At 49.5% G+C, this 69,778-nt stretch overlaps 2 protein-coding genes across 2 annotated transcripts; both read right to left on the bottom strand.

Annotated features, from left to right (window-relative positions):
• Positions 1–13,759: 13,759 nt before the first annotated feature.
• On the bottom strand, positions 13,760–18,655 carry LOC148217429 (serine/threonine-protein kinase pim-1-like). The gene is given in 9 exon segments (XM_088158600.1): positions 13,760–13,863; positions 13,987–14,163; positions 14,556–14,662; positions 14,664–14,917; positions 15,257–15,307; positions 15,400–15,825; positions 16,224–16,352; positions 18,489–18,506; positions 18,611–18,655. Coding segments are annotated over 9 exon segments (1,311 nt in total).
• A 25,976-nt stretch (positions 18,656–44,631) lies between these two features.
• LOC148217428 (endogenous retrovirus group 3 member 1 Env polyprotein-like) lies at positions 44,632–45,570 on the bottom strand. The gene is given in 1 exon segment (XM_088158599.1): positions 44,632–45,570. A coding segment is annotated over 1 exon segment (939 nt).
• Positions 45,571–69,778: the final 24,208 nt, after the last annotated feature.

Below are 69,778 nucleotides of genomic sequence, written 5' to 3'. Positions count from 1 at the left end.
ACGAAAATACTGGCCTCTGTCAACTGATGCACACTATTCCAGTATTACATATTTCTTGTCTTGTCCACAACAGAGAATATTCATCCTAAACCTCAACCCTTTCCTAGCAGCCAGTTTCCCTGGTAACAAAGCCAATGATTCACTGAATTAGACCAGGGTAACTATGGAGCCATACTACTGACTTCATTTGAGGCAAAATTCTGATGTACCTGGAAATAGAACTGGTGTTGGTAGCATTACATAAGCTCTTATTGGAATCTTTTTTCACCTCAGTTAACTAATCCATGACCAGTGAGCCAAATAAAGTCCCACCCCACACTTTGCTTCATCCTGGGTTCAGATTCCTGACTGTCTTCTCTATCAAGTGATTAAAATGCAAGGAATATCCAATGATCTGAAAAGATTTGTCTGTGTTCCTGAGTCATTGCCATGTTGCCCCAGGATAAGGCTTTTCAGCATACCTGAAAGAGGGTGTGTGTCTCTTCTGCTAACTAGGACATGTTAGATGAAGATTTCTCTCAGAAGTATCTTAATTCCCCTCCATGTTTTTTCTAGAGAGCCAATCCCCTTAGAATCCCATTGAAATTAGAGTTATATTAAACTCAAGTGAAATTAAGGCATAGCTACCAGTGAACTTAACAAAGTTTCAGTGAGTATTGCAGCATCAAAATTTGAGAGACCAACAAATCACGACCTCCTGCCATGTTAGCACCTGAATGCTTACCCAGGCTTCAGGCATGCCTTGTAACTGCCCTTGCCATATGTCCATATAATGCCTTTAGTTAATTCCCTACCCCTTACATGTGCAGCAGGTAGTCTTTCATTTCTTCCCTCCATTCTCTCAGCTCTGAATTAGAGAAATATTGTTCAGCTCTTCATTTTATGATGCTTTGCTTGCTTTTTCCCCTGATTTTTGTAGCACTGCAATACTATTTAGCTTCATGTCAGCCACAGCTGAATTGAAGTTGCTCTATTCAATCCAGGATACTCAAGAGGGAAGAGCCAAATAATAAAGCAGCACATGATCTGTGTTTAGCAATTGAGTTTGCTCGCTTCAGTTTGTAATCTGTAGCTGCTTTTTCATGATGCTGTTAATTCAAACATCAGCACTACTTGAGCATCATTTCATGTGGGTTTTTGATAGGCTAACAATTTGGAGTTTGTAGTATTGTTGAAGTCAATTTTGTTGTAAAAATGTTCAAGTTCTATCTTGACTCAACACTGCACTCAATAAAATCCAAAATTAGAAATACTTGTCATTAAAACGTCATCATTGTCATCTAAATTGCTGCCCATCTGAATCAGGCTGAAGTGCACAATGTATTGATATGCAGAGATAGTTTCAGACTCTGCAAGTTCAAATATTTCTACATATTTCTCTATCAGATACACTCATTTTGTTGCTGAAAGTTTGCTTCTCACACTATAACAGCTGTAGACTTGTTTTGCTTTAAAGAACATAAAATAACTGGGAGAGGTATCTGGAGCTGACACACACACACAGATGAAATTGTGCCATGCTCTCAAGGCAACAAGCCAACACCAGATTGACTGCCACAGCATCTCAATGCCCTGACTCTTCCCCTGCTTGCCAAAATTAGGCTTGCATGAGTGCCAACATCTGGTGCAAGCTGTACTGTATTTTGGATCTGTGCCTTGCCACCAGCTGGAAGAAAGACTATGAATGAAAGCCTGGAACTGAAAGGCATTTGATTTTGTGAGCTGTAGGGAACATAACATTTCTGTTTGTGTCTACTCATCTGAGTATTTCACATTAGATAATAAACTGAGAGGACTGCATGTATCGAAATCTAAACTAGCTACTTAATGATGGAACTTTTTATCAATTAGTCCACAGCTAGCAGTCAAACCTAATGGCAGCAGATGGACTTCATGGTGTCTATTCCAAACCCTTTGTTCCTCTGCTAGTCCCTCCAAATTACACTCTTGTTGCAACCTCTTTATTTTAAACAAGCACAGTTACCTTCTTTTTCCTAGAATTTGCTCAGCTGCTTTACCCAGAGGGTTCTATGGCAAGGGATGACAAAGGCTTAGTCTGTTGTTGGACCACTGAGTCCTCGCTGCCTCCGTTGTCCTTCCAGCACCCTGGCTTTTGAAGCAAACATCCAGATTCTCATCTGTATTTTCAAAGCTGATGAAGGATTTTCTCAGCACTGCATTCTTCTTTGGGAGGTTTTTCATTTGTCCTCTCTAGTTACATCTACATTGCCATCTGCCCACGAATGCCAAGTGCCCTCATCCTGGCCTGGGATCTTCCCTTTCTCTGAGATGTGTCCTTTACAACAGAGTGGATAATAACAGAAAATAGGACCAGACATGCAATCATTATTTAGCCCGCCTGCAAGTATGAAACACAGACTCCACAGCTTCTCTTACTTCAGTGTTTATTTTTGGGCTTGGTTTGGGGATTTTTGGTCAGTGGGGTTTCTCTGTTTAGTTTTGATCACTTGATGGCTAGGAGTTTTGCACGCTAGCCTGCTGTGTCTCTGTCCATGTGTTAGTTGTCTGTCCCTTGGCAGCAGCATTCAGGTATGGTTGGCACTTGCAGCTCCCTGACTATGACAGTCACTCAGCTGCAGTCTCTGAGCTGCTGTTCTACACCTGCCTCTGGCCACAATGGCCGCTGTGCTTGGGCCTCTTTTTCAGCTACTCATTTGTGTGTCTGTTTCATGGGCTGGGCTCCTTGCTCACCTATGGTTTGGGTTTTTACTAGCAGTGACTTCTGTAATGGGCTGTGTCATGCTACCGTCATCTTCCTGTCATCTTGCAATGTGCCTTTGTAGTTCCACTCGTGCAGCAGTTTACTCCTGCTCCCGAGGAGGAAGGTTCACACATCATGAAGATTGGTTGCTTATGTTTTTGGAATAGTGTACTGAAGTCCCTCCAGGACACTGGGCAGGAGGTTGTCCTTAGTACCAACCCCGAGTTGGGAGCACCCCCTGGTACTTTGTGGGTGAATAAGGGAAGATATCAGTGAGAGCCTTTCACACTTGTTCTCACCATTTGAATTCTGCTGCTGAGACATTGACTTACTGCCTGAACTCGGTCTGGTGGTTCTTCTGTATCTTAAAAATGGGATTTAGGTTTTTTCTATTACATTTGTTGTCTAATTCTAATTCAGGTGGTCTGCATGGCTCCTTATCTCTGTGCCTTATGACATTTGTTGACAAGATAGTATTAGTAAAAACCACAAATCACATGACATCAGACAGCCGTATATGAACTTGAGTGCTAATTTCCCATGTTAAAAAATAGACTAGTTGCATGTAGTTTTTGTCAAACTATCCTCTGAGCTTTTTGGGAGCATTCTGGGCATGAAGAAGCTGTCCATAATGTGCTGTTCCTTCCATGTACCAGCAGAAATCAGACATTATTCCAGAATATCCAGAGGAAAGTATTGAGGTCCAATATTAGACTGCAGCTGTGAACCTTTTCCTGTGGCACTCTGAAAAACAGGGTGTGCCCCTTACAATCTTGGTGTGCCTCAGGGATAAGAGCAGTGCAAGTGGAGTCATCAAACCAAGAGACAGACCCTCCCCAGACTGTTCATACTCCCGGGAGGCTCCTTTCCTTCGTAACCAGCTAATGAGAAGCCTTCTCTCAAGCAGTCACCTCAATTACTCCCATGCCATGGACAGCTCCAAACTAGATCAGATACCCTGTGAGAGCTAGAATTTGTTTAGTAATTCATTCGATGGGGCTCTGAAGAAAATGAGTACCTTAGAATTGCTTTTACAAAACAAAACAAAACAAAAATACTCAGTATTATTACTGTGTTGGTTTGAAAGTAAAACCAGTGCGAGATTCCAAGTTAGTAATACAATTTAATAGGAGAAAAGAGAAAAAAAAATAAAATAAAATACATGCAATAATATAAAAGAAACAACCACCAACACAGTCAGAAATACAACCTGACACCCTGTCAGTCAGGGTGTTGGTAGCAGTCCGTATAAATGGTGGCTGCAGTCCTCCTGGATGACAGATGTGGTTCTGTTGAAGCAGTGCTCCTGTAGAAGGTGCAGTTTTCCTCCAAAGATCCAGCAATGATGTGGAAAAAGGTCCGACTTTCCTCTGGGATCCAGTAGAAAGGTCTGCCCTCGGGTCCCAAACCCCAGTTTTTTATCTAGGTAGGAAAGGCTTGGCTCCTGCCCCTGGCTGGAGCATCTCCCAATGGGATGATGTAATCTTATCAGTCACACAATAGGACTTAATGGCCCATTAACGGAATATATTTTCTGGAGGAAGGATGGGTTGTGAATAGACAACGATGATCATCCCCCCATCTTATCAGATGGCACATCAGCAGAGGATATCTCCCACAGAGATAAGGATCACCACCCCTCCCACATTTTAACAGATGGTGATAGAATACACATTTTTGCATTGTACCCCAGGACATAATCCACCCCTTATTCTATTACCATCTACATCACACCCAAACCAATACCCTCTTACAGATATATAATATAATATAATACAAAATGAAACCTTACATACAGTTCTCACTAAAAATTAGGTCTCTTTGCGGTACACAACGGGTTTCCCCATCTTTCTGCATTACCCACCAGGTGCAACCAGGTCCTTGAGCAAAAACAATCCCACGGATTGGTTTGCCTTTGCCTGTGGTGGGATTAATCCAAACAGTCTTTCCTAAAATACCTTTCATGTGTACCACTGGGACCTTGTCCCCATCCACTGTGTGCAGGGGTTCAGAGTGGGCAGGACCGGCTCGATTGATGGACCCTCGGGTGTTAACCATCCAGGTGGCTTTGGCCAAGTTCATTTCCCAATTTCTGAAGGTTCCACCACCAAGTGCTTTCAAAGTAGTCTTAAGGAGTCCATTACACCGTTCAACTTTCCCGGCAGCTGGCGCATGGTAAGGAATATGATATATCCATTCAATGCCATGTTCTTTGGCCCACGTGTTGATAAGGCCGTTCTTGAAATGGGTTCCGTTGTCTGATTCAATTCTCTCAGGGGTACCATGCCTCCAAAGGACTTGTTTTTCTAGGCCCAAGATGGTGTTCCGGGCAGTGGCATGAGGCACAGGGTAGGTCTCTAACCATCCTGTGGTTGCTTCCACCATGGTCAGTATGTAGCGTTTGCCCTGGTGGGTTTGGGGAAGGGTGATGTAGTCAATTTGCCAGGCTTCCCCATACCTGTACTTTGACCATCGTCCACCGTACCACAGAGGCTTCACCCGCTTGGCCTGTTTGATTGCGGCACAGGTCTCGCAGTCGTGGATGACCTGTGAGATACTGTCCATGGTAAGGTTCACCCCTCGGTCACGGGCCCATCGGTACGTCGCATCTCTCCCCTGATGACCAGAGGCATCATGGGCCCAACGAGCTAGGAATGATTCTCCCTTGTGCTGCCAGTCTAGATCCACCTGTGATACTTTCACTTTGGCAGCTCGGTCCACCTGCTCGTTGTTGTGATGTTCTTCATTAGCCCAGCTTTTGGGTACATGTGCATCCACGTGTCGAACCTTTATGGTCAGTTTCTCTATTCGGGCAGCAATGTCCTGCCAAATCTCAGCTGCCCATATGGGTTTCCCTCTGCGTTGCCAGTTGGCCTTTTTCCAGCGATCCAGCCAACCCCACAGAGCATTAGCTACCATCCATGAGTCAGTGTAGAGATAGAGCCTTGGCCACTTCTCTCGTTCAGCAATATCCAAAGCCAACTGGATGGCTTTTAGCTCTGCGACCTGACTCGATCCACCTTGTCCCTCGGTAATTTGTGCAACTTGTCGTGTGGGGCTCCATACTGCAGCTTTCCATTTCCGGTTAGTGCCTACAATTCGGCAGGAGCCATCAGTGAAGAGGGCATATCGTCTTTCAGTCTCTGGTAGCTCATTATATGGTGGGGCTTCCTCAGCACGTGCCACTTGCTCCTCTTCTTCTTCAGAAGACAATCCAAAAGTCTCACCTTCAGGCCAGTTTGTAATTATTTCCAGAATCCCAGGGCGATTTGGATTCCCAATACGGGCCCGCTGAGTGATGAGGGCAATCCACTTGCTCCATGTGGTGTCAGTGGCGTGATGTGTGGAAGGCACCTTTCCCTTGAACATCCAGCCCAGCACTGGTAGTCGGGGTGCCAGGAGGAGTTGTGTTTCTGTGCCAATCACCTCTGAGGCAGCTTGAACTCCTTCATAGGCGGCCAAGATCTCCTTCTCTGTGGGAGTGTAGTTGGCTTCAGATCCTTTGTAGCTTCTGCTCCAGAATCCCAGTGGTCGACCCCGAGTCTCACCCGGCACCTTCTGCCACAGGCCACAGGCTCCAGGACAGACCATGGTTCCCAGCTGCAGAGTAGAGCACGTTCTTCACATCTGGTCCCGTCCTGACTGGGCCAAGGGCTACTGCATGAGCAATCTCTTGCTTGATCTGGGCGAAGGCTTGCTGCTGCTCAGGGCCCCAGTGGAAATCGTTCTTCTTGCGGGTAACCAGGTAGAGAGGGCTCACAATCTGACTGTACTCAGGAATGTGCATTCTCCAAAAGCCTATGGCACCTAGGAAGGCTTGTGTTTCCTTCTTGTTGGTAGGTGGAGACATAGCAGTGATCTTATTAATTACCTCTGTTGGGATCTGACGACGTCCATCTTGCCACTTGACTCCTAGAAACTGAATTTCCTGAGCTGGTCCCTTAACTTTACTTCGCTTAATGGCAAAACCAGCTTTCAGCAGAATCTGGATAATCTTCTCTCCTTTCTCGAAGACTTCCCCTGCTGTGCTGCCCCATACAATGATGTCATCGATATACTGTAGATGTTCGGGGGCCTCACCCTTCTCCAGTGCAGCCTGGATCAGCCCATGACAGATGGTGGGACTGTGCTTCCACCCCTGGGGCAGACGATTCCAGGTGTACTGCACGCCCCTCCAGGTGAAAGCAAACTGAGGCCTGCATTCTGCTGCCAGAGGAATGGAGAAAAATGCATTGGCGATATCGATAGTGGCGTACCACTTTGCTGCCTTGGACTCCAGCTCGTACTGGAGTTCCAGCATGTCTGGCACAGCAGCGCTCAGCGGTGGAGTCACCTCATTCAATGCACGATAGTCTACGGTCAATCTCCATTCTCCTTCAGATTTACGCACAGGCCAGATGGGGCTGTTGAAGGGTGAGTGGGTTTTGCTGACCACCCCTTGGCTCTCCAGTTTACGGATCATTTCATGGATGGGAATCACTGAGTCTCTGTCAGTACGGTATTGCCGGCGGTGTACTGTTGTTCTGGCGATTGGTACCCGTTGCCCTTCAACTCTCAGTAGTCCCACAGCAGAGGGGTCATCTGCAAGACCAGGCAAGGTGCTCAGTTTTCTAATGCCGTCTGTCTCTACAGCAGCTATCCCGAAAGCCCAGCGATATCCTTTTGGGTCTTTGAAGTATCCATTTCTAAGACAGTCTATGCCAAGGATGCATGGGGCCTCTGGGCCAGTCACGATGGGGTGTTTCTGCCACCTGTTCCCAGTTAAACTCACTTCGGCCTCCACTACAGTCAGCTGCTGGGATCCTCCTGTTACCCCAGAAATAGAGATGGATTCTTCTCCTACATACTTTGATGGCATCAGAGTACACTGGGCGCCGGTGTCAACCAAAGCCTTATGTTTTTGTGGGTCGGATGTGCCAGGCCATCGGATCCACACAGTCCAATAGATCCGATTATCCCTCTCCTCTACCTGGCTAGAGGCAGGGCTCCTCTATTCCTGATCCTGGTACACGTTGCTCTCTCCCTGTAAATAGGTTCTTGAGGTTCCTTCAAGAGGATCAGTCATATCATCATTCTGATACTGTCTGGAGTTCTGTACACGAGAGACTGGAGCAGCATTGACTCTAGATGAACTTCTTGGGGTAGGTGTCCCTCTTTTCAGCTCACGTACCCGGGCTGCTAAGGAGGAGGTGGGTTTTCCATCCCACTTCCTCATGTCTTCTCCATGCTCCTGAAGGAAAAACAAGAGGTTACCTCGTGGAGTGTGTCCTCTCTCCCTGCCTGAGGAACGCCGGCTCCTAATGGCAGAAACTCTTGTTGGTTCAGGAGAGATCTGGTAGTTGTTTTCCTTAAGTTCTTTTTTTAGTTTCTGATGGCCCTCTTCAATCAGGCTTCGGACTTGCTCCACCAGCCGTGTTTCCACGGATGAGACATGGGTATGAAATGGGGCTGTGACAGTGTCCTCATAAATTCTTAGTTTATTGGCCAAGATGCTTACCATGTCCTCACCTTCCCTCCACTGCAGCGTTGCCAGGTAACGGGAATACATCTCTGGTCCAAGTCGTGCAAATCTCAACCACATCTGTGACGTGCACCAGACACAGTCTGGGCTCTTAGGAAATCTCTCATCTTCTGAGAAAATGATCTCCAGCACGGCCAATTCCCTCAGGCATCGGATACCTTGTTCTATTGTGCTCCATTTTCCTTGGTGCACCTGAAGATCTTCTTTACAAAGGTATCTGTCCTTCACACTTGTCAGCAGTCGCCGCCAGAGGCTGAGAGTTTCTTGGGTTCTCCCAATCCCCTGGTCAATGACCACATCCCGGGACAGAGATCCCAGTTGCCTGGCCTCACATCCATCCAGAATGGTGTCATTGGCTGCAGCGTCCCAGATGCGGAGCAGCCAGGTCAAGATGGACTCATTTGTCTGGCGGGTGAATTCCCTCCGCAGGTCACGCAGCTCACCCAGGGATAGAGAGCGAGTGATGATTTCTGGCTCTGTCACTTCTGCTGGGTGCGAAGGTCCTGCCACGTCCTCGTCAGTCACTATGTGAACTGATTTGCTCTTTGATTTCTTCTTCTGAACGGGCGCAACTGCTACTGGTCTAGGCTGTTCTGGCTCAGTGATGGTTTGTGTGGAGATGCTGATGGTGCTTCTGTCTTTTTTCTCCTCTGTGGCAGACTGCATAGACACGGACACTGTTGCTTTGCTTTTGGCTTTTTCCTCCTCTGTGGCAGTCTGCGTAGACACGGACACTGTTGCTTTGCTTTTGGCTTTTTCCTCCTTTGTGGCAGTCTGCATAGACACGGGCACTGTTGCTTTTTGTTTGGTTCTTCTCCTCTTTGTGACATTCTGTGCAGTCGTGGACGAAGTTGATTTGTTTCTTTTTTCCTCTTCCTCAAGAATACGCATCAATACGCCATGTAGTGTTCTGTTTCTAAGCATGTTGTAGGCTGTAAAGGCTGTGCAGAGGAGACAAAGCAGAACTAACAACAATATTATGCTGTCCTTAGCATCCAGCAGGAACTCAACATTTCCAAAAACTACTGTATCAGGCCGGAAAGATTGGAAAAAATCATCCTTTACCCCTCCCCCCAAGGGCTGGGTGTGATTGTTAAAACCCCGGATGTAGCAACCTAGACTAGGACAAGCAAACAAAGTCGAGTATATATTCCGGATTATGTTCATTGCCTCAGAGGTTATCATGCAGTAGACATAATAGGCCAGTAAAGCAATTTTTATACCATATCCTGGTCTACACAGGAGCATTACAGCTGGCAGATAGTTCCCCATGTGTGGAAAAATATAGAGAGCAAGATATAAAACCCATGTAAGCATGTTGAGAATCATGGTGAAAACAAAATTGTAATACTGACTTTCCTCAGTACCCTTCGTGCCCCACGTTGGGCGCCAATAAATGTGTTGGTTTGAAAGTAAAACCAGTGCGAGACTCCAAGTCAGTAATACAATTTAATAGGAGAAAAGAGGAAAAAAAATAAAAATAAAATACATGCAATAATATAAAAGAAACAACCACCAACACAGTCAGAAATACAACCTGACACCCTGTCAGTCAGGGTGTTGGTAGCAGTCCGTATAAATGGTGGCTGCAGTCCTCCTGGATGACAGATGTGGTTCTGTTGAAGCAGTGCTCCTGTAGAAGGTGCAGTTTTCCTCCAAAGATCCAGCAATGATGTGGAAAAAGGTCCAACTTTCCTCTGGGATCCAGTAGAAAGGTCTGCCCTCGGGTCCCAAACCCCAGTTTTTTATCTAGGTAGGAAAGGCTTGGCTCCTGCCCCTGGCTGGGGCATCTCCCAATGGGGTGATGTAATCTTATCAGTCACACAATAGGACTTAATGGCCCATTAACGGAATATATCTTCTGGAGGAAGGATGGGTTGTGAATAGATAATGATGATCATCCCCCCCATCTTATCAGATGGCACATCAGCAGAGGATATCTCCCACAGAGATAAGGATCACCACCCCTCCCACATTTTAACAGATGGTGATAGAATACACATTTTTGCATTGTACCCCAGGACAATCACAAAGCTAATTTTGCTAAAATAAAGCATAACAAAATTCAGACAGGATTAAGCATGAAAAAGTGCTACGCCTTTTAAAATTATTTGGTACAACATAGAAAAAATAACACAGATTATTTCTCTTGTTCTTACAAAACATAGAACCACTTCTGTGAGATCAGACTTGAAACATTTTTAGAGTATCAGATATAATCCAATGGATGGGAATGCTTTACTGGCATTTGCAAGTAGATGTTGCGCTTTCCTCACAAAATCTTCTCAGATGTTGTACTTGTGGCCCTCTCTGGATATTCGATTCTGTGAACAGCTGCTGAACATTCAGATTGATTGTTTTTCCTTCACATCCTATTGAAGAGTTCATTGATGCTTCTGCAGTCTGGCGGCATTTATATTTGAGCACATCCTGAGCCTGTGTTCCAGCCCAAAGCGGTTCTGTAGATTCAAAGTGCATCCAAGCCAGCCCTGTGCTCAGCAGCAGACCGTAGGAGACCTCGGGGGTCCAGAAGAAGCATGTGCTATGAGCTCTAAATGAAAATCTTTGGAGTGCAGAAAGTCTGGACAAGTCTATTCCAGTTTGGTAGCAGCACTGGATGCTCAGTGTTGGGCTCCATCATCCATCAGCACAGCACACAGATGATAAAGCACCCAAATGCAGGGTGTACTTATGCAAACAGAGGGGACAAACCAGGCACAACTAAGAATGTTGCTGTCCTTTATTACTCAGTCTAAATACTATTACTTAGCTACAGGCCCTGCTGAGCCTCTGGATGCAGAATAAACATTGATACCTTAAAGACCTAGAAATAAAACAACATACTTTTGAGACAATATTCCTGTAAGAGGTCATATAAAAGCTGGTCTTTACTGGGGGCCTCCAAGGGGCAGATATGGAAAATGCCTACTCTCACATGGGATAAATACAGTTTTATGTTTAGAAAATTAGCATAATTGGAAAAAATACCCAGTTAGAGACACAAATAGTGAAGTAATTTCCCCTTTTGGTTCCACCTTTTACTGTAGCCTCCATTTTGATAGCAACTAAACTTTGCTTGTGAAATGTTTCTCAAAGAGCTGGTTTCAACCTAGGCTCCCAGGAAGAACCAAGATAGGAGAAGGACCTTGGATGCCCCAGCTTGGAGCCTCTGGAATGTGTTTTGTCTTTCTACCCATCAGGGTAGGAAGGAGTACTGGGGCTAGCTAAGAAACTATATAACTATACAACAATAGAGCTATGAATATCTATGAAGCAAAAGATAGAAAATAGATTTTAAAATATTTATATATAAAATATGTATTAAAATATGTAAAAATATAAAATATAAAAGCAAAACTAATTCTGAAATCAATATGGTTGTTGTGGCAGCAAGCTCAGCTGCTCATGTTTGTAGACAACACATGCCTTCACTACCCCCTCAGAGGCAGGATGTAACAGGTCTGTTTCTACTTGCTGACTTCACCAGGCCCAGATCTTCGTAGAACCTTGGTACGATTTGGGTTAGAAGATCATCTTGTTCCAAGTACCTGGCATAGACAGGGTCACCTTCTATTAGACTAGGATTCTCAGTGCCCTGTCCCTACTGACCTTGAATATTTCCAGAGATAGAGCACTCACAGCTTCTCTGGGCAACCTGTTGGTGTCTTGACATTACTTCAATAACTGCTGCCTTCAGAGTGATTCAATAATTTTAAAACTGGGAAACAGTACTCAAAACTTTTCCAATATGTTCATGCCAGCACGAAGATTTCTTTTAAAAGTAATTCTAAAATAATTATCATTTTCTTTTCCTTTTATGTTTATTTTTCCTTAGTTTTAAAGTTATTGATGCAACATTTAAGAGAAGGGGTGTTAGGCAATATACACTAAAGAACTTCTTCAGCCCCATCCAGTACATGCTTGGTTGCAAAAAGCAATGCTGAATTTCACTAAAGTTTAGAGTTTTTTTCTCAATTCTGATGAAGGAAGAAAGTGGATTTCCTACCAAGAGAAGTTGAAGTGCAGCAGTGATGTCAATGTCAGTCAGGCCCTTGAAGGGATGAAGGCTTCCTGAGGAGCTGGATGAGCTAGAGCGGAGCAGGAGCCCCAGCTTGACCAACTGCACCGTTCTTAACAGAAGGCCTGCACATCCCAGAGTAGAAGAGCACACGAGTCCCATGACCATCCCACAGCAGCAGCATCGAAGGGGCCGCAGCTGCGTGGGGTGCCCGTGGGACTTGTGACATCAAAGGGAGGGATGAGTGTTGGAGACAGAGGCAAGGAACTCATGAAACACAGGCAAAGAATGCCTTTGAAATACCTGTAGTGTGTCTGTCCTTGTTTGTGAAGTGACCATCCACATCCTGGAAGGGGGCGATGTTGTTTCTACAGTGTTTTTTCCCATTAACGTGTTTTAAAACACTCTTTATTGTGCTCCCCCGTGCCCCGTTTTTATTTCTGGCCACCTGCATCTCCAGTTGAGCTCTCACCACACCAGATTTCTCCCTACAGTGACAAGAAGCACCTGTGTATTCTTCTCGTGGCCTGGGTTCCACGGGGCACACTGCTTCCTTTTCCATCCCAGAGAAGATGTCTGTTCAGGCAAGGCAGCCTGGTGCCTCGCCTGCTCGGCTTCCGACAGCTGGGAATGGCCTGCCCCTGCGCCCGTAGGAGGTGATGTTTCAAAAGTCACCAGCCCTGATGGGCGCCAGCACATTCAAATACATTTTCCCCAGGGACCTTAGAGCCTGAAGTCTGCTCTCCTCATGGCCCGGGCTGAGGTTTTGCTGGCCCTGTTCCTCTTGTCAGAGGTGTGAACCTCGCTGCATTGGCTGTGGCCGTGGCCAGGACGGCCTCCAATGTCCACTTGGCTCAGGGCCCGGGGGGCTCAGCCGGCGGCTCGGCTCTAGGGGCCCTGAGCTGGTGAGTCCTGGGCTGAGGGGAGCTCCCCCCTTATTGCCAGGAGGCTCCCTGGGGAGGAAGAAGGCTCTGCCACGAGCCACGAGGCCTGGCCTGCATTTGCGTGCTGGCGATTTAAGGGAAAGAAAGAGCATGAGTTCATCAGGGCTCAGGGTGAAATGACGTTTTGGTGCTTCTGGCTCTTCTCCCAGCTTTGGTAGCAGAGCAACATCTTTGCCCCTGCCACGCCCTGGTCCTTGGAATGCACACAGAGCCCTCCCTTGTTTCACTTCAGGAGACGCCCAAGTGGGCGCCTGGGTTTGAAAGGACAGCTGTTGCTTCAGTGTTGCCTTTCTTGTCTTGTTAAAGACCCTCCTAGCTGTGCTCCAGCCTGTGCTGGAAGACACAAAGTTACCATGCTGAAGGAAAGGCCTGGAAAGCTTGAAGAAGGCTGAAGGGAGCACCTGAGGGATTAGCCCTTTTCCCAAGAGCTTTCTTTAGCTGAAGCTGCTGACAAGGAGCAGACTTGACACTCCGCAATGGGTTTGTGTTTTTTTTATTTTTTGGGTCCTGCGTGGGACGTGGGAACTGGGTGCTGCAGGGGCTCCAGCAAGGCCTCAGAAACGCCCGCCCCACACCCAAGGGTGCCAGAAGATCTGCTCCAGCTCTGGCCTGTCCGCGGGGTGCTTGGATAAACACCAGAAGATCAGATGTTCGCACTCTGGGGAGAGAAGCCAGAAAGTGACGGTCACTTGCAGAAGGCTCCTGCCCAGCTGCGCCAGGGCCACGCCGGGCTGCGCGCTGCCATCTGCCAAAGCCTGCCTTCGTCAGGCCAGATACCAACCTCGGGAGAGCTGCAGCCCGAAGAAGAGCTGCCCCGACACGATGTGGCGGTTGTTCCTGAAGGGGAGGGTCCCGCACACCATTTCATACAGCAGCACACCCAGGGACCAGACGGTGGCTGAACGGCCCTGGTAGCAGCCAAGGCCGATCCACTCGGGTGGGCTGTACGCGCGTGTTCCTAGGGGAGACAGGCGGCGCTGTGCAGGCGCAGGCCGCTGCCTTCCAGAGCCTGGCACCAGCCTCCTGGCTGAGGCAGCGGCTGCGCCGGCGGCCCCGACTTCCCCTGCAGGCCAGCCCACGTCCCCCAGCCATCTGGCCAAAGCCAAGAAACCATTCTGCAAGGTGAAGAAGGCCAGCGGAGCAGCCCACACCCTTGTGGGCCAGGCAGGCCGAGGGGCCGGGGCCCAGCTTTTGCAGCCCTGCTCTGTGGGCAGGGCCAGCAGCTGGCTCCTGGGACACGTGGCATCCTTGCCACAGGGCAGCCGGTTGAAGGCCGCAGCCCGCTGCCCGGGAGGGAATGGGGCCGTGCAGTGCCTGGCACTGGCAGCAGGGCCCAGGCTGGGGGTTCACTGGCAAATTGTGTGTAGGCCCGCTCCTGGAGGAAGGTGCCACAACCAAAGTCAATGAGCTTCAGCTCGTGACGCTCCGGGTCCACCAGGAGGTTCTCTGGCTTGATGGTGCAGGACGCTGCAGGCGGTGCAGTGCCACACAGCCTCCAGCACCTGGTGGAAGAGCGAGCGCGCCACCTCCTCGCTCAGGAACCCCTGCTCCTGCAGGAACCGCAGGAGATCCTGCGATGCCTCGGGACGCTCCATCACCAGCAGGAAGCTGTCAGGCAGCTCAAACCAGTCGAGCAGCTGGATGATAGAGCGGCAGCCAGACCCCACCTTCTCCATCAACACGATCTCCAAGGGAACACAGGTGCCGTCGGGCTGTGAGGAGGAGACAATGCCTCCAGCAGGCCTGATGCTGCCCACTAGATGAGGTGTCCTCTGGCTGGGATGCCCCAGTGCCCGCCCCAGGCAGCCCCCCTGGTGCTTGGGCTTCCTGCCAAGCCCCAGGGGATGCTTGGGTGGTGCCCCTTGCCCGGCCCCACCACCGATCTCTGGCATCCCCAGGCCCGCAATGCCCTGACTCGCCCGCAGAGCCCACGCCCACCCCGCCCCGCTCAGCCTGCCATCCCCAACCTGCCACTGCCAGGGTCCCGGGCTTATCCCTGCCGGCCCCACCCCGCCCCGCCCTGCCCTGTCCCTCTGGACCCGCTCACACACCAGCTCGTCCCACTGCAGGATGCTCTCCTGGGCCACACGTTTTATGGCCACCTGCAAACCATCGAGAGAGGGGGGATGAGCTCAAGCCCTGCCCCTCCCCACCCCTGTCCCTCCTCTCATGCCCGGCCTTCGCAGCCACTCACCGGGCTCCCATCCGAGAGGCGCATGCCCGAGAAAACGGTGCCAAAACTGCCACGTCCCATATGCGGGGCCAGCTGGTACAGCTCCTGCAGCTGCTTCTTTTGCCCTGGTGCCAAGAGCGAGCCATCAGCCTCACGCCCAGGGCCCCCCCTCCAAATGTCCACCAGGCAGGCGGGCTGGGCCAGCGAGAGCCACGCTGCTCTCACCTGCTTCCTGCTGCACGCCGGGCTGCGGCCACCGCGGGGCAGCCGTTGGGGTGGCGAGTGGCACAGCTGGGGCAGGGCAGGGCACAGAGGTGGCTGCAGGGGCCACGGTGCAGCGGGGCAGGGCAGCACTGTCGTTGTCCCCGGCGTCACAGGCTGCACTGTGATGTTGAGGACAGCCGGGGCTACAGCCCGAGGTGTCACACAGGGGGGTTCCAGGAGCAGCTGCAAAGCAGACAGGGCTTTTTGAAGCCTCTGAAGCCTTTGGCATGGGAGGCATTGGAAGCAGCCAGGGACTAGGCTGCTCTCAGGGGCCCTGGCCTGGCCTGGGCATGCCCCTCAAGAGCCCCGGGACAGCCTCAGACAGCTCCCAGGCACATCTTACCCGCTATTAGAGAGGCCTTCGTGGTGGTCGAAGGCTGTCTTGGGGCAGCTTCCTGGAGATGGAGGAACCCCCTTGGTGTCTCGAGGGTCGTCTCCACCTCCAGGCTCAGGCTATTGCCAGCTGGCAAAACTGGCCCAGCATCCTGGCAGCTGTGGGCCTACAGCTGCTGTCCTCGGGATGCTCGCTGCTCTGCCAGCTGCTCCTGTGAAGCCTCCCCTGGTTCGGGCTGGGCTCCCACTGGGACTTCTGGGCTTTCCCTGGTCCCGTCTATGGTCAGGGTTGTGCCTGTGTTCTTGACGCCCAGGGAGCTGGGAGACCTGTCCACGGGCTCTGCACTGTCCACAGGCAGAGAGGTCTCACTGCGCCTCTGCAAGGGATGGAGGCTGTCAGAGATTGCAGAGGCTCCTGGCAGGATGGAGGCTCTCTGATGGCCTGAGGTCCCCGCAAGGATGGCATGTGTCCGCTGGTGTGCCATCCTTGCAAGGGTTGAGGCTCTCCCAGGGATGGAGAGAAGCCTCTTGGGGTGATGGAGGCTTCCTGAGGAGCTGGACGAGCCACAGCGGGGCAGGTGGCCTCGCTTCACCAGCTCCTCCAGTTCCTTCCACAGGGCCTGCCACATCCCACCGTAGCGTGGCGTATGTGTCCCCTCGCCATCCCAGAGCAACAGCATCAGATCCTGCAGCTCATGGGCCACGGCCACAAAGGGGCCTCAGCTGCAGGGGCTGCCCAGGGGGCTCGCGGGAGCCCATGGGCGCTTGCGAGGGGTCGCCCGAGGCCTGGATGACCCAGGAGCCACAGGGGTTCCTGGGTTCCTCCTTGAGCCTCTGGGCCAGACCATGGGGCACTTGCTCCTCTTTGGTCTCGACTTGTCTGCCACCACCTTGGTTGCCAGTGGCCAATGGCCCAGCAGACAGCCGCAGTGGCCAGCAGCAGGAGAAGCGCAGTCATCGGCACGTTGCAATCACCCATGGCTCCGGCACGTCCCATCACGACTGCACTGGCAGCTGCGACTGCTGGCCTGTCTTATATAGTGCCAGCGTGGCGATGTCACAGTGCAGTGGCCAGCACATCACAGCCCTGCCTCACGCCAGCGCTCAGCCCCTTTGTGCCGTCACAGCCCCACCCGCTGCAGGGATCCGCAGAGTGGCTCATGGCTGAAGATGCACGTGGCCAGAGAAAGCCTGGAAGTGAGAAGCCTGGAAGTAAGAACGGGAGCTCAGCCCGTTGCGATGAATCGCTCCCTGGAGCCCGTGGCATGTGAGGAGGAGTGCTGGTGCCAGCAGTGTCCAGCCCACTGCTCCCAGGATGCTGCAGCGTTCCCAACTGGAAACACCCACCACTCTGTGCCCAAGCAGATCCTCCAGAGACAAAAGGAGTTGAAGTTCCTCTGTTTCTGGGGAGATCTCCTGAACTGGCTGTCAAAGGCAGGAAGAGATTTTTGTTAGCACCTCACTGACATCTGCAGTGCCTCTGCTCTAAATAAATCAGGATTTGCCAAGGAGCGTTCATGGTGCTCCCACTGCTCTGGTTTTGACTGCCATACAGTTTCTTTCTTCTCATTAGCTGGCACGTGTTGCGTTTGCAAGGGAATGCTGTGGATCAAACACAGCGGGTGGTTTGCATTCTGCTGAGCAGGGCTTGCCATCTTCAAGGACTTTGCAGTGTCCCTTGGTACGATGCAATGTTTTCCACTGGGAAGGCGATGCCTAGGAGAGGCTGCCGGGAACAGAGGCTGGACAGTGTTAAGGGAATCAAGGAGGTGTTTATTAAAAGGCCTTCGAAGGTTACACCTTGGGCAGTGTAAGAGCCCGGCCGTGGCTCTACCCAGGATGGACGCAAGGTGGAGGAGCGGCCACAGGTATTCACACTTTTCTAAGTTTAGGTCCATTTCCATTCTTGGGGTTCATTGTCCAATGACAGCTTCAGGTCATGAAGTTCCTTCCTCCCAGATTGCTTTCTTCAGTTCGCTGTTGTTTACACTCTTGGGCCTGAAGCTGCAGTGGTGTCCTTGGTTCTCAGGCTGGAAAAGGATTGTTTTGTCTGACTAAACTGTGAAGAGAACTTGATATGAAATTCAGAGTTACACACGAAGGCAGTACAGAACTTGCAAAATACAAAAGCTAAAACTTAAGGCATCAAAGGGTGGGATGAGTGTTGAAGACAGAGGCAAAAAAGGCATGAAACATCTGTACTGTGTCTCTGTCCTTGTTTGAGAAGTGACTATCCACATCCTGGAAGGGGACGATGTCATTCCTACAATGTTTTTTCCCATTAATGTGTTATAAAACACTCGTTATTGTGCCCCCCCCCCCCCCCCCCCGTTTTTATTTCTAGCCACCTGCATCTCCACTTGAGCTTTTAGCACACCAGATTTCTTCCTACAGTGACAAGAGGCATCTGTGTATTCTTCTCCTGGCCTGGATTCCACGGGGCACACTGCTTCCTTTTCCATGCTCTTTCCCAGAGAAGTTGTCTGTTCAGGCAAGGCAGCCTTCTGCCTCACCTGCTTGGCTTCCATCATCTGGAAATCGCCAAGAGGGAGCCATCAGCCTTGCGCTCAGAGCCCCCTCTCAAGGAACCCACGAGTCAGGTGGCTTGGGCCACCACGGGCCATGTTGCTCTCACCTGCTTCCTGCTGCACACCAGGCAGCGGCCACGCCTGGCAGCCATCGCGCCGGCAAGTAGCACAGCTGGGGCAGGGCAATGCACAGAGGCAGCTGCAGGAGCCACAGTGCTGCAGAGCAGGGTGGCACCATGGCTGTCCCAAGTGTCATGGGCTGCACTCTGCTACTGAGAGCAGCCGAGGCTACAGCCCGAGTTCACACCCTGCTCACAGCCCCAGGGGTGTCCAGGGACACGAGTCCTTCCCTGGCACACACACACACACACAGAGTTCATTGCAGCACGGGCAGGGGCTCCCTGGGCTCTGCTGCCACTGCCAGAGCCTGGCACGGAACTCAGCCCTGCGGGTGTCACCATGCCCTGCCCGAGGTGCCCCACGGCCGGAGGGATGGACACAGGGAGCTCTGGGCACAGGAGCTCATCCCAGCCCTGCATCCCGGGGTTCCCAGGGGATGTTACTCTCTGGGAACTCCAGAACAGCTGAAGGTGTTTGTGCTCACTGGGTTCATGTCCCCTCACACACACACAGGATGTTCAGGGCTGTGGAATGTCCCTGCACTGCAAACACAGACTCCTGACCCGGTCACTTGATGTCCCTCCAGAGAGGGAAGAACAATCTCTGTGCCCTGGGGTGAGAGGCCACTCCTGGGAGCGGCGCTGGCTTTGCCAGGGCACTGCTGGGACAGCCCCACTCTGAACACTGCCACACTTGTGCTGGTCACTGCTGCTCTCCTCTCCAGGGCGCTGTGTTGGGAACATCCATGAGAGCAAACTGGGAAGGCGATTGAAGCTTTCAGGCCCTGCACTGGGGAGATGCCCTTGCATGATGGAAATGTTGTTGCAGAGCCCAGCTCTGTCCCTGCAGTGCCCACGGCCTGTCCCTGCCTGCAGTCCCTGGACAGTCACACAGCAGGACTGGGGCTGAGGTGAGAGAGCCCTGAGGCCTTAAACCAGCCCAGGGGCTCTGAAGGGGAGTGTGGAAGACAAGGATGGGGAGGTTATGGAGCAGAAGCCCTGGGGCTGCCAGGCAGTGAGGAGCACTGGGGTTTTCTTTTCACCCCAGCTCTGCCCAGAGGTACCGACCCTGCAGCTCTAGAGAAGTCAGAGAGGAAAGATGTCAGGGGAGCATGGCAATACAGAGCTCTTTATTTGGTGTAAGCACATGGGTAGTATAGCTCCTGGCTTATACAGTCTCTGGGTTTGCTGGAAGGGCAAACACTGAATTAAAAATTGTACAGTCAAAGACTTCTGTGCAAACAAATTATCAACAGTGAAACAACTGTGTGAGCAGCAAAAAATACAGGACACAAAGTAAGCATGAATCTAACACAACAAGAGCTATGCAGAAGATGAACAGTTTATTATTTCTGAGCAGCATTCATGATAATTTTCCTCAGGCCATCCTTGAGCTCCTGGTTCCGCAGGCTGTAGATGAGAGGGTTCAGGGCTGGAGGCACCACTGAGTATAGAACTGACACTGCCAGATCCAGGGATGGGGAGGAGATGGAGGGGGGCTTCAGGTAGGTAAATGTGCCAGTGCTGAGGAACAAGGAGACCACAGCCAGGTGAGGGAGGCAGGTGAAAAAGGCTTTGTGCCGTCCCTGCTCAGAGGGGATCCTCAGCACAGCCGTGAAGATGTGCACATAGGAGAAAACAATGAACACAGAACAGCCAAAATATAGAAAAGCAGTTAGCACAAGAAGCCCAAGTTCCCTGAGATAGGATTTGGAGCAGGAGAGCTTGAGGATGTGTGGGATTTCACAGAAGAACTGGCCCAGGGCATTGCCATGGCACAGGGGCAGGGAAAATGTATTGGCCGTGTGCAGCAGAGCAGTGAGAAAGCCACTGGCCCAGGCAGCTGCTGCCATGTGGGCACAAGCTCTGCTGCCCAGGAGGGTCCCGTAGTGCAGGGGTTTGCAGATGGACACGTAGCGGTCGTAGCACATGATGGTCAGGAGGAAATACTCAGTTCCAAAAAAGAAGAAAAACAGAAATACCTGAGCAGCACATCCTGCAAAGGTGATGATTCTGGTGTCCCAGAGGGAATTGTGCATGGCTTTGGGGACAGTGGTGCAGATGGAGCCCAGGTCAGTGAGGGCCAGGTTGAGCAGGAAGAAGAACATGGGGGTGTGCAGGTGGTGGCCGCAGGCTACGGCGCTGATGATGAGGCCGTTGGCCAGGAGGGCAGCCAGGGAGATGGCCAGGAAGAGGCAGAAGTGCAGGAGCTGCAGCTGCCGCGTGTCTGCCAATGGCAGCAGGAGGAAGTGGCTGATGGAGCTGCTGTTGGACATTTCTGCACTCTGGGCATGGTGGACTGTTGAAAGAAAACATTAACAATCCAGGATAGATTTCCTTGTGTCAAGTGCTGCTATTTTATTTCAAATTTACTCCAAATTTCCTCTCTTTCTTTGTGGAAATTTCACTCAAATCTTTTATCTTTAAGCCTGAAGTGTTGCTTTCTATGAAGGGGGGGAAATCCTCTTTCAGCATTGCTCTCAGCCTGAATACTGGGAAGCCTAGTGGGAAAGCAGGGCTCCCTGTGGCACAGGGGATAAAGATCTGCTGGTCACAAATAGGTGCCATTTGCTCATTATATCTGTCTCGATTTCAAGGTGATTGCAGTTTAAATGTGCTCAAACAACAAGTTGACTCATTGAAAGCTATAATTTCATCATTAGTTTCTGTAAACTATTCTCTCTTTCCTGTTCAGCCGGACATTGAAAGATATCCTGGGCTGGTCTGGCTCTCTGCTGCCTGCAGTTGTGCCTACTGGGAGCTCTTTCTCTCTATCCAAGCCTTGTCCCTGCCAGTGCTCCCAGAGCCCAGCCCAGCCCTGGGGGCTCAGCTCTGCCCTGCACACCCCTCCCAGCACAGGGCACTGCCCAGGGCCATCTCCCTGCCAGCAGGGCCTTAAGGGCAGCTCACACAAACTGAGATGCTGCAAGCCAAGGTGCTGCTGCTGCTGTCTGTAGGCACAGGAGGGTGAGGAGGCACTTTGTGAGGGAGATGGGAGGCAGATGTGCTGATGGCCAGTGGGACAGTGCAGGAGTGTCAGTGACACAGACACAGCTGACAGCCCCTTTGCCTTGCCTTGAGGAGAAAGCTGAGAGCAGCCCTGGCCATGCAGCACCATCTCCACAGCAGGAGGAATCTGCCCTGATGGGGGTGGCTCCTTGCACCTCCAACTTCTCCCCACAGTCCATGGGGAGCTGCCAGGCAGGCTGAGAGCTGTCCCTGGCAGGTGGCACATGGCCTGGGCTGGCCAAGAGCCCTGAGGGCTGCAGGAGCTGCTCTGCAGAACAGCCCTGGGCAGCCCTGGCTGCAGCCCCAGCTTCAGCCCCTGCAGCCGTCCCTGGCAGCAGGAGCCGTCCTGCCCTGTCCCTCTAACAGTGCCCAGGGCAGCCCCGCTCTGCAGCACATCCTCATCATCCTCCTCCTCCTCCTGCTCTGTCTCAGAGAAACTGGGAGAGTCCTCCTGACACATCCCCAGGCTGTGGGCTCTGCTGGCTCCAGGAGATCCCTCCAGGAGCACAGGGGACATTGCCCTGCACCCACACACTCACCATGTCGAGGGCTGTGAAGATGTTTCCCCAAGTGCAGTCTCAGCTCAATGTCTTCCCAGTCCTGATTGCCTTGAGCCTGTCTGTGCCTGGCTCCTGTCCCCTCAGTGCCTGCAGGCAGTGCCCTCAGCCCTGCTGGGCTGGGAGAGGAGCTGCTCCTCAGCAGAAATGTCTTTATGAAGCTCTTCTTGGTTGCCAGGAGCTTCCTCTCTGCCAGGAGCCCAGCCCAGCTCATCAGCACAGACACAGCACAAGGACTTTAATGACCCTCTCAGGGCTTTGGTGCTGAGTCCCTGAACATCAGTCCCTGAGAGGGAGATGAAGAAACTTCTCAAGAACTCAAAGTTATATTGAAACTCCCAAGTTCCTTGAAGTTTTAATGGATCCCATTGAGGGACACAACTCTGAAAGTGTGTCCAGGTTCCAGTTAGAGCAGAACAGTGGAGGCAGTGATGACAGGTGGGGACAAACAAGGGAAAGGTGTCTCTGATGCTGATTCCTGAAACACCTGGATGTGTTTCAGGAATGCAAAGGGCCAAGGGCTGAGCTCCAGCCCCTGGCAAGGCAGATCCTGTCCCTCCCTCATTGCTCAGGGCTCTTCCCGGCCCACTGGACTCTGGCCATGTGCAATGCCAAGGGCAGCACCATGGGGCGGCCCCTGCCAGGCTGCTGAGCAGGGACAAGGAGGCAATGAGGCCCCAGCACAGCAAGGCTCACTTGGCCCCTGCTGGCCTCAGGCCCAGGGCCAGCCTGCATGGCCCAAGTGCTGCAGGAGTTGGCTGTGTCAGGGCCTTTCAGCTGCTGCCCATCCCTGTGCCCTCTGCAGCCCAGGCTGTCCTACGGTGTCCATGCCCTGCGCCTCTGTCCCTGCAGCCTGTCGTCATCCCCCGGCTGCCCCACCTCGCTGGCCCCTTCCTTTGCTGACAGCTCTGCCTCCTGCCTGCCTCTGCCTGCACACACAGAGCCTTGGCCTTGATACCAAAAGGGGTAATTCAAGTTTTACTGTCCCTGTGAACTTTCACCAGAGAAACAAGGCATGCAGGGGCTGCTTTCCCTGCAGGGACTGCCAGAAGAGAAGAAGAAGACATCTGGCTCATGGGGGCAGTGACAGAAGAAACAAGGATTGAATTGGGTGCTTGGGGTGGGTTATATAGGAATGGGTAAATTGTAATACATGTGTAATGACTGAATATACGCCACACACTTATAGAATAATGTGTCCATGTAGTGTTAGGAATTACCCACATTGGACCTCAGGCCTGAAAAAAATGATGTCCTTTTTAACATCAAATTAGTGTTAAGGAGTCTTATTCTGATATTTTGGAGATTTGGTGACAACTGGGCCTCACAGAACCAAGGAGTGAAATATTCCACTATGGAACCTCAAGGAACAAAGGGGCCTTTTGACACTGTGGGAGCTCATGGAACCAAAATCCATTTTGACAGAATGGGACCACATGGAACTTATGGTCCACTGTGACACGGCAGATCCAGGCAGACCATTGTGACACTGAGAAACCTCCTGGAACCAAAAGTCCATTGTGACAGAGAAAGGCCTCATGGAACCAAGGGGCCATTGTGACACCGCAGATCCAAGGAGGCCATGGTGACACTGTGCAACCTCCTGCAACCATGGATGCATTGTGACACTGTGGGGCCTCACAGAGACAAGGAGTCCAATGTGACACTGCAGAACCTCACAGAACCAAGGTGACCATGTTATAGCACAGAACCTCATGGAACAAATGGTCCATGGTGACACTGCAGAATTATTGCTGAGAGTATGAATGCCCATGGAACCAGAAGTTCATTGTGACCAAGGGGCCATTGTGACACTGTGGATCCAAGGAGACCATTGTGACACTGAGGAACCTCATGGAACCAAAGATCCATTGTTACACTGTGGGGACTCATGGAACCAAAGGTCCATTGTGACATTGCAGGGCCTCATGGAACAATGGAGACTATTATGAAAACGAATCACAGAGGCAATGAAGTTGGGAAAGACATTTGAAATCATCACGTCCAACCTAGGACCTAACATCACCTCATCAACTAAACCATGGCTCTGTGTGCCATGTGCAGTCTGTTTTTAAATGCCACCAGAGACAGAGACTCCAGCACCTCCCTGGGCAGAAGATTCCAGTGCCAAATCGCTCTCTGAGTGAAGAATTTTTCTCCTGATGTCAAACCTAAACTCCCCCTGGCTCATCTTTAGACTGTGTCCTCTCACTATGTCAGTGGTTGCCTGGGAGAAGAGACTGACCCCCACCTGACTACAACCTCTGTTCAGGGAGTTGTAGAGAGTCCCACTGGAGACCATTGTAGCCATTGGGGCTATTGTAGCACAGCAAGGCCTCATGGAATCACGGGGACCACAGTGACAGTGTGGGGCTCCGTGGGAAGAAGGGACCATTCTGACACCGTGGAACCAAGGAGACTTTTGTTGCAGTCCAGGGCATCATGGTACAAAGGAGACCATTTTTACAAAGGTTTGAGGCTTTCTGAAAGCAAAGGGCTATTGTGGCATTTTGGGGCATTTTGGAAACAAGGAGACCCTAGTGACACTGTGGGGTCTCACGGAATCAATGGTCTGTTGTGACACTGCAGGGCCCTATGGAATCATGGAGACTATTGTGACACTACAGGGGATGCCTTGGAGTGGCTACCTAGAACAGAGGCTAGACAAGGTTAAGAGAATAAAGTGAGTATTTATTAAAGGCCTTCAATAGATTCACCTTGGGCAGTCAAAAGCCTCCCAGAGGCTACACCCAAGATGGACAGTGGTGCTGAGGTTTTCAGACAGATTTAAGTTTGGTTCATTTGGTATCAGAGGTTAATCCTCCAATTACAGCTTCAGGTCATGAAGCCATATTCCCTCAGTTTTCTCAGCCCTGAACTCACTTTTGTTGATATTTTTCAGAGCCTGAGACTGTAGGGTGTCCTTGAGTTTCAGGCCTAGAGGAATTGTTTTGTCTGACCAAAATGTGAAGACAGTTAACTAACATTTTGTATGGTGTTTAGAGTTATGCACTATTGAGTATAAGATTTGAAAAATAGAAAGGCTAAAATCTTAAGGCATCACAGGCCTCATTGAACCAAGGGGCCACTGTGACACTTTGTGGCCTCATTGAACCAAGGAGACCCTTCTGACATTGTGAGTCCCCACGGAACCAAGGGTCCATTGGGATAATGTGACAACAAGGAGACCCCTGTGACACTGCAAGGGCTCATGGAAACAAGGGAGCATTGTGACATTGTGCAGCCCCAGTGAAACAAGAGGCCAGTGTGACACAGCTGGGCCTCATGGAACCAAGGATCCAATATGACACAACCATGGTGGCACTGCAGGACCACATGGATCCAAGGGAACAGGTAGCAGGTCTGCTTGGCTTGGCCTGACTGGTCCAACTGCCCTTGGCATCTTGAGGGTCTCTTCTCATGTGCCCCTGAAACCCTGGCCTTTCCTTCAAATGGAAAAGAACTGTCCTTCTCATCCAGGCACCCCTTGCCAAAATGAGATTTCCCCCTCCAAAAGTCTCAATATCTGTGATTGCTCCCAAACAAAAGTTGCCATTTCCAACATTCTGGCTGCCCTTGGCTTCCTTGGGACTGGGTCTCACCGGTCTTCAAACAGTGGGGCTCCATGCTTTCCTTCCTATGGAAAAGAACCATCCCTCCTGTACAGGTACCCATGGCGAAAATTGGTGCTTTTCCTCCAGAATTCCTATCTGCAAGGGTTTCTCCCAGACAGAAACTGCCAGGACAGTCATATCTGTCTGGCCTTTGCCTCTGGTGGCTGCAGTTCATGAGGCCATGAAACACGGGGGATTCATGGATTCCTTCCTGTGGAGACCATGGTGAAACTGTGGGGCCCCATGGAGAACCATGGAGACCATTGTGACACTGTGGGGCGTTCTGAAATGAAAGGGCCATTGTGACACTGTGGGGACAGCAGGGATCCAAGAGATTATTGTGACACTGTGGTGACCCTGTGGAACCACGGACATTATTGTGACACTGCTGGGCTGTATGGAAGCAAGGCACCATTTTGACACTGCGGGATCTCATGGAACCAAGGACATCACTGTGGCCCTGCTGGGCCGCATGGTGCCAAGGGCCCAGTGTGAAGCAGCAGGGCTTTGTGGAACCAAGAGGCCACTGTTGCATTCCAGGGCCTGGTGCAGCCCAAGGGCCCTTGTGATCCTGCAGGGCACCGTGGATCCATGGAGACCATTGTGGCATTGCAAGGCCCCACGGAATCATGGAGACCATTGTGACACTGTGGGGAACCAAAGGGCCATTGTGACCATGCAGGGCCTCATGGCAGCAAGGGACCATTGTGACACTTCAGAAGCAAGGAGAGCATTGTGGAAGTCTGAAGCCCCATGGAATTAAGGCGAGAGCTCAGGAGATAAAACCCACTTGTGTCAGCTGAGCTGTGTGACTCTGCAGGGCCAGGACGTTCCAGCAGGTGTGTGCTGCTGTGCCAGTCCCCTGGCAGGGATCTCAGACAGGCAGGTGCAGCACTGAGGAGCTTGGTCTGTGGCCTTGGTGGCATGGCCAGTGTGAGAAGGTGCCCCAGGGTTTTCAGCATCCCTCCAGCCTCTTCCATCAGCCACTTCCAGACCTGGGCTCTCACCCCAGTGTCTTGGTCTATTTGTTCTGTGCTTATCTCCTTCCTCCTGCCCATTTCAGCACTGCTCTAGGGGCAGCATCAGCCCTGCCCGGGCTCCCTCCTCACCCAGCCCTTGGCAGAGCCCAGAGCAGGGCTCTCTGTGACCCCTGGCACAGGATGTGGGTGCTGGGACTGGACACTGAGGTGTGGAGTGGACACTCTGGTGGGGAACATTTGCCCACCCAAAACACTCCCTGTGCTGTGCCGTGTCTGATGAGGGGATGTGGGGCCTGTGCTGGCCAGGGGGGCTGTGCTGCCTCAGGGACAAATGACAGGCATGAGCCACAGCACAACGACCAGGAGGTGGAAGTGAGGACAAGCTACAGAGGAGGAATTCAGAAATCTGCCCTGAGCGTGTCTTCATGTGTTCAGGAAAGGCAAAGCTCAGCTGGAGCTGATGGAGGCTGCAGGCAACACCCAGAGCAAACTCAATTCATGGCTGTGTTAGAATTCAAAATGCAAGGGTCTGTAAGCCAAAGCTTAGAATTAAACACAGTTAAGTAGAGATAGCTTTACCTTTGGAATTTAAGATCTAGAAGAAATAAAGGTACTTACAAAGGGAACAAGAAGGTTTAGAGTGCAGCAATGTAAGTTTGTGTGTCAGGATATAATTGACTAAGAAAGTTCACTCTGTATTATGGGTCAGTAAGGCGAAATATCTTAGTATTGAAATAGAAACCTAAATATCTCTGTTAACAGTGTTTTATTGGTTAATAAATCCTGAAAAGACCTTGTAGCCATAAGTCTTCTGACTTCTAAGCCATGCTGTGAACATCTGTAAGACAAACTTACCCTTTCTGCCTGGAGAGAAAATTAAAAAAATAAATCACACTTTCTAAAGCAACTCAGAAGTCCTGTCTCTCTGTTTCATTCAGAAAAGAAAAAATCCCCACCAAAAAATTGTAACATAAAAATAATAAGCCCACACTTTAAAAACATGTCTTAAAAAAATAAACTCACATTTTAAAAATATATTGTAAATACAATAAACCCACACCTGGGGACACTTTCTCAGTCATGTCCCTCAGGGGGACCCTTTAGAACTTCAGGAAACTTTGGACTCTGAATCTGACTTTGAATTCTTCAGAGGTTTCTTTTCCTCCTTTACCCTATTTTTGCCTACCTGACATCATTGTCATCAATTTTCTGCTCTAATTCAACCCTTGGGAGACTTTCTCCTTCATATTTATCAGTGGGACTCACTAAAAGTAAGAGAAACTTTGGAGTTTGAATGTAACTTTGAATTCTTGAGAGTTTTCTTCAGCTCCCTCTCAGGGACTGATGTTCAGGGCCTCAGCCCCAACCCCGAGAGGGTCATTAAAGTCCTTGTGCTGTGTCTGTGCTGCTGAGCTGGGCTGGGCTCCTGGCAAGGGCAGCACTGCAGAGAGAGCCAATCTTTCCAAAATATTATTTGGAGCTCCTTGGCAGCACCAAATGCACCACGGGGCTCACTGGGATCAAGCAAGTCCTGACAAACAATGGTTCTGCAATGATTTCCCTCTGGTCCAGTGCAGTTCATTAGGAAGGTTTTCAACACCAGATATGGAGAAATATTTGAAAGAGCTTCTTAAAAATATCCATTCCTATTTTCAAGGGTGTATTTTATTACTTTTCTCTTTAGAGCAGAGGTGATTGCAGCATTCTGTGATTGATGTTGATCCAGGGTCTCTCCTCAGAAGGTCTGGCAAAGAGGAGTTTTGTATTTTTGGTTTTTTTAAAGCAATCTAAAACTCCTAATGTTCCCCACTGCAAACAGACACACTCCTCAGGTGTGTGCCAGCCCAAGGTTCCACCAAAACCACTGCAGAGCTGCCCTGGGCCAGCTGTGAGGGTGGATGTTGGGGGTACACAGAGACACACTGAGGACATTCCAGGATGTACTGGGAGTGATACTGGGCCATACTGGGGCAAACTGGGGATAATGTGAGTAATACTTGGACAAACTAGGGACACTGGGAACACTGTGGGGAAGTCTGGAAGACACTGGCACATACTGTGGATGACACTGGGGGGAACTGGAAGGGACTGGGCATGAACTAAGGTGTACTGGGAGAGACTGGAGAGTACTGGTAGGGCCTCGAGGGGCAGTGGGAATGGACTGGGCTGTGTTAGGGATGAACTGGGCTGTACAGGAAGGGTCTGGTGGTGCACTGGGATTCTCCTGGGCTGTACTGGGGATGAACTGGGCTGTACTGGGAAGGCTTGAATGGTCTGTTCCTGCCTACGCCACCTCCCATTTGTCGAGGCTCCCGCCCATCATCGCCCGTAGCCAATCAGCTCCAGAGATCGTGGCATCATGGGCGGTGCCTAGACTCGACGCCATCTTTTCTTTTTGCCTATAACTCCCATCATGCCCCACACACCAGTTGAGCCCCATTGGAGCCGGGAGTAAAACACCCATCATGCACCGCGCTCCCCAGCACCCCGGTATCTGCCCCCGACATGTCCCGTAAGTGTCCCCCAGAGCCTCCAGGATTCCTAAGGTCCCCCTCAGCGCCCATTCGGGACCACCCCAAAAGCATCCCCAGATCCTATGGAAGCTCCCAACCCCACAGATTTCTGTTACAGTCACTTCTGGGAGTTCAGCTTCTGTCATTGCCTGGGTCCCCCAGAGTCCCTCAGAACACAGGTCTGTGCCTAAAACTCCTGCCCTTCCCTGCGCCCTAAAGAGCCTGGTTAGAGCTTCCCAAGCTCCCCCCAAGTGCTCCCAAACCGTTCATGTTCCCTCCTAAGCACCTCAAGTTGTGACTGGGACACAAAAGTGTCCCCCAGGTGCCTTCCCGGACCCCCAAACATTCACTTCCTGGACTACAGCTCCCATCATGCTCTGTGGTTCCCATAGAGTGCTATTGCAGCTGTGACTTCATCTCCCATCATGCACCGCGCCCCACCAAGAGACATTGTAGCTGCACCTACAACTCCCATGATGCTCTGCGGCCCTATTGAACCATGTTATACCTGTGCCTACAACTCCCATCATCCCCCACGCCCCGGAGAGCCCCATTAGAGCCCCCCAAGTGCCAGCCCGGACCCTGAAAGGCCCCAGATTCCCTTCCCTGACCCCCAAGTGCCCCCCTGGACCCCCAAGAGCTCCCCCGGACCCTGGAGTTTCTGTCAGAATCCTTAAGTGACCACCTGGCTACCTGAAGTGTCCTCCAGACCATCAAGTTCTCTCTAAATTCCCTCCCCAGACCCAAAACTTCCTGAAATGTACCCCAGAACATATCTTCATGGGCCCCAAAGTGGCCCTGTTTTATCCTGTCTGTGAAAATGATTAAAAAGATGAGAAAGGGATTAAAATAGGACTAATTATCAGAAACAGGGAGAAATCAATGGCCAATAGTGACCAATTAATTAATGAAGTGAATTGCGTTACTTAGAATGAATGACCATTAAGTTTTCTGATTGCTAAAAATATATAGATTTTTTCATATAAATAGAAAAATTAGGTATAAAAAAGTAATAATAGTATTATAAAAATAAAAGCATAATTATACTTTCATTACTTAATTAAATTACAATATTACTAATAAATTTATAGAGGGGTTTTTATGTTTTAGGATGGCAGTCCCAGCTAGGCAATGTCAGACATGGTGAGGCTGGGGGTGAGGAGCAGCTTGTCCAAACAGGGTTGGCCTGCAAGGGGCTCATTCTTCTGCAAGCCCAGACCTCCTAAGGAGACATTCAGCACCAAGATCACTTAAGGAATGCTTCAGTCAGCCCTTCTCTGAACTGAAAAATAAAAATAATATGGCCTTGATTAAAACTAAAATTCCTTCTCTTCTCACTGGCAAGGCAAGCTCTGTCTCCTGCTGTTCACAAACAGAGAAGGGCTGGAGGGAGATGTGGTGCTCAGAAGCTGTTTGGGGTACAGTGACCATGAAATAATGCAGTTTTTTAATATTCTGTGAAAGAAGGAGGGTCATCAACAAAACATCTACACTGGACCTTTAGCCTATTCAGAATGCAGAACTGGGAATAATTGAACTGATTTTTTTACAGGAAACAGCTCTTAAAGGATTCCAGGAAGAATGGAGACACTTCAAGGAAGGAATCTTGAAGGAGCAGAAGCAGCCTGTCCCTCACTTTCCTCACAGATGAAAGAGAGCTAGAGAGGAAAATAACTGGCCTGGCTAGGCAGGGAGCTTTTACCAGGAAGTCATGGAGAAAATAAGGTGCATTACCTTGGGACAGAGGAGCAAGCAACTCAGGAAACATTTAGAGAAGTTATTAGGTCATGCAGAAAGAAAATCAGAGGTGAAAGCTCAAATGAGGAGTTAACCTGGCTGCTTCTGTGAAGGATAACAAAAATGATTTTATAAATGCATTAATGGCAAAAGGAGAACCACAGAAAATCTCCATTCCTTTTTGGGGGGGGATGTGTTTACCAAAGATGAGGAAAAGGCTGAAGTATTCAACCCCTTCTTTGCCTCAGTTTTCAACAATAAGACAGGCTGTCCTCAGGACAAGTGTTCTCCTGAGCTGGTAGATGGGGACAGGGAGCAGAACAGACCCCTGGAATCCAGGGGGAAGCAGCTGGGGACCAGCTGTGCCACTCAGATGCTCACAGGTGTCTCTGGGACCAGATGGGATCCATCCATGGGGGATGAGGGAGCTGCTGGATGAGCTGCCCAAGGTGCTCTCCATCATTTCTCATCAGTGCTGGCTCAGCAGGGAGGTGCCAGAGGACTGGAGGTGCCAATGTGAGCCCATCCCCAAGAAGGGCTGGAAGGAGGATGTGGGGAACTGCAGGCCTGTCAGCCTGACCTGGGTGCCTGGTGAGGTGATGGAACAGATCACCTTGAGTGCCATCACAGGGCACCTCCAGGATGGCTGAGGGATCAGAGCCAGCCAGCGTGGATTTCAATATCTGCATTGATGATCTGGATGAGGGCATGGAGTGCAGCTTCAGGAAATGTGCAGATGGCACCAAGCTGGGTGTGAGTGAGGATGTGCTGGAGGGCAGGAGGGCTCTGCAGAGGGACCTGGACAGGCTGGATCCAGGGCCCAAATCCAACAAGGTGAGGTTTAACAAGACCAAGTGCTGGGTCCTGCACTTTGGCCACAACAACCCCTGCAGTGCTCCAGGCTGGGCACAGAGTGGCTGGAGAGCAGCCAGGCAGAAAGGGACCTGGGGACACTGATGGACAGCAGGCTGGACATGAGCCAGCAGTGTGCCCAGGTGGCCAAGAAGGCCAATGGCAGCTGGCCTGGATCAGGAATGGTGTGGCCAGCAGGAGCAGGGCAGTGATTCTTCCCCTGTGCTCAGCACTGGTTTGGCAGCACCTCGAGTGCTGTGTCCAGTTCTGGACCCCCAAATTAGGAAGGACATGGAGGGTCTGGATTGAGTCCAGAGAAGGGCAACAAGGCTGGTGAGGGGTCTGGAACACAAGTCCTGTGAGGAGCAGCTGAGGGAGCTGGGGATGTTTATCCTGGAGAAGAGGAGGCTCAGGGAGACAAGGCAGTGTCAGGGCACAGGTTGGACTTGATGATCTCCAAGGTCTTTTCCAGCCTGGCTGATTCTGTGATTCCCTGAAACCACCCCTGGAGCAGGTGCAGGATGAGCCCTGGGCCTCCTCTTCAGCAGGTCCAGCAGCCCAGGTCCCTCAGCTTCTCCACACAGCCCCAAAGCCCATCCTGTCAGTCCTGCAGAGCCTCTCCAGCCCCTCCTCATTGCCCACAACAGGGAGCCCCACACCCAGACACAGCAGCCCAGATGTGCCCCCCTGGGCTGTGGTGCCTCTGGCAAGGGAGCAGCACGAGGCACTGCAGGACCCTGCAGACAATTCCTGCAGCACTTGGAGGATGATCCTGCTCCCCAAGGGACGTTCCCATGGTGCCAGCTCAGGAACTGAAATGGGGAGTGGGGCCAGAGAGGAAAGGGCAAACAGGGATGAGCTGTTTGTAGAGAAGGGAACAGGGGTGGGCAAGAGCAAGAAATGTGGATCAGGAAAGAGGAAAGAAAGCAAAGGTGAAGAAGGAACTGCTCAGGGCAGTTGAAGGCATATATAGCAATAAGGCAGATAGGCAGAATAAAAACGACAATATAAGAATAAATAAAAAGTAGAAGTAGAAGAACAACTAGAGGAACAAGAAGAAGCACATAAGAAGAAATAGTGATAATAAGAAGAAAATTAATAATAATAGAAAGAAGGATTATAGAAATACTATGATGAAGAAATAGTGGTAGTAGTAAAAATAATAATTTTAAGCATCGATATAAGAAGAATAATATAGAGAATAAGAAGAATAAGAAATAGAAGAAGAGGAGGAGGAGGAATACGAAGAAATAGAACTAGGAGGAAATAATTATAATAAATATAATAAAGTGTAGAGAGCCTGGTGCAGGAATAGCTGGAAGAAAAAGGCCATAGTCAGATCAACTTAGTAAAGCTAGCAAAGTGGGCCTCAGTCTCACGGATACAGTGTCCTTGAGATAAGGAAGACACGCAGAATTGAGAAAAACATGAATGCCGAAGTGCTTAGCTAAGTCGCACAGCTAGACCAATGATGAGCTCAGATTTTGCACTATGCATGAGCTAATTAAGCATTGTATTTAATCGCCACTCTGCGTATCAATAAACGAGACTTTGCTGATGACCGAATTGGTGTCCGCGTCTCCCTTCTCCGACAAATGGTGAACCCCGACGTGCCTCCGTCGCTGAAAAGAAAACAGTTTCAGAAAACGGGGGAGAACGCGCCACGGTCGGTGAAGTAGAGTTGGGGCCTGCTGCAACCGGGTCGGTGTCAAACGACGTAGGGAAGACACCCCCAGGAGCCATAAAGGTGGTCCTGGGCCATACGTGCTGCCGAAGCCGGAGAGTTGCAACAGCGCTGACGACGAAAAATGGACAGGCAAGCAGCATATGATTTATTTATAGTACATATACATATACTACATATATACATATATATATACTATATACTACATATAGATAAGTTAAGGTTAAAAGAAATTAATCCCAGGAAGGACATACCGGGGTTGTTAGCCTGGGATTATGCTAAAGGTTTATTCTCTAATCCTCACACCGTGCATGATTTGAATGAGTGGCGTAAGTTAGGGGATGCACTGTGGGAGGCGGTATTAGAGGATGATAAAACAGCAAAAAAGCTGGGAAAGATCTGGCGGGTAGTTCATAACGCGCTGCTAAAGCAGCAGGCGGAGAGAAGGGCGGCTCGGGAGGCAGTAGAGGCATATAAAAGAAATGCTCAGTATGGCAATAATGAGCCCCGAGCACCCAGCACGACCAGAGTAGAAATACCTGTCGCTGGGGGGGCGGCAGGAATGACGGACATGGCCAGCTGCGCTTGGCCCTCGGCACCCCCCTTAGAAGAGCTTGAGGAGGATTCCGCCGCGGCGGCGGAGACAATTGCAGAAGGCGGAGTAACCCCGCTTTCCGAGGGCGAAGGGCCCCAGACCAGCGGCGAAAAATCCCCTTGCCGGTCTGAGCCCAGCGTCCCTAAGCCCGCCGTGGAGCCAGCTCCGGTCCCTAGGGCGGAAAGCGACCTGTGGGAGGAGATGGCAAGACGGCGGGGGGAGGCGTGGAGTATGCTAGCCAGACACGGCTTGGAGACCGGGGACGAGAGCGCTGTTGACGCAGTGAAAACCTGGGCTTTTCCCGTTACGTATACACAGGGAATAAATCAACAAGGACAAGCCGTCCAAGTGGGAGCGTACGCGCCTCCCGACTGGAAGCTGCTAGCCCAGCTGAGACAGACAGTAAGTCAGTTTGGTTTCCGGAGTGAGCCAGCTAAGCAGATGCTAGATTTCTTGTTTGATACATACCTGCTGTTGCCAAATGATATGAGAAGTATAGTAAAGCTGATTTTCACGCAACATCAGCAGTTGCTATTTAACGCGCATTGGCAGGCTCTTGTTCAGGAGTCAGTTGCAGCACAGAGGGGCCCGGGAGATCCGTTAGCTGGAATTACCATAGACGAACTAATGGGATTGGGTCAATACCGCAGGACAGAAGCTCAAATGATTTCGGGACCCGACAAGGTTAGGGAAGCCATGCATCTAGTAAGGAGTGCCATCGATCAGGTCAAAGATAGCTCAGGCATACCCATGTATATGGGGATAAAACAGGGAAGAAATAAATCCTTTGGGGACTTTGTAGATAAGGCTGCTGCTGCTATTGAAAAGGCAGGAGTCCCAGAGTATATGAGAGGGGCGCAGGTTTTCTTGGTTAATGCACTAAAAGAATTAGGCTTGGGACTGCAGAAACAAGCCGAGTCCACACAGTCACAGGTGTTAGCCACTCTTGCTCTGCTCCGTGCTTCTACGGCAGCCCCGGCCACATCGAACGACCACCGGCCTCCCTCGGCGCGCTGCTACAGATGCGGGTGGATGCGGCGCGGCCCGACGGGCGCCGCCGATCAGCCCCCGGCGGCCGCCGCCATATTGGCCCCGGTCACAAGTAGCCGCCGTGACACCAGCGCCATCTCCTGTCTACAACCAGCCACAACAGGGAGCCTGGGACTCGACCTGGCAGCCGCAGTAAAAACATCTTTGATGACAGCTCGCCCCGTCAAAGTCCCAACTGGAGTTTATGGCCCAATAAATATCAAAGGACAAGCTTATGGAGGACTAATAGTGGGACGCTCGTCGAGCTCCATTGTAGGACTGTTTGTGCTACCAGGTGTCATCGATGCAGACTACACGGGAGAAATACAAATAATGGTTTATACTCCTTTTCCTCCTCTGACAATTGAGGCAGGTCAGCGTATTGCTCAATTTATTCCACTTCCACAGTTGAGCTGGAGTGTTCAACCACAAAGACAAACCCCACGTGGAGACCAAGGATTCGGATCATCAGGTATTGCTATGCTCACAATGGATCTCCATACCAGACCCAAAAAGAAGGTGAAACTAACCTATGCAGGAGAGACAATAGAAATGATGGGACTCCTAGACACTGGGGCAGATACCAGCATTGTCTCACCAGAAAAATGGCCCCACAACTGGCCATCGCTGCAGACCACGGATACCGTGACAGGCGTCGGAGGATTCACCCTTGCCAGAAAAACTCCTCCAGTAAGGGTCACTATAGATGGACAAGATTTGGTGACTGTGTTGTCCGTAGTTGCATTACCACCATCGGTACATTGCCTAATTGGAAGGGACATCTTTGCTCAGATGGGGGTCGTTTTATCCAACGAGCACCCTTTGGGGTAATTGCCATTGCTTGGACTTTCCCAATCCCAATCACCTGGACTACCAATGAACCGGTAATGGTTAAGCAATGGCCTCTAAAAAGGGAAAGTCTAATACAAGCACATCAACTCGTAAAAGAACAATTCCAACAAGGACATTTGAAACTCTCGACAAGCCCATGGAACACGCCAATTTTTGTGATCAAAAAGAAGTCAGGAAAATATCGTCTTCTGCACGATTTAAGAGCAGTAAATAATCAAATGGAGGCGATGGGGGCATTACAGCCAGGCCTCCCCAACCCAGCAATGCTCCCACAACATTGGCCTCTTCTGATCATTGATCTAAAGGACTGCTTCTTCACTATAGCCTTACACCCTCAAGATACTAAAAGATTTGCGTTCACCCTACCAGCAATAAACAGAGAAGAACCTGATAAACGGTATGAATGGACTGTTCTTCCACAAGGAATGAAGAACTCGCCTACCCTGTGCCAACTGTATGTTGATGCCGCATTACAACCATTGAGGATACAGTGGCCCAACACAATTATTTATCATTATATGGATGATATCCTCTTTGCTCAAGAATCAGCATTTACAGACACTCAGATGCAGGAGATTCAAAGCGCCCTAGCAAAGGCATCCCTCATAATAGCTCAAGAAAAAATACAGCGATCCACACCATGGAGGTACTTGGGGTAGTCTATCACAGGCCAGATCGTACGGCCACAAAAGCTCCAGCTTGCAACAAAGATCACCACTCTAAATGAGGCACTGAGGCAGCCGCCACTGAACTGGGCCGACTGAATCGAAAGCCACGCCTACCAGGAAAAACAGCCTCTTAGCAATCGTCCTTGTTACGCGTGTGGGGGGCAGCTGTGTGAGGCCTGGGTGGCTCTAAAGTGCGGGGGCTGTGGAAACTGTTTTTGGGTGGAACAAAGAACAGTGTTTAGTTTGTGGTGCTGGAGGTGTCAAAGTGACGACCTAAGAGATTCAAATTGGGGTCGGGCCCTAAAAAAGGAAGCAGGAGTGCCATATGCCCAGGTACGAAACCTATACGAGACACCAGAACAGCTCCTGTTAGCTTGGGCCCGGTGGGAACTTACCAACTGGATTAAGAGGCAGCACATCTATGCAAATTCACACATTATCGCTGCAAGATGCAGACATAAAGTCCCACACCTGCCTTGGCCTCGGGTAGGACCAATTAAGCCCGGTACAGACCCAGAGGAGGTATTAAATCAAAGTATAGAAGAGGTGAAACAACTGCAGATAACAGGGAGCAATACAGGGCGTAAAAAGAATAGGCCGCCAAAGAAATCAAAATGATGATCATTACACTGCTTATGCTTGCTAACTTTGCTCGCACAAAATCTTTTCCAATGCAGCATGCGCCTCGGGAAAACATATGGGTAACATTCGCTAACATAACAAGACAAGAATCAATCTGCTTAAGTCTAGGGAGAGTACAAAATCCTTTTAGAACCTGCCTAGTAAGGTTGCCAGTATGGTTGCAAGGAGTTCAAAGGAATGTGCTGCATGAAGTTATCTGACCACTCTGAGTCCATCCAAAAAAAGATACAAGACATGCAGCAGAATTTACACAACCTAAAAGAAGAAGATGGTTAGGGCATTGACGAGTGGTTAAAAAGCCTAGGTCTTGGGGAATGGATTCGAACCGTTATTAAGCATACTATTATGGTGTTAGGTATATTCTTGTGCTTAGCTTTATTGCTACCTTGCTTGATAACTTGCTTACAAAATTTTATTCAAAAGACTGTTAGCAAAGCTTGGCATGCCACTCTTCTAGCTCAAAAAGAAAACGGGGGAAGTGTAGAGAGCCTGGTGCAGGAATAACTGGAAGAAAAAGGCCATAGTCAGATCAACTTGGTGAGGCTAGCAAAGCAGGCCTCAGTCTCAGGGATACAGTGTCCTTGAGATAAGGAAGGCACGCAGAATTGAGAAAAACATGAATGCCGAAGTGCTTAGCTAAGCCGCACATCTAAACCAATGATGAGCTCAGATTTTGCACTATGCATGAGCTAATTAAGCACTGTATTTAATCGCCACTCTGCGTATCAATAAATGAGACTTTGCTGATGACCATATGGTGTCCGCGTCTCCCTTCTCCGACACAGGACATTCCAACCCTCGATTTCAGAAGGGTCCTGAACAATAAAGAAAGCTTTTGTCATATGGGTAACTGAGAGTTCATGTCGTCTCTGCCTCCAACCATGACCCAATTAACATAATAGGTGTGGTCAGTCAGTGTGGGCATTATGGGTGGTCATTGGGGGTGGCAGTGGGTGAGATCAGTGGGTTGTAGTCAGTGGATGTGGTCAGTTGGCGGGTCATTGAGGTGTGGTCAGTTGGTGTGGTCTGTGAGTGTGGTCAGTGGGTGTGGCCACTGGCTACAGTCCGTGGATGTGGTCAGTTGGGTAGTCAGGTGGGAGTTGTCAGTCGGGTGGTCAGGGGATGTGGTCATTGGTGTGGTCATTGATGTGGTCAGTGGGGGTATGGTCTGTTGGTTTGTCAGTGGAGTGTGATCAGTAGGGGTGGTCAGTCAGGTGGTCAGAGGGTGTGGCCATGGATGTGGTCAGTGGGGATGGTATTTGGGCACGGTCAGTGGAGTGTGGTCAGAGGGTGTGGTCATTGAGGTGGTCATTTGGTGTGGTATGTGGGTGTATGGTCAGTTGGGTGGTGATTGGGGTGTGGTCAAGGGGTGTAGCCAGTACGTGTGGTCAGTGGGAATAATCAGTAGCTGTGGTCAGAGTGTGTCATCAGTGGATGTGGTCAGTGGGCTGTGGTTGGTGGGTGTGGTCAGTGGATGTGGTCAGTGGGTATGAGCAGTGCAGAATGTTCATTGGGTATGGTCAGGGGGTGTGGTCATTCGAGTGGTCATTAGGTGTGGTCTGTGGGTGTATGGTCAGTTGGGTGACCATTGAGGTGTGGTCAAGGGGTGCAGCCAGTACGTGTGGTCAGTGAGAGTGGTCCATGGTTGTGGTCAGTGGGAGTGGTCAGTGAGGTGTGGTCTGGGTGTGGTCAGTGAAGGATGGTCACTTGGTGTGGTCATTGGGTGGGGGCAGGTGGTGTGGTAAGTGGTGGTATGGTCAGTTGAGTGGTCATTGGTTGTTATCGATGAGCGTGGTCAGTGTTTGTGGTCAGTGGGTGTGGCCATTTGGTCTGGCCAGTGGGGGTGGTCAGTGGGTTTGGTCAGTGGGAGTGGACAGTGGGAGGTGGTCAGTGGGTTTGTTCAGTGGGGATGGGCAGTGGGAGGTGGTCAGTGGGTTTGGTCAGTGGGTTTGGTCAGAGGGGATGGGCAGTGGGAGGTGGTCAGTGGGTTTGGTCAGTGGGTTTGGTCAGTGGGAGTGGACAGTGGGAGGTGGTCAGTGGGTTTGTTCAGTGGGGATGGGCAGTGGGAGGTGGTCAGTGGTTGTGGTCAGTGGCACAGTGGTCAGTTCTGTGGTCAGTGCGTGTAGTCAGTGGGGTGAGGGCATTGGTTTCTGTGCAGTGAGTGTGGTCAGTGGTTGTGATCAGTGGGTGCATTCAGTTGTGGACACACTGTTAGAGACCTAGAAAAATTACAGCCAGGAAAATCATTCCCAGGCTGGAGTTTCTCCTGGTTCTCTCACAGATCCGTTCCCAGGCTGATAGCTTGTTCAGCTCCGGTAGGGAGACGTTCCCCATGGATGATAATTTGGTCAAAATAGAATGGAATTAATAACATTGGATTAACACCTGGAAGCAACCGTGGGACTCATTCTGAAGTACTGTCCCAGAGGCGTTTTCTCAATTATCCAATGAGCTACTGTCTTGTCTTAGCTCTGCAGAACATCCTATAAGTGTGAATCGTGCTCTCAGTCGTGTCTCCTTCCTATCCTGAGGGATGACCATGTAGCTGTGTGTCTTATTTCTGCTGCTCCAAAGTGTAAAATCCCTAACGGACAGCTACAGTCAGTGGGTGCAGTCAGTGGTTGTGGTCAGTGGGGTGTGGTCACTGGTTGTGGGCAATGGGTGTGGGCAGTGGTGTATGGTCAGTGGGTGTGGACAGTTGGGTGGTGTCCTGGTTTAGGACAAATTTGGGAGAAAACCTCCAAAAGGACCTCCCAGAAGCAAACCCAAGCAGCCCCTCCCCCATCCAGTTAGGGGAGAAATTTCCTCAGAGAAGTGGAAAAAACCTCTTTATTCAACAAATCAAAAGCACTGTCCAGCACAAAAAAATGAACAATAGCGAACAACAAAACCTCTCACAGCTCTGAGGAGCTGACAAATTCAGAAAGTCTCCTGTGGTGGTAGCTCAGCTCAGTCTGGCATCAGTCCCTCTGGCGCTGGAAAATGCCACTGCCCAGTGGGCCGCAGGTGCAAGATCCTGGTGCTTCTCCCCGGGTCCCCAGTCCTGAGCAGGTTCAAATAATTCCAGGAAAAAGAAGGAAAAAACTGTCCAGGGAACTTCTCTGCTTCAATTAGTCAAAAACTAACTAAAAGCAAAGGAGAGCTCTCTCCTGCTCTCCACCACAGTGACACCATCCAGGAGACAAAGTGATGAAACTCCTATCTCTATGTCTCTGTCACTGTCTTTCTCTCCTCCCACCTCTATTCCATGTCTATTTCTCTCTTTGCCATTCTGTCTCTCTCTCATTTACTCTTCAATAAAATCCATCCTATTGACTTTGGAATATGGTCTCATTTGTACCCTAACTGAGGCAGAGCCATTTCTGATCATTTCAATCAGTGGATCAGAACAAGGGGCTAGAAGCCCTCCAGTCTGGCTGCTGCTCCATGCCACTTCCAGGGCCTTGGGCTGCTGAAGGGCTGCTGGGCTGGGCCCTTTGTGACACAGGGGTGTTCTATCGGGTTCCTGGGTGATGAGGGACATTCTGTTGTCCTGGTGACATGGCACAGCCCCAACCTGCAGGGCTATAGAAGGGGCCCAGGGCCCTGCACTGCCCAGTGCCAGGAGTGCCACTCACTCAGGAGGAAGCAGCTCCCGGGATCTCTGTGTGCCACACAGTTGCAGATGGAGAAGGAAAAGGAGAACCCCAGCTCCAAAGCAGCCAGCCCCATGGCCAGCAGGCCGGAAGAGCAGGCCCTCAGCGGGCAGGGGCTGGCAGCAGGTGACAGCTCAGGCCTGGTAACATGCAGCAACGATACCAGCAGCTGCCAAGAGGGATCCCAAGGGGAAACCTGCATTGAGCAGGTGCAGTCCCCACAGAAACCAGCATGTACCATCCAGAGTGCCATGAGGAAGCGTGCACTGGGCAGGAGCTCTCCCCACCAGAAGAGGATGAGGGGGATGGAGTGAGTGTCCTCGAGCTGTGTGAAGAGCGGGCAGAGAGAGAGCACAGATGGGCAGGTCTGTCAGCAGGCAGGGAAGATGCTAGGTAGGATCCCTGGCCGTCTTCCTCCAACTCCACGAGCGAGTGAGAGCAAGCAAGAGAGCCCAGGCCCCCCCGTCCCACCTTTCCTTTTCCGCTCCTACCCTGTTCCCCAGCTCCCTTCGAGAGAAAACTATTGCTACTAAGCTGTAGCCACAAATAGTTAGCATAAAAATAGGAAAAATTCCACAGAAAGAAAAGGGAACAATTCAACCCCCAACAGAACCCTAGGAGCTGGTAGCCATATGTGTGTCTATCTATAGAGCTCCTGTCTTTCTGTTTCTCTCTTTCCTCTCCTTTTAATGCTCTTTATATGGAACAGTTTTGGGTACATGAACAAGTTAAATGTGTAAAGGTTTCTAGATTAAATGGGCTAAGTTAGTGAAGTTCCTGTTATAATAAGTTTTTTATGTTGAACTGGATGTTGTAATGAATCCTTTTCCAAAGTTCCTTGATTTTCTGTACTTTGGCAGTAAAAATTTGTGTCATTTTGACATCTTGAGATTATCTGGCTGGTGTTTCTCCTGTGGACCAAACTCGAGTAAAAGAACCTTTGGTCACCCTCAGCATTTCAGTGTTCTGGGGTGTTACAGCCCCGCAGGCTCACCATGGCCTCTTGTTTCCATCAGGCCCTGCTGTGTCACACTGGCCCTTGGTTCCATGAGCATCTGGAGTGTCACACAGCCTGATGACATTTGTCCTTGCTGCCCCTGCCATCCCACTGCCCCAGGAACAGCCCCGAGCCACCTGTGAGGGACAGGCCCTGCTGGCCCAGGCCTGGGCTCAGGCCTTGGCCTTTCTGCTTCCTCCAACCAGCCCAGGCCTTGCTCAGCATTGCAGTTCCCTGCTCACAGCCTCGGGCTCCTGCAATCCTGCCCTCAAGGATCTGCTCTCACCACTCCCTGGGGAGCCTTTGGCACTCCCTGCCCTCAGTGGGGCCACTGATGCTCCAAGGGACTTGGAGTTTTGCTTCTGACTCCTTGAGCAGCTTCTTCAACCTTCTCTCAGTGCCTGGGGGTCCTGGACTCAGCCCCAAATCCACCCTGGGGATCATTAAAATACAGAAAACCCTCAGGAGCTCTTTGTCTTCTTTCCAATGTCTTCCAGTCTCTAGGCCTTGTGCAGCTGCTTGGAGTTCAGTTTGGAGTTTACTTGAGGAGGAAGATTTCAGTGTGCAGCTCATTACTTTTTCTTTTTTTTTATAGAGCATGTTTTTATTTTTCAGTTCAGAGAAATGCTGATAGAAGCATTCCCCAGGTGATCTTGATCCTGAATTTCTCCTAAGCAGGTCTGCATACACAGAAGAATGAGCCCCTTGCAGGCTGACCCTGTTTGGACAAGCTGCTCCCCAAGCCCAGCCTCACCGTGTCTGACATGGCCCAGCTGGGACTGACATCCCTGGCCCTGGCCCTTCCCCCTGAACTCTGCAGCTGGCTGTCCCTGCCCACTGCACCATGTCCCACCTGCTCTCCTCAGGGCTCTGCCTGCATCCAGGCCCAGGACAAGTATTCCTGTTTGTGAGGAAAGAAGGGAGAAGCCTGAGCAGGTTTCCTAAACGACAAACCCCCACTGTAGAAGCACATGCTGAGTACAGGCTGCCTGGAATGATGTCACCTTTCTACTAGGGACAGTGTGAGCAGAAATTATGTCTGGATGCAGAATTCTCAGAATCTTCCAGCTGAATTCTCTGTCACTGTCCTTTCCCTGCATCTCTGTTGCAGATGGAAGCTGCTGGTGCCTTTCTCAGCTGTGACCTCTCTTTTGAATGCAGACAGATGTTCCCAGGTGTGTTAAGCAGGTGCTTTGCAATGTTTATGCAAAGCTTTGGTGTGCTCATGGAACCAAGGGGACCCTTGTGACACAGCGGGGGCTGATGGAACCAAGGAGACAATTGTGACAGTTCAGAGCCTCACAGAAACAAGGCTCCATTGTGACGCTGTGTCGGAGACGACGGGAGACAAGCACATCCAATGATGATCAAGAAGCCTCAAGTTTATTGATCAGAAGGCTACAGTTATATAGACACGATAATAAAGCTCATACATATTGCAAAAGCTAAGCTCATCATTGGTTCTGTGCTCTGGCCTTGCTAAGCGTCATCCTCGCACATATTGTTACAAACTCCGGATGGCTGCGGTTGCTTTACTGTAACAGCTAATTCTTGTTTTAAAAAAAGCTAATTCTTATTTTGACATCTCGTGATTGCCTTGCTCCTTGCTCAAAGGCACAGTGTTCTTGCCCAAGGCCTTATTTCCTGACTAGTGGAATCTCATCATGTCTTTTCTCACGTAGCCAGTCTTCCACAAAACTCTCCACAACACTGAAGGGAATTATGGAATCAAGATCATTGTGACACAGCAGGGCCACATGGAACCAAGGAGACCTGTGACATTTAGGAACCTCATGGAACCAAGAGTCCACGATGACACTGCAGAAACAAGGAGACCATTGGGACGTTGTGGAAGCTCCCAGAACCAAGCAGCCCTTGTGACACTCCAGGGCCTCGTTGAAGCAGGGAGACCACTGTGACAGTCCAGAACCTCATGGAACTAAGGCTCTCTTGTGACACAGCAGGCTCCCATGCAACCAATTGTCCATTGTGACAATGCAGATCCCAGGAGACCATGGTTACACTACGGAAGCTCATGGAACCAAGGGTCCATTGTGACAAAGCAAGGCCTTGTGGAACCAAGGAGAGCATTGTGACATCATGGAACCTCGTGGAACCAAGGGTCTATTGTTACAATCCAGAAGCAAGGACACCATTGTGACAGTCCAGAACCTCATGGGACCAAGATTCCCTTGTTACACAGTGGCACTTGATGGAACCAAGGAGCCAGTGTGACACAGCAAAGCTGCATGAAACCTATGGTCCATAGTGATACTGTGGATCCAGGGAATTGATAAAGCAAGCTCTGTTTATTCTCTGTTACAATGGCTTTTTATACTCTTAGCAAGCAACTCATACAGCTGTCACATTTTGATTGGTGTACACAGATCTCTACATTAATGTTTCTTTTTGCCAGGATTCTTCCTTGTTCTCATGAGAAACTTCTCTAAAGTTACATAGAGCAGGATGACAAGATTACAGTGTCCTTGTCACATCAGCACACATTGCAACACTTGTGAAATGATGAACAGCCTGTCTTGATCTGATAAACAAGGGGATTGTTCAAACGATGCCTCCAAAGACCCATGGCCCTGATCAGCAAGGCATTCCTCAACAATTCCCCCTTTCTTTTTGTCAAGCAATTCTCATTGAGTAGCTGCTGCTGTAGCATTATTTAACATTCATCACAAGCATTGAATCAAACAAGGCACACAAATAATCACAATCAATACAATTATCCCGATGGTGATCAGGTGCTGTACCAGGCTGGTAAGCCATGGTCCCAAACCCAGGGATTTCAACCATCCTTCCAGGCCTGACCCATCCTGAATTTGAAGCTGTTTAGTAAGCCGCTTAAGCTCTGCTAATTGCTTATGAATTGACTGAGAGTGATCAGTCAGGTTCATGCAGCACATCCCTTCAAATTCATCACAACCATGTCCTTGAGCTAACAGTAAGAAATCAATTGCTGCCCGATTCTGTAGTGTAGCATGTCTAACAGAGTCCACATCTAACAAAAGATCTGACAAGGCTCGTGATGTTGCATTGGTTTGCTTTGCAAGCCAACAGCCTAACCTGTTGAGGGTTGCTAAGGCACCTGAGGAAGCAACTGTGGGTGCTAAAGCTGAAACTGCTATTATTGCACCAGGAGACCAAAATTTAACATTGTCTCTACATTCACTGCTAAATTGGTGAGTCATACGTTTTGCTCTGTGATGTCTGGATACATTTAAAATCATTGATGTATTTGGTGCCAACAATGACAATCTCCCCAGTGTACAAGGTCCACCTCTCAGCCGAGAAGGAATTCCAGACCAAGCTCTATCACCACAAATAAGAAAGTATCCAGGTGGTAATTGAATGGGAGTATTGCTTGACACAGATCGATTGGGAGCTGTATAACCACACCAAAGTGACTCATTGCCATATACCAGTAAGGAAGAATTCACACTAACAGCAGCTAAATTACAACCTGGGTCTTTGCATTTATCCAGTTCAAGTTTACACAGCCATCCGCCTTTACAGACCCTAAAAGCTCCAATTCTTGAGGTTTTGTGGAGGCTGTATGGAGATGCAGTGCCCATTGATCCCAGCTATCAAGGGTAGCATTCAAATTAGAAGACTTACATGTTGGAATGCCAGGAGGACAGGGCCATATCTCAGCCGATGCTGCCTGGCCCCAGACTATCGGGCCCCTTCACTGCTGGCCGTGTCCACTTGCTCGGCACCCACAGAGGACCTGTAGGGGTAAGCACACACATAGAACCACAGCCAACATAGCGAACCTCTGCTGGGCCTTTCCACATCCCTGACACAGGGTCCCTGTATAACACAAAAAAGGGTTTTTCCTCTTTACTTTTTGTCTCCTCAAGTCCACTATGAACATATGCCACGGGAACATTCTGCTCAGCAAATATACAAAGGTAATTCATCACAAACAATGCTTTGGCTAGTCTTTCTTGCACATCTGTTATGTTTTGAAATTTCCCAGGTTATAACTTTAAAGTCTGATTTGCTCATTCCACAATTGCCTGTCTGGTAGGGGAATGAGTAACCCCAGTGGGATGCTGTATACCCCAGAGCTGACAAAATTTTCTCAGCCTTTCACTGACATAGGCTGGACCATTTTCCATCTTTAATTGTTTAGGAACCCCCATGACTGCAAAGCAGTAAGTTAAGTGTTGAATCACGTGTAAGGCCCTTTCTCCTGTTTGTGCCATGGCCCAAATAAAGTGACTATATGTGTCCACTGTAACATGCACATGTTTGAGTTGGCCAAATTCTGATACATGTGTAACATCCATTTGCCATACTTCATTCGGGCCTAAGCCTCGAGGATTAACCCCAACACCGAGACCCAGACCATGATGGCTACAGGTAGGGCATGCTCGGACTATTCCTCTGGCCTCCTCCATCGTGATGTTGAAATACTTGTGTAAGCCACGGGCATTTTGATGAAATGTAGCATGAGCTTCATGGGCCTTGGTGAATTCATTAATTGTCACTGACACAGAGACCAATTGGCCTGCACTCATATTGCCTTCTCCCAAACCTTGGATTCATTTGTGGCTTCTAATATGCAAGGCAGAATATGATTTCTTCCTTTGATTGATGCATGCTTGCAGTTGTCTCAACAGCTCAAAAAGCTGAGGGTTCTGTATGTCCTTGATTATGGCATCTTCAATTCTTGCAGCTATTCCAGCCACATACAGAGAGTCAGTTATAACATTTAACCTGTCTCTTGGCCATTTTTTAAAAGACCAAACAACTGCTCTCAGTTCCAAAGTTTGTAAGGAGTCTTCAGTCTCTGCTTGTAAAATGATATGATGCCATTTAGAGCCAACATGCCACGTGGCAGCAGCACGCCGTGATTTTCTTCCTGCATCAGTAAAAACTGTAACTGCTCCTTGGAGAGGCTGTGCACTATATTTTGGAATCTGTAACCAGTTCTGCTGGCTCATCCACTTAAGCACTGAAACTTTAAGTGAGCTGACATTGATGTCCTGTGCCTCACTCAGGAGACTAGTTTGTAACAGTTGAGAATTCTGCAGGTACCACTCCAGCTCTTCTCTTTTAAGAGGCAAATAGATGGTTCCAGGCTCCTTGCCCAACACCTGCACTATTCGAGTTCTTCTTTTACAAATAAGTTCAGCCAAGTCCTCAACTTTTTGCTGGATCATTTTTCATGGTTGTAGGAGTGGAAATAGCCATTCAAGAACTTTGACCTCCTCTTGCTCCCGCTTTTTCTTTTTGTGCTGCTTAAGTGCACCAAGCAACTGTGATGGCCCAATTAGAATGGTAAGATCAATTGGGAAGGTCAGGGTCAAGACGATCAACCACTCACCGTGCAATTATAGTGCACAACTGCTTAATCATGTTATTCTGCAAGGGCGAGAGCCTTACTGGAGCAGTGGGATCAGTTCCTTTCAACAGTGGTCACAAAACTTCCAACTGTTCATTAGTAATCCCAACCACTGGTCGTAGCCACTGTAAGTCTCCCATGAGTTTTTGTCCATCATTTAAATGTTTTATGTCCATTTTGATAGTTAACTTTTGTGGCCTAATTGTGGCATTATCAATTTTCCCTCCCAAATATTTCCACGTAGGAAAAGGCTGAACTTTTTCTGGGGCAATTGATAAACCTTGTTGCAGGAACTGTTGTGTCAAGAATTTCTCTTGTTGTGGATTCACGGGTTGTTTCTGAGCCACTGATATGTCATCCATATAGTGGTGGATCATGGCATCTGGCCATGCAATTCGAATGGGTTGTAATGCACAAGCCACAAACAGCTGACAAAGAGTGGGACTGTTCTTCATTCCTTGCAGTAGAACCACCCATTCAAAGCTCTGTGCAGGTGCTTCTCGATTAATGGATGGAACTGTAAAAGCAAAACGCTGTGTATACTCTGGATGTAAGCAAATTGTGAAAAAACAGTCTTTGAGATCCACAATCAGTAGATGCCAATGCTCTGGGATCATTGCTGGATTAGGCAGTCCAGGCTGCAAGGCTCTCACGGTCTGCATCTCTGCATTCACTGCTCTTAAGTCATGCAGCAAGTGATATGTCCCAGATTTTTTCTTTATCACAAAAATAGGAGTGTTCCATGGACTTGTGGATGATTTAAAATGTCCTTGATTTAATTGCTCGTGAACTAACATCTGAACCTGTTGTAGACTTTCCTTTTCCAGTGGCCACTGGTCGATCCATACTGGCTGATCAGTCAGCCATTTCAGCTGAATCGGGAAAGTCCATCCAATGGCCCCGAGGGAAAAGGTCTCTCTGTTGTTAGGACAAAGCCTAAAGAGGTCAGCACATCTCTTCCAATCAGGGCATTAACCTTTTCTGGCAGTGGCATTATGGTGACATAGGTAGGAACAGTTTTGCCATCTATCGTAACTTGGACTATATCTCGGCTTCCCTGTGCAATAGCAGCTCCACCCACTCCTTCTACTCCTCCCATCATTCTTTGTAGGGGACATTGTGGTGGCCAAATCAATTGGCAAATGATAGGCAAGTCCGAGCCGGGGTCTAAAAGGACAGGAAGACGTAGAGTTTGTCGGCCACACTTAATAACTGCATTTACAACAGGACGATTTTCCATTGAAAGTGTCAATAATGCAAGTCCACCTGTAGATCCAAATCCTTTCCCATCTCATTTCCTTATTAGCTGGAGTCATTGCCACTGTTAACTGCTGCATAGGTACAAGCTGTGAGATCCTGCTTCCTTCAGGGATATACATTGGTGGGAAATGTGTTTGAACCATAATGCAGATTTCTCCATTATAATCCACATCAATAAGTCCAGGTAATGCAAAAAGTCCCTTCATGCTGCTGGAGGACCGACCCAATAACAATGCTCCATGGGCTTGGCCTCCAATAATCAATGGTCCTTTTAGTCCAGTGGGACCTTTCTGTGGTCTGTTGTCGATCAGGGTGCCGTCTATTGCGGTTGCCAGGGCCAGTCCGAGGCTCCCTGAGGTGGCGGGTTGGAGCCTGGCTGCTGATTGCACTGGCAGGCGCAAGGTGGCGCTGTTGTCACCTGAGCCGCTGTTGGGGTCTGCGAGCCGCCACTTCTCGCTCTCAGTCCATCGTTTTTTGACTTTCGGCGACAAGCTTCCAAGCTGTGGTTATTCATTCGGCACTGTGGGCACCACACCTTTTGTACTTTGCATTGATGCTGCAGGTGTCCTCTGCATCCACAGCGATGACACTTGTCCTTGGACCGTGGGACTCCTTCCTTTCGAGGTGAGTTCGGACGAAGAGGAGCAAGGGCTGCTGCAAAAACCTGTTGCTGTGTCTGCACCAAATCTTTCCCTAACTTCTTCACTGTTTCCAATAACAAGGCTTGATGACCTACGGGCACTCTGCTCATTCTGTCTAACATTTCCTCAACTGAAGCATCAGCCGGCAGTGTTATAAGTATGCTCCTTGTGGATGGATTACAGTTTTCTAATGCACACTGTCTCAGTAATGCCCTTTTCATCCATTCCTGAACATCTACACTATTTATTGCAGCCAATACCCGATCAACAAAAGAGGAAAAGGGCTCATCCTTTCCCTGTTTTACTGACATGTAAGAAGGTGCTGATGGTGCCACTCTCACTCTCTTTAATGCCTCCATTGCCAATCGCATTCACTCTCTTACTCTCTCTGGCCCCATCATTACTTGCATATCAGGTGATGCAAATTGACCAAAGCCCATCAATTGTCCCACAGTAACCCCGTGTAAGGGATCCTGCTGTGGCTGCAGTAGGTTTGCCTCTGGGTCACATAAATTATTCCAATGGGCCTGCCATAGAATAACCTGTGACTGGGTCAGAATCATTTTCATGACAGTCTTAATATCCTCGGGAATGAGCAGTGCAGTGCCCCATATGTAACCTAGCATTTGTTTAGTCGGTTCTCCGTGCATTCCTGCCTCATTCACAGTCTGTCTCAACTGAGTTAGCAATTTCCAATCAACAGCATGGAATTCTCCAGCAAGTCCTCCCTCACCCGGTGTATATATAAACGGGAAGGCTAAAATATCCTCTCCTGTACCCGCTACAAACTTCTAATCCTGATTCTCCATTGCTGTTCTTTGAATTGCTTTCCAATCTACTTGGGGAATTCGAGCTCCTTCCTTTTTCCTTTTCTCAATCCCTTTCTTGTCTTTCTCACTTCTCATGCTAATCAAACAGTCATTACCATCCCCATGATCTCTGGCTGCCTCCTCGTCTATCTCAGCCTCCTCCCCTGGGGACAATGAATCATTATCCTCATCACTATCCATCAGCGGGGCAGAGGGTCGTGCACGATCGGTCTCTGACTCCGGTTGGCGGCTAACTCGCACCGGACCTCCCGTCGGAGGAATAGGCACGGACTGAACTCCTAACTTCAGTCTGCCTGCATCCGACTCTGCAGCAGCTGTTCCTGCATTTAAGTGAGAGGATGCCACTGCAGCAACCTGCTTCTCTGTTAAATGCCTCTGCAAGCACTTTGTCACTGCCCGCCAAGGTTTCATAAGTTTTTTAGCTGGTTTAGAGTCATCTATAACCGTATCCCTCAATACCTGACCAAATTTATTCCATTCATCTACTACAAACAAACTTCCACCGTCCTTAAAAAATCCTGATTCCTTTCCAAAGGCAATCAGACCTGCCAGTTCTTTTTTGAGGTCAATATTCTTTATTCCCCGCTTTTCTAAAAAGCGTATAAATAAATCAAGGGCTATCTCATTATCCATTTTATCCATAGCCGGCAACTGTCCCTTACATGTATAGAAATGTGCAGCCTTTGCAGGTTTAGCCCTTCCTCAGACGGTGAACTCCTCCTGTAAGGCAGTTCAAGCACAGATCAGGATTCTTACACCAGCGTCACCCGATCTTCCACTCCCCGGTCGCTGCTACCGGTGCTGCTCTGATCTCCCTTCGCTAACCAGAACAAGGAGTGGGGGTCCCTGTTCCGGGCGCCCAACTGCAGGGTGGGGCGAGTGACGGCGAGGGGAGGCATGCAGACAATCAATATGATTGATAAAGCAAGCTCCGTTTATTCTCTGTTACAATGGCTTTTTATTCACTTAGCCAGCAACAAGTACAGCAGTCACATTTTGATTGGTCGCACACACATTTCTGCCTTGCTGCTTCTTCTCGCCAGGGTTCTTTCTTGTTCTCATGAGAAACTTCTCTCAAGTTACATAGAGCAGGATGACAAGATTACAGTGCCCTTGTCACATCAGCACACACTGCAACACTTGCAAAATGATGAACAGCCTGTCTTATTCTGATCAACAGGGGGATTGTTCGAACAATGCATCCAAAGACCCATGGCCCTGATCAGAAAGCCATTCCTCAACAGTGGCCTCAGCAGATGAGCCTGTGGGCTACGGCCTCCCCCAGCCCCAGCCTGGCCCAAGCTGATTTTCAGGACACCTGCTGGCTTTGGCTTTCTTGGGATACATTCTCCTGCCTCAGTGCTGTGTCCTTGTCCCTAGAGCAGAGAGAATTGATCAGTGGTGTCACCTTTATGGTACCTCAGGTGCTGTTTGGCAGCTCAAGTCCCAGGCCAAAGCTGCAGTCAGGTGAAGGAGGGATGGGCTGGGCTGGTCTCAGCCTCTTTATTCAGGAGAGGATTTTTGAGTTCCTTCTGAACCCAAACTATACAGTGACTCTAGAAAATGTGTGGATGTGTATTTTAACTTGATAACATTAATACAAATTATGATTATTATCATAACTGTATTATTTTTATTATAAATATTTTCTACTACTTCTATTTCTTCATCTTATTTCTCCTCCGCCTCTTCTTCTTCTACTGCTTCTTCTTCTCCATATCATTTTTCTTTTGTCTATACTTAAAATTATTTTTACTTTTATTACTACTAGTATTTCTTCAGCTTAATATTTCTATTATTATACTTCCTATTATTATTAATTTTCTATTTATTATACCTATTTCTTTTTATTTGCTTCTTCTTGTTCTTCTACTTCTATTTGTACTTGCACTTCTACATCTTCTTCTTATTTATTCTAATATTCTTATACTCTCATTCCTATATTCCTATATTCCTATATTCTTATATTCTTATATTCTTATATTCTTATATTCTTATATTCTTATATTCTTATATTCTTATATTCTTATATTCTTATATTCTTATATTCTTATATTCTTATATTCTTATATTCTTATAGTCTTATTCTTATTCTTTACTCTTATTCTTAATTCCTATTCTTTTTCCTATTCTCATTCTAGTTCTTCTTATTCTTTCTGTTCCTTTTTGGCTTGTACTTACTCCTTTTCCTAGCCCTGCTCCTGGGGCAGTGGAGCCAGGCAGGGGCAGCGGCAGAGGCGGCGCAGCGCCCGCAGTGCCCGCCGCAGCCGCCATGGATGTTTCTGCATGGAGACGGGCGCTTGCAGACGGGCAGGGGAGGCCCAGCACGGGCCTGGGGAGCTCGGCTCACGTGTTCCCGGCTCAACCCAGGCCTCGCCAGGGGCAACCCCAGGGAACCCGCCTGCTGAGAGACCTGCCCATCTGTGCTCTCGCTCTGCCTGCTCTTCACACAGCTCCAGGACGCTGACTCCATCTCCATCTTCTTCTGGTGCTGAGAGATCCTGCCCAGAGCACCTTTCCTCATGGCACTCTTCAGGGTAGATGTTGGTTTCGGAGGGGGACAGCCCCTGCTCAATGCAGGCTTCCCCCTGGTGTGCTTCCTGGTGACTGCTCTTTTCTTCTGGGGACTGCACCTGCTCAATGCAGGCTTCCCCTCGGGATCCCTCTTGGCAGCTGCTGGTATCGTTGCTGCATGTTACCAGGCCTGAGCTGTCACCTGCTGCCAGCCCCTGCCCGCTGAGGGCCTGCTCTTCCAGCCTGCTGGCCATGGGGCTGGCTGCTTTGGAGCTGGGCTTCACGTTTTCGTGCTCCATGTGCAGTGCAGAACGTCTGGCACACAGAGATCCCGGGAGCTGCTTCCTCCTGAGTGAGTGGCACTCCTGGCACTGGGCAGTGCAGGGCCCTGGGCCCCTTCTATAGCCCTGCCGGTTGGGGCTGTGCCATGTCACCAGGACAACAGAATGTCCCTCATCACCCAGGAACCCGATAGAACACCCCTGTGTCACAAAGGGCCCAGCCCAGCAGCCCTTCAGCAGCCCAAGGCCCTGGAAGTGGCATGGAGCAGCAGCCAGACTGGAGGGCTTCCAGCCCCTTGTTCTGATCCACTGATTGAAATGATCAGAAATGGCTCTGCCTCAGTTAGGGTGCAAATGAGACCATGTGCCAAAGTCAATAGGATGGGTTTTATTGAGGAGTAAATGAGTGTTAGGGGTTGAATTTTTCCCTTTTCTTTCTGTGGAATTCCTCCCATTGTTATAGTAAGTAATTGTGGCTACACCTTGAAACGACAGATAATGTTCTCTCAAAGGGGGGTGGCTGGAGGGGGAGGGGGGGGAACCGAAAAAGGAAAGGTGGGACGGGGAGTCTGGAGCGGGGCTCTCTCTCGCTCACTTGGCTTGTGAGTGGGAAGACAACCTGGGCTCTGCTCTGGCATCTCCCCCTGCCATCCCAGCACTGAGATCCACGCTCCCTGCCTTTGGACATCGCTCCGCGGCTCTCCCATCTCACCCTACTATCTCCGGACACTCTGCTGAGCACCACGACCGACACCGTGAGGGGGGAGTCACTTTCCCCATCCCCTCTCTCCCCTGGGCCGCGGCCGCCATCACCCAGCCCTCTTCAACTGCGCGGGACCTGCCCTGCCCCCACAGCACCGGTAACAGCACAGGGAGACGGCCTGCGGCCAGAAGGGACTGGAGCGGAGCTAGACTGTTTCTGTTGCCAATTTTTATAGCTGTTGTTGTTTTCTGCCTTGTTAGATACCAGTAAAGAACTGTTATTCTTATCCCCATATCTGCTGCCTGAAGGCCTCTGATTTGAAACCCAAATAATTAAAAGGGAGGGGATTGCACTCTGCATCTCAGGAAAGGGGCTCTTGCCTTTCCTTAGCAAATACCTGTCTTTCAAACCAAGACAATCATACAAGAGGTTCTTCAATACGAATCAGGTTTACAGGCCACCTGTACTTTTGCAGGAATTCGTTGGTAAGATATTTTTATAGCATTTATATAACAATAAACAAGTGCTGAACTCTAACTGACAGACTGTTCAAGGTTCTTGTCTGCACTTTTAGTGCCCACACCAGATCACATTCCTCTTTCTCACTCGTCTTTTACACTTTGGATTCATTACTTCTAGTCTCTTTCCCCAAAAACTCACTAGCATCTCTTTCTTGATCTAAAACAGAGTTGCAAAAGAGAACTACCTACTCCATCTATCAGCAAATCCCCTAACCACTTCTTCTCTATGTTGCTGCTTTTTCTTCTGAAACGAATGGGATTATTAAATGAAGATGGATTTCATCACCTCTTTGCCCCAGAAATCACTACATTTTACAAATTAAGTCAGAGGTCCACCTCATTGCAACTCATCCTTTCTAAGGAAGTGAGAGTGTACCTCAAGTGCTGCAGCCAGCTCTGGGGCTCCAGCACAGCAATAACATGGAGCTGTTGGAGTGAGTCCAGAGGAGGCCACCACAATGAGCAGAAAGATGAAGCTCCTCTCCTACAAGGACAGGCTGAGAGAATTGGGTCTGTTCAGCCGCCAGAAGACGCATTGGGATGAGCTCACTGGGGCCTTCCAGAACATAAAGGGAGCCTTCAAGAAAGACGGAGAGAGACTTTTTACAAGGGTAGTGACAGGACAAAGGGGAATGGATTCAGACTAAAAGACAGTAGGTTTAATTTACATATTAGGAATTAGGAAGAAATACTTAACTCTGAGGCACTAAAACAGGTAGTCCAGAGAAGTTGTGGATGCCCCATCCCTGGAAGTGTTCAAGGCCAGGCTGGATACTCACTAGGGATATGTGATTTGGCATTATATATATTGATACATGATGAAAATTACTTAAGAATCACGATGATGACAAAGAAAACACACTAAGCTTTGGCAAAAGAAATAGCTGTAATTACAGAAATATCTGTAATGATCTTCGTTAGAAACCGTTTAAGATATATCACTAGCTACACAAGTACTAAGCAAGTACCACCTTCTATGATTCCACCAAACAAATGTCAGGACCGGGTTTCTTTCTCCTAAGAAGTTTAATGCTAAGTGTCCTTATGATCTTAGCATAGAAACTGCATGTGACCCTTGTGGAAATCAAACACATATGCACAAGAGGTGTTCAAGAACAGTGTCTGTTTACAGTACAAAGTCAATTCAGTTAAATCTTAAAGCTTAGAAGTATGTGAAGTCAATCAAGAAGAATTAATTCATCCTATATTTTTCAAAAAGTGCACAATTTTTAGTTCAAAGAAATGAAAATCAAGAGCTTTATAAGAAAACTGAATTTTGATTCCAACAAATATTTTATGTGAGAGAAAATTGGGCAATTAAATCTCCATTTTCAAGAAAACAGGCTTCCTAATTTTCTGTTTTGCTTACCCATGAAAAATGACAGATCCTAACCCACAATGACTCACAGAGATGGAGTCTAGATACCATAGGAAAAGAAACAATCTTCTCTCTATTGACCAGCTGCCCATTTTTTAAGGTGTAATAACAACCACGCATATAAATTATTACTTTCTCTTATTCATCACACTCAACATCATGAAGAACACCGGAGATGTTCTTATACTGCATTTCTACTTTCAGGCACCAGAGGAATGAAGCCTTTGAGCAATGCCTATCACATCTGGAAAAGTAGGGCAAAAAGGATTCTTCCAAACTGAAAATCAGAAAGTCAGCTGGTTTTAAAACTTAGTATCTTCGATTTTAAAATGTTAAATAAGCTGCTAAGAAATTTACTATATGGGATGTGACTAGTACCTGGTGTAGAAGCTGTTCACATACACTTCTGTGACAATATTAATGATCCCAATTGTGTCAGAAGTGTGCAGTTCTATGTCTTCAGCCTCAAATTGAGTAATTCCTTTAGTTAAGGAGAACCCTGTTGCTATAGAGGCAGGCACAACATACAAATAAACACACTACGTCTCAGAAGGCCAATATCCCATTTCTTACAACAGCAGGCTGTCTTTTATACACTCTACAAAGTTTACACTTTATCCATTGGTTACAATAGATCAACACAAAGTTGATTGGTGTAAAGCCATCTATGCTTCTGTTTTCCACAAAACTTTTCTAAAAATACTTCTCCCAGCTCAGGTTTCTTCTTGCTTATCTTCTTCTCCTTCTTCTCTTCTTGGTCTCCAGGCCAATAGCCTTGGTCAGAGAATACTTCTCAAAACAAACCTCATTGATTAACCCTCTCTAGCCCACAGACCAGCTGTGGGTCCTACTCTAGAACCCCATCCTGTTACCTTGGGCAATTGTAGAAGTCAACACTAAACGATCAATTTTATCCATAATTCTGAAAGTACCAGTCAGGATTAATCTGTAATCATGACTTGTTGTTAGATCAGTATATGACTGACTAATGCTTGGCTGCAGGAAGATTTATCACAAGTTCAGTTACATCTAATGCTTTCCCACTTATATTGCTCCCTGCAGAGCTAATCAGATCTCAATAGAAGTTTATGGCAAATTCAGCTACTAAAGTGACAGATATACAAATCTTGTCTGTCCCTTCTTTCTAACCTGTATTTCTGGGAAGGGATGGGATGGAGTTGAGCTATGGGCTGTGGAATGCACCTGCAGAAGCACATGGCAGCACAGAGCAGCACAGAGCAGCACAGAGCAGCACAGGGCAGCACAGAACAGCACAGGACAGCACAGGGCAGCACAGAGCAGCACAGGGCAGCACAGAGCAGCACAGAGGAGCACAGGGCAGCACAGAGGAGCACAGAGCAGCACAGAGCAGCACAGAGGAGCACAGAGCAGCACAGAGCAGCACAGGGCAGCACAGAGCAGCACAGAGCAGCACAGAGCAGCACAGGGCAGCACAGAGCAGCACAGGGCAGCACAGGGCAGCACAGAGGAGCACAGGGCAGCACAGAGCAGCACAGAGCAGCACAGGGCAGCACAGAGCAGCACAGAGCAGCACAGAGCAGCACAGGGCAGCACAGGGCAGCACAGGGCAGCACAGAGCAGCACAGAGCAGCACAGGGCAGCACAGGGCAGCACAGAGGAGCACACAGCAGCACAGAGCAGCACAGGGCAGCTTGTCTCTGCCTGACCTGGGCAGGAGGTGTCACAGGCAGAGCCCTATGGCAGAGGAGTGTGCCAGAAGCTGACAGATGGGTGAATTACATGTGGTCACCCCATAGAAGGACATTAAGAAAGCGAGTTGCTGACATGGCAACATGAGATAGGTCATGGAGTGGGAATTGCCATATAAGGAAATACTGTGCCTTGAAAAAGTGTATAAAACCAGCTCATTTCTTTGAATAAATGATTCATTATCCCTGTCAGTCTGAATCTGTGTCTCAGTCATAACAGGTATTTTTCTCCCTTTCTTTGCTTTTCCTCAAAACAGTCTTCTTTTTTTTCTAGGTTTGCTTCTGCACTGGTTCTGGCTTGTATAAATTTTTCTTTTTGTTCCTCCTTTCTCTCATTTTTTCCCTATCATTTTTTCAGTTTCTAATCTAGCTAGCTCATTGTAGCACAAAGTTGAAGCAGATTGTAGCTACAACATGTACCAGAGAATATACTCTTTTTTTTTTCTTTTCTTTTCTTTTTTTTTCCAGGTGTCCACATAATTCCCTGAAGAGATATCCTTGTAATGACTTACAGGAAAGAAACTGAGATGCACTGGGAGATAGCCATTCTTCCAGGGGCAGTGATGCACACATACTCTCACAAAGGACCAGAAGAGAAACCAGAAACTACTGGTTTCTATATTTATGGACAGTGCAAGCAACTGTCACAAAATCTCTGTCAATGACCAGGCAGGATACAGCCTTGAAAAATAAAGATACTTATGGCACCTGTACAGTCTTCCTGGTGTGTTTTGGATGACTAAGTTGAATGAATGGATGAGGAGGCAGCTGGAACAATTTTCTCTGGTACTGCAATTTGTATGATCTGAATTTTTGTAGACTCTGCACATTCAAGGAAGCCTGGAAAAAGAAAGGCATTTAGTTATTTTATTTATTTATTTATTTATTTTATTATTTATTATTTAGTGTTGAAAAGATATTTGAAATATATAGCTACACTTCTGGCTGCTGTAAATCAGCCTCTGTCTTGTTTGAAGTTAAGCTGTATTTCATCCAGCTGCAGGTGAAAATGACTCAGGCTAGAAACTGCCCCAGGGCACTGTCTAGCAAGGGCACTACTGTTAGTGATAGTGGTGATCTGAAACGCTGAATTATTGGGACCAGAGTCACTGTCAATATTCAAGTATCCTGATTCCTGGTTGCCAGCAGTAAGATGAAGTCACAAGCAGGTGCCTTAGCATACAAGGATTTATCCTGTTCCTCCTGAGGTTAACTTGCTGCTGATGATGCCTGGGAAGGCTGAGCCGGAACAGAGAGCAGGCAGAGCAAAAGGAATCAAATCGGGTTTTATTGAAAGGATACACTTTGGGCAGTGCAAGAGCCTGGCCGGGGCTCCACCCAAGTCAAATCCAAGGCGGATCCTGGTCATGAGTTTTACACTTTGATAAGTTTTGGTTCGTCTGCACATTGGGGTCAATTGTCCAACCACAGCCCAGGGTTATGAAGTCTCAGCCCTCTGCATTGCCCCCTTCCCTTCCACGTTGTTTGTGCTTCTTTGGGGTAATGTGTGAGCTTGATTTTCTAGCTGGGAAGGGATTGTTTTTCTAACTACCTGTGAAGAGAACCTACTAACACCTAAGATGAAGTTTCAGAGTTACACATTAAACAGCAGAGAATGTGAAAAATAGAAAAGCTAAACTCCAAGGCATCATTTCCCCCTTCAGAGGCTTGACAAGGCCTTTACCTTGTCAAGTCTCTATTCTAAATATCTACTAATAATAGGTATTTAATAACAGATCTAACAATAGATCTAACAATTTATCTAACAATAGCAAGTAACTAAGAACAGATAAATATCTAATAGTAAATACATATCTAACAATGGATAAGTATCTAATAACAGTACATATCTACCAGTAAATATCTAATAATAGATAAGTATCTAACAGGAATGAATTAACACTAGCAATAATAATAATAAACAACAATGAACAGTAATAAATATCTAACTGTAATAGTGTCTTTTACAGTCAGGCACAGTCAGGCAAAGAAAAGTAATTATTATCATGAATAGTTCTTTATGCACAGAAGAGGAATCATTTAAAGAATATTTTTGTCTGCATCAGTTTCTGTTTTTACAGTTGTTTCAGGGGCAGAAGCTTTCTTAACTCTGGAGTAGTGAATCCAGGGTCCTTTGCCAGCAACTTTGACTGCAGTGAGGGTGGTCAGCAGCACTTGGGATGGTCCTCTCCACTTGGCTTGTAGAGGATCACTGTCCCATTACTTAATATAGACCCAGTTCCCAGGCTGGAAGGGATGTGCAGGTGTGCCCAGTCCTATGGCTCTGGATAGCACGATGTAATTCTGGAGCTTCTGCAAAGTGGAACCTAAAGCCATCAGATACCTCTGTAAATCAAGTCTCCCCTTCACGTGAATTTCACCTGCAATAAGTGGAATTTGATAAGGTCTGCCATACAATATTTCATAGGGACTGATGTTATCCCTCTGTCTCGGTTGTATCTGGATTCTCAGTAAAGCTTTAGGCAAGGCTTGAACCAATGTCATGGATGTTTCCTGACAAAGTTTGCTAATTTGTGTTTTGAGAGTCCCATTCACACATTCAACTTTACTACTCGCTTGGGGTCAGTAAGGTGTATGCAGATCCCAAGTCATTCCCCAAATCCAGCTAACCTCTTTAACTACTGCTGCAATGAAGTGTGGTTCCCTATCTGATGACATCCCCAAGGAAATCCCAAGCCTTGGAATTCTGTGATAGAACAAAATTTTCAACACTTCCTGGCATTTGTTATTGCGACAGGGGTAAGCCTCTGGCCATCCATTGAAGGTGTCAACTAATAAATACCAGTAGGTACCAGTATCCCTCTTTGTGTGGTAACTCTGCAAAAGCTATTTGCCAGTAATCTCCAGGAAGATCCCCCACCTTTGTCACTCCTAATACATCTGTTTTCCTCATGTCAGGGTTGTTTTTACAGGAGATTTCACATTTGCTCGCTATTGATTGTACAATGTCAGTCACTCCTTTTCCTATTACTACCTTTTTTAGATGTTTCAGAAGATTTTCAACCCCAAAATGTGTGTTTTTGTGTCTGCCAGCTCCCGAAGGATCAAGGGTGGGACTACAGCCTGATTTGCTGGTGGAACAGGTTCCATAACCACTTCCTCTGGACACCTCCTGCTCAACGGAGTCTTCCATATGGGAAAGCTCTTGCTTGATGCATTCTTGCCAGTCTGACAGTTCTTGGTAGCTGCTGACATGGCTGTGGGACACCTCTTCCTGGACACATTCATCCCAGTTGGAGACCTCATGGTCGCTGCAGACTTGTGCAGGGGAGAGCTGCTGCCCAGTGCAGGCTTGTCCTTGGGACTCTTGCTGGTAAGTGCTGGTTTCTTCTGGGAGAAGCACCTGCCCAATGCAGCTTTCCCCTTGGGATCCCTCTTGGCAGCTGCTGGTATCATTGCTGCATGTTACCAGGCCTGAGCTGTCACCTGCTGCCAGCCCCTGCCCGCTGAGGGCCTGCTCTTCCAGCCTGCTGGCCATGGGGCTGGCTGCTTTGGAGCTGGGGTTCTCCTTTTCCTTCTCCATCTGCAACTGTGTGGCACACAGAGATCCCGGGAGCTGCTTCCTCCTGAGTGAGTGGCACTCCTGGCACTGGGCAGCGCAGGGCCCTGGGCCCCTTCTATAGCCCTGCAGGTTGGGGCTGTGCCATGTCACCAGGACAACAGAATGTCCCTCATCACCCAGGAACCCGATAGAACACCCCTGTGTCACAAAGGGCCCAGCCCAGCAGCCCTTCAGCAGCCCAAGGCCCTGGAAGTGGCATGGAGCAGCAGCCAGACTGGAGGGCTTCCAGCCCCTTGTTCTGATCCACTGATTGAAATGATCAGAAATGGCTCTGCCTCAGTTAGGGTGCAAATGAGACCATGTGCCAAAGTCAATAGGATGGGTTTTATTGAAGAGTAAATGAGAGAGAGACAGAATGGCAAAGAGAGAAATAGACATGGAATAGAGGTGGGAGGAGAGAAAGACAGTGACAGAGACATAGAGATAGGAGTTTCATCACTTTGTCTCCTGGATGGTGTCACTGTGGTGGAGAGCAGGAGAGAGCTCTCCTTTGCTTTTAGCTAGATTTTGACTAATTGAAGCAGAGAAGTTCCCTGGACAGTTTTTTCCTTCTTTTTCCTGGAATTATTTGAACCTGCTCAGGACTGGGGACCCGGGGAGAAGCACCAGGATCTTGCACCTGCGGCCCACTGGGCAGTGGCATTTTCCAGTGCCAGAGGGACTGATGCCAGACTGAGCCCAGCTACCACCACAGGAGACTTTCTGAATTTGTCAGCTCCTCAGAGCTGTGAGAGGTTTTGTTGTTCGCTATTGTTCATTTTTTTGTGCTGGACAGTGCTTTTGATTTGTTGAATAAACAGGTTTTTTCCACTTCTCTGAGGAAATTTCTCCCCTAACTGGATGGGGGAGGGGCTGCTTGGGTTTGCTTCTGGGAGGTCCCTTTGGAGGTTTTCTCCCAAATTTGTCCTAAACCAGGACACCACCCAACTGTCCACACCCACTGACCATACACCACTGCCCACACCCATTGCCCACAACCAGTGACCACACCCCACTGACCACAACCACTGACTGCACCCACTGATGACCCCCACTCACCACAAACAGTGACCACACCCCACTGACCACAACCACTGACTGCACCCACTGATGACCCCCACTCACCACAACCAGTGACCACACCCCACTGACCACAACCACTGACTGCACCCACTGATGACCCCCACTCACCACAAACAGTGACCACACCCCACTGACCACAACCACTGACTGCACCCACTGACTGTAGCTGTCCGTTAGGGATTTTACACTTTGGAGCAGCAGAAATAAGACACACAGCTACATGGTCATCCCTCAGGATAGGAAGGAGACACGACTGAGAGCACGATTCACACTTATAGGATGTTCTGCAGAGCTAAGACAACACAGTAGCTCATTGGATAATTGAGAAAACGCCTCTGGGACAGTACTTCAGAATGAGTCCCACGGTTGCTTCCAGGTGTTAATCCAATGTTATTAATTCCATTCTATTTTGACCAAATTATCATCCATGGGGAACGTCTCCCTACCGGAGCTGAACAAGCTATCAGCCTGGGAACGGATCTGTGAGAGAACCAGGAGAAACTCCAGCCTGGGAATGATTTTCCTGGCTGTAATTTTTCTAGGTCTCTAACAGTGTGTGCACAACTGACTGCACCCACTGATCACAACCACTGACCACACTCACTGCACAGAAACCAATGCCCTCACGCCACTGACTACACGCACTGACCACAGAACTGACCACTGTGCCACTGACCACAACCACTGACCACCTCCCACTGCCCATCCCCTCTGACCAAACCCACTGACCAAACCCACTGACCACCTCCCACTGTCCACTCCCACTGACCAAACCCACTGACCAAAGCCACTGACCACCTCCCACTGCCCATCCCCACTGAACAAACCCACTGACCACGCCCACTGGCCAGACCAAATAGCCACACCCACTGACCACAAACACTGACCACGTTCATCGACAACAACCAATGACCACTCAACTGACCATACCACCACTTACCACACCACCTGCCCCCACCCAATGACCACACCAAGTGACCATCCTTCACTGACCACACCCACCGACCACACCTCACTGACCACTCCCACTGACCACAACCATGGACCACTCTCACTGACCACACGTACTGGCTGCACCCCTTGACCACACCCCAATGGTCACCCAACTGACCATACACCCACAGACCACACCTAATGACCACTCGAATGACCACACCCACTGACCATACCCAATGAACATTCTGCACTGCTCATACCCACTGACCACACCCACCAACCACAGCCCACTGACCACATCCACTGATGACACACTCTGACCACAGCTACTGATTATTCCCACTGACCACACGTACTGGCTACACCCCTTGACCACACCCCAGTCACCACCCAACTGACCATACACCCACATACCACACCAAATGACCACCTCAATGACCACACCCTCTGACCACACTCACCTGACCATGCCCAAATACCATCCCCACTGACCACATCCATGGCCACACCCTCTGACCACCTGACTGACCACCCCCACTGACCACACTCCACTGACAAACCAACAGACCATACCCCCACTGACCACATCAATGACCACACCAATGACCACATCCCCTGACCACCCGACTGACAACTCCCACCTGACCACCCAACTGACCACATCCACGGACTGTAGCCAGTGGCCACACCCACTGACCACACTCACAGACCACACCAACTGACCACACCCCAATGACCCACCAACTGACCACATCCACTGACTACAACCCACTGATCTCACCCACTGCCACCCCCAATGACCACCCATAATGCCCACACTGACTGACCACACCTATTACGTTAATTGGGTCATGGTTGGAGGCAGAGACGACATGAACTCTCAGTTACCCATATGACAAAAGCTTTCTTTATTGTTCAGGACCCTTCTGAAATCGAGGGTTGGAATGTCCTGGATATACCCATGTGATTGGTTGAGGTCTCAACACAGCCATTTCCCTGGCCAAGGATGCATCTGCACTTAGGGTTCAATGAATTGGCTGGGATCCTTTGTACGTGTTCAAATCCATCTGATCATTGCTCACCCAGGGACCTGTTTACTTCTAGGCTGGTGTGAAAAGGACCAAGATGATGATACGCACAGAAACAGCATGAAAACACCAAGGTCAGACAAAAGGAAGAGTCAGATCCCAGATGAAGGAAGAAAGAGAGTCATGGAGTGAAATTTTCTCTTTTTAAGTACGGAGAAGAGACTCTTGTTTCCCTATAACACATAGATATTATGGCGTGGATGTGAATGTTTTAACTGTAGATATGAGCAGAGGCATTTGTGCTAAAGTGAGCAGATGTTGAAATGGCTGTGATCCCATCAGTTTGAATAGAGAAGAATCTGCTGCCCCCCGGAGGAGGAGGAGGAGCAGAAGAAGAAGAAGAAGAAGAAGAAGAAGAAGAAGAAGAAGAAGAACAAGAACAAGAACAAGAACAAGAACAAGAACAAGAACAAGGAGGAAGACTTCTGTTTTCAAAGATGAAAAGAGCTTTTGTTCAAACTGTTATAATCCTTAAAGTGTGCCCCATAAGTTAATATGGTCTACAATAATGCTTGTGGAGAAATCTCCATAGACTGAAGAGAGAGGTCTCCACTCCCAAGTAAATTAGTGAAATATTTTTTTAAAAAAAGATGGCAAACTGACTGAATTGTTTCTGTACATTGTCAGCGAGAAAGAAGTTGTGGGGGTAGGTGGAGTGTTCTAAAAGTTTTATTCTGAGTTTTATTATTTTTTCCTATAGTTTCCAGTAATAATTTTTTTCTTAGTACTCTTTAAAGTTTGAGCCTGTTTTGCCTTCCTCCTAATCACATCTCAGGGCAGGAAATGAATAAATAATTCTAGTGGGTGCACAGGCAATTTAGCCAGTGCTAGACTCATAAATTGGTATATTGTCTGGGAATTCTTCAACTGGCAAACCAAAACCACTAAATAGGGGAAGGGAGGTGACAGAATCCCCCTGGGAGGGACAGGTCCCCATCCAGCCCCCTGGGCACCCCGGGACCTGCGGGGATTGGGGACACCGTGGTGAGGGGTGGGCAAAGGGGTGGGCACAGGGGGTCCTGGGGTGTCCCCGAGAGGGACCACAGATGTCCCTGCCCTTGGCAGGGCCAAGTGGGATGTGACTGAGCTGGAGGCGGCCGGGGGTGCCCCGGGGGTGTCCCTGCTGTGCCACAGCCCCCAGGCCTTGGACAGTTCCCAGGTGAGACCCCCATGGCACCCCCGGGGGTCTGGGGGGCCGGGACTGTGCAGGGCCCCATCCCCAAGAGGGAAACACAGCCCAGCCACCCACGGGGACAGTGACACAGGGACGGGCACAGCCCTGGGGCTGCCAGGGGCACCTGTGGGGCAGGAGGGGTTTGGGGGCTCCCGGGGGTCTCCACCTCTCTGAGCCCAGTGGTCGCTCCACAGCCGCGCTCCAGCCAGGATTCCAAGCGGTGCCAGGTCCATTGGGATGAGGACAGACACCTGTGGCTGTCGGGGGTGGCTCAGAGGTTCTGCAGGCTGCGGGAGCTGCTGGGCACCTCCAGGCACTGGGGGCTGCAGGCACAGGGGCCCAAATGCACTTGGAGATCGCCCTTCCCCCACGCCACAAAGGTGACACTGGGGGATGTCCCAGAGAGGGTGCAGTGACCTCAGAGAATGGCTGTGATGTCACAGAGGGGCTGTGTCATCACAGAGTGGGTTATGTGAGGTCATTGATCACCTATGGCATGATAGAGGGGACTGTGTGACATCACAGGGCAGAGGTCTGACATCACAGAGCAGGCTGTGACATCACAGGAGGGGCTGTGTGACATCCCAGCAGGGCTGTGTGAGGTCACTGCGTTGGTCACTCTGCCCCAGCCCCCCCTCACAGTTTCCCCAGACAAGTCCAATGCTGTTCATGCCCAGCAGGGTCCCCTGTCCCCCGGGATCCCCCTGCTCCACCTGGAGCCACAGCCTCCCCCAAGGATGTTCCACAAATCAACCCCAGAGCCTGACACGGGGACAAGGGGCCAGGGCTGTGTGACCAGGACATCAAGGCCGTGGATTATCCAGGTCACTGGGGCCTGGTTTGGGTTGCCCAGGGCAGGAAAGATGTCTGGCAGCTGGAGCAGGGTGAGGGAAGGGCCTCCAAGGTGGGGCTGGAGCCCTTTGGCTGTGAGGAGAGGCTGAGGGAGCTGGGCTTGTCCAGCCCGGAGCAGGGAAGGCTGAGGGGCTCCTCATGCCAGCCTGGCAGTGCCAGCCAGGAGCTGATGGAGAGCACAGAGCCAGGCTCTTCACCGGGGGGCCTGGGGGGACACAAAACACAATGGGGGAAAGGGGAAAGAGGGGAGATCAGCCTGGACAGGAGGAGATAAAATAAGTCAGGCTGGTTTCAGCATTGCCTCCACATCAAAATAAGCCTGAGTCTCCTTCACCATCTACCACATACAGCTTTGAAAACAGGGCATTGTTGGAGCAGCTGTACCCCCACTTGAGGGAGAACATTCTGACATAATATATTATTGTGTTTATATCTAGCCTAGAATCATCTTTGTCTAAAATTGCTTTAGTACACATATCCCTTGTGGATGGTAGACATGTCAGATGCTGCTTGGAGGTCTCACATTCCTGAAAGAAGTAGCAATGCATATTCAATTTTAACATACTTACATTTTTAATATTGACCATATAGACAAAAGTTTCTGCCCCCTAATGTCTCACCAGTTCCTAACCCCAGGCTGTGGGGATCAGGGGCAGGGCACAGCCAGGGATTTGGGGTGGTTGTGAGCCCAGGGCAGGTCCCAGCCCTTGGCCTTGCTGAACCTCATCCAATTGTCCTGGGCCCATGGCTCCAGCCTGTCCAGATCCCTCTGCAGAGCTTCCTGCCCTGCAGCACAGCCACACTCCCACCCAGCTTGGCCTCACCTGGACACTGACTGAGGGTGCCCTCCATGGCCTCGTCCACATCAGCAACAAAGAGATTTCACTGCCCTGGCCCCAACCCTGAGCCCTGGGCACAGCCCTGGATGTGGCTCCATTGCCCAGCACTCCTTGGGCCTGCCCATCCAGCCAGATTTCTGCCCAGGGAACAGATGCTGCACAGGCTGTGGGATCGAGTTCCTGTGAGCCCAGAAGATTGGCATTAGTGCAGCTGTAGCTGTGCACAAGAGAGCTCTTCAGCCACTTTCTCTCTTTTCCTCCCTCTGGCCAGGCAGGGAGCTCGGGACTTCAGCGTGTGACTCGAGTGTGCAAAGAGCAAATCTGGGCAGAATCGGGGCAGGGAGGGTTTGGGACATCTTGGGATCTGTGCTGGGCACAGAACGTGTTTTCCATTGCTCTGAGACTGTCTGCTGTGGAAAGTGGATGAAATATCCAGCACAGGAATGACTTTTGTTTGTTATGGAGCTGTGCCTTCCCTTGTTTTGTTTGCTGACAATAAATGAACATCCCTCTGAGTCTGGGGCAGCTCCTTCTGCAAGGAAAGCAGGTGGGAGTTGGTGCCAAGAAGCTGAAAGCTGCAGGCACAGCCTGGGGTGCAGGAAGCTCAGATTTGCACAAGGCTGCTCTGAGTGCCAGGGGTTGGATGGGGGAAATGGTGGGGTGGGGGTAGGGACAGAGTGTGATTGATTGTCAGCCATAAAGGGTCTTGATTTTTATATCTGTTTAGACTGCATTAGGCAGTGTTTGGTATCAATATCAACTGGAGATTGCTGATACCAATCTACAAACAGGAAAAGAAAACAAAACAATTTCTTCTATATTGCTTTCAGTATAGTATATTCACTTCGAATGCACTTCTGAAATCTTTCTAATTAACCACAGAAGAATTGTAGACTAAAATTATTCCCGTGGGCTAGTTTTATTTGGGTGTTTTGAACAAATGTTAATTAGTCGTTGTCGCTGAATTTCTCAACTGAAGACCTCAGGAAAGAAGAGGCCTCTGGAGTAGTGAAATTCATCAGCAACCTCCAAGTGTCTGAGGATCCATCCTCATCAGAGCAGCAATGAACAGAAATGGGCACAGCTTTGTGGCTGCCCCAGCTTTGGGATGGGCCCTGGGCCTGGAGCAGGAGCAGCTCTGGAGGGCCCCAAGGCCGGGGCTGTTGTGCTGGCCTGGGCAGATGGGATGGCAGGAGGGGCTGCAGAGCTGTCAGGAGCTGAGGGAGAGGGGAGCAGGGCACCCAGGGAGCCTCCTTTTGCCTTGGCCAAGCAGCTTGGCCATGGCTGGGGCTGAGTCCTCTCTGAGCTGCAGCTGCTGCTGTGCCCTTGGCAGGGGCTGAGGCCGTGGGGCCACTGCCCAGAGCCCCCTGGCCTGAGCAGAGCTGTGGGGCCAGAGCCGGCTGGGCTGTGCTGGGGAGAGGCCCTTGGTGCTGCACAGAGCTCAGGGCAGCTGGCACAGCTTGCAGGGAGCTGGGCTGGCCTGAGAGAGCCTGCCAGAGAAAGCAGCAGTGTCCATGTCAGCCTGGCTGAGCGGGCAGGGGCAGGACTCAGCCCAGGCCTTGTGGGGCAGGGCCAGCGCCTGGGCAAGGCATTGCAAACAGGCAAGTGGCCCAGAGAGGAGGCTGCTCTGTGCCCTTGGTGGCATGCACAGAGCAGGGAGGGGGCCCAGGACATTTGTCAGCGCCAGCCTCTGTCCCCAGCCCTTGCCAGCCCTGGCTGCTGAGCCCAGCTTTGGCCTGGGCTGAGTTTGGCTGTGGCCCAGCTCCATCCTCCTGCGGGGCTCAGGGCCTGTTCCCACCCATGGCCAGCTCTGCCCGGCCTCTGTGCTGGCCCAGAGCCCGGCAGAGCCCGGGGCAGGGCTGTCAGTGCAGGCCCACAGGTGCCACGGGCTGTGCAGGAGCTGGCAGAGGCTGCCCAGCAGGGAGGCCATGGGGCACAGAGCCCCAGGGCTGCTGTGGGCACCACGGCTGCACCTCCAGCTCCAGAGGAGATGGGACAGATGGGAGCAGAGACAAATCATTCCTGCTGCATTCTTTACTGTGTTTGCTTATACAGGTGACCTGCATCCATATGTAGAGGAGTTGTTTTGTATTCGATAAGACTGGTAGAGTGATAGGCATAATATTATTTAGCTGAAAATTTTATTTTTGTGCATAGTACACTGTGAGAACGAAAAGACACATATAATCCCGAAGAGTATATGAGTTTTTCACGGGATGACAGAGACTCATCAATGTTCCAGTAGTCAAACCTGTTCAAAAACTTTTCTCAGAGCTTCCTTGAGATAAGAGGAAACCACCAGAGACCAAGGCCAGACAGAGATCCCTGTCCTGGCAGCTTTTGTCTGGGAGAACCCTTGCATATAGGGAATTTTTCATGTGGAGTATCAATTTTGACCATGGGCACCTGGAAAAATGGATGGTTCCTTTCCATAGGAAGGAAAGCACAGAGCTTCAGTTCTCGAGGGGCTGATGAGAGTCAGATCTCAACATTCCAAGATCACCTGGGCCTGTCAGGTGGCTCCTGGGAAGCGAAACTACCCAGATCTTTTCCATGTCCCCTTGCTTCCATGACACCCTGCAGGGTCACAATGGCCCTTTGGTTCTCAGGAGCCCCACAATGTCACAATGGTCTCCATGATTCCGTGGGGCCTTGCAATGCCACAATGGTCTCCATGGATCCACGGTGCCCTGCAGGATCACAGTGGCCCTTGGGCTGCACCAGGCCCTGTAATGCAACAATGGCCTCTTGGTTCCACAAAGCCCTGCTGCTTCACACTGGGCCCTTGGCACCATGCAGCCCAGCAGGGCCACAGTGATGTCCTTGGTGCCACAGAGTCCCCACAGTGTCACAATGGTCTCCATAGGAAGGAAACAACCAAGCCCCAGCATGGCAGGGGCTGATGAACTGCAATCATCAGAGGTCACGGCTGGGCTGTCTGTCCTGGCAGGTTTGTCTGTGAACAAGCCTTGGATATATGGAATTTTGACTTTGGAATCCCAATTTCAGCCATTTGTGCCTGGAGGATACAGCCAGGT

Source organism: Sturnus vulgaris, unplaced genomic scaffold, assembly GCF_052056855.1.
Source record: "Sturnus vulgaris isolate bStuVul1 unplaced genomic scaffold, bStuVul1.hap1 Scaffold_84, whole genome shotgun sequence".
Lineage (NCBI taxonomy): Eukaryota > Metazoa > Chordata > Aves > Passeriformes > Sturnidae > Sturnus > Sturnus vulgaris.
The sequence above is the reverse complement of the archived record's forward strand: the minus strand, read 5'-3'. Positions and strand labels throughout refer to the sequence as shown.